This window comes from Triticum urartu, chromosome 3 (genome assembly GCF_003073215.2).
Source record: "Triticum urartu cultivar G1812 chromosome 3, Tu2.1, whole genome shotgun sequence".
NCBI lineage: Eukaryota > Viridiplantae > Streptophyta > Magnoliopsida > Poales > Poaceae > Triticum > Triticum urartu.
In genome coordinates, this window is record NC_053024.1 from 620,851,147 (window position 1) to 620,923,235 (window position 72,089).

General features: G+C 44.9%; 1 protein-coding gene across 1 annotated transcript; it reads right to left on the reverse strand.

The window, feature by feature from the left end:
• Nucleotides 1-22,421: 22,421 nt before the first annotated feature.
• On the reverse strand, nt 22,422-24,447 carry LOC125545417 (amidophosphoribosyltransferase, chloroplastic-like). The gene has a single exon (XM_048709343.1). The coding sequence runs from the start codon at nt 24,331-24,333 to the stop codon at nt 22,684-22,686; it is 1,650 nt and encodes a 549-aa protein (XP_048565300.1). The 5' UTR covers nt 24,334-24,447; the 3' UTR covers nt 22,422-22,683.
• Between the last annotated feature and the right edge of the window lie 47,642 nt (nt 24,448-72,089).

Genomic DNA, 72,089 nt, shown 5'->3' on the forward strand with positions numbered 1-72,089 from the left:
GTTACCTGGTTGCGGCCGGATCCGGGGTGGATGGCAGCGTAGTCCAATGCGGGCATGCGCGTGGTTGGGGTTACAAACATCCACAATGTGTCTGCGGCGGCCAAAAAGGTACAACAACGGTGTCAGATGAAGAGGGTGCGGATGCAAAGTAAGGGAAAGGAGAGGCGCAGTGAAAGAAAAATGGCCGTGAGAAGGATTTTGAGTGGACGAAGTCCTATGTGACCAGGGTCAGGACGCCCGCAAACCTTCCTTAATTTATGTCTGATTTTTAAAAATTTAGACGAGACGAATACAATCCGCGCTGGATAACAAAATACGTGAAAACAACCTACCCGGCCGTTTCGAGGGACGACGGATACGCAGCACGGCATCCATATCTCTCTGGCCATGTCGGTCCTCGTTGTGCGCCCCACGCTGCAGAAAAGAAGCAGTGATGACTCCCAGGCTTTCAGTTGTTGCGTGCCCAAGAAATTCTCTAGGTCAAAAAGACACAAAATGCCGCTGGCCATCATCAGTGAGAAAAAGCCAGAGTAAGACCAGAAAGAAGGCTGAGACGAACGCAACGCGACACGCTACTTCTATGATGGCTGCCCTACTATTTCTGGCGCTGAAAGTAACACAAGAGAGTGCACCCATCCAAGGCGTGTTTGGAACATGAACTCTGAAAACAACTTTATTTTTTGCTTCACTTCTTTTTCGATACAACCCCTAGACACATCAACGATTCAGATCGTCTTATACCCCTTCATGTAAAAACTTAAAAAAGAGTAGGATGGTCATTCCCCATCACCCTCCCCCCAGCCCCGCTCCCGCGACGTACCCGCGCGCGAGGCGACGGCTTTTTTTTACACTCGCGCAAAGACGGTGTATTTTTATACAGTGGGGCGACGGCCTTTTTTTTACACTCGCGCAAGGACGGCGTATTTTTGTACAGTAGGGCGACGTACGTACGCTCCCGTCGGTGGTCAATCCGCGACGCGTCGCCCGCGGAAAACGCGTCGTGGCGCGTGGATAGCGGCCCCGACGTCCCGTCCCGTCCGTCCCCTCGACTGCCGCAACGCCGCCCTCGACTGCCGTCCCGCCGCCTGCCGCCCCGTCGTATCCCGTGCACATCAATGCCGTCGACCCACCCGCCTGTCGCCATTACTGCCCGTCCGCCCGCCGCCCCCGCCGTCTGCCCTATAAAAACCACCCCCGTCCGCCCGTCGCCGCGCACACCATTCCTTCCCCCGACCCGTCGTCACATCCACCTCTGAAAAGCTCGCCGGCGAGATGTCGTTCCACCGCGGCAGCAGCTCCGGCACCGGCGGCGGCGACAGACCGAGCGCATGGCCGTCGAGCCTGAGCACGCCGGAGACAGAGGAGCTGTACCGGTTTGGGCTCCTCGTGCCGCCGGGTTGCCGTCTGCCGCACGACTGGAAGCTCGGCAAGGACGGCTACCCGAGGCGCGGGCCCGGCGCCACCGCAGAGGAGAAGCGGACCGGCGGCCGCAACAACATCGCCGGCCGTCACGCGTTCTGGGACGGCAAAGACTACGCCGCCGTCATTCGCGCGTGCCGGCTTGCGGAGTCCGGCGGCACGGCAGACCTCGTCCCGCGCCCCCGTCCAGAAGCACGCGGCCGTCGGGCCCCTCCACCACCTGCGCCGGCGACCGCCGATCCCCCCGCCCCGCCGGAGGTGGAACTGCCGCCGGAGCAGTTGGTTCTTTGGGAGGACGGCGATCCCGACGATACGCGGGTTACCTCGTCGCCCTGCGGGCGTCGGTGGCTGCAGCGGCGGCTGCAGAGGCGGCGGCGGCTGCGAGGGAGGCCGCCGAGCAGGCGGCAGCGATCTAGGTGACGGCGGCGATTCCGCCGGTGGTCCCGTAGGCGGAGGCGGAGGCGGCAGAGTCGTCGGACGAAGACGACATCGACTGGGAGCGGCTAGCCCAGGTCAGCGACGACAACGATGGCGGCGGTGACGGCGGTGACGGTGCGGTCATCGATCTGCTGGGTAGCGACGACGAGGAGGAGTAGTTGTTTTTTTTCAATGTTCTAAGTATGAACTATGAATCGTTTATGTTCGGATGAACTCGTTTCGTTTTCGTCGTGTTTAATGGACTATGTAAAATATATTTATATTCAATCAAGTTTATTCGAATGTTGTTTTAATTTGTCTTCAAAGTTTGTTCAAAAAATTAGCATTGAACGCTTATTTTGACAAAAATTTGAAAATTTTCCGACCCATGCATAAAAATGTTCACAATATATTTAAAAAATTTCCATCAAATATACATAGCACAAAATAAGGTATGCAATTATCTAAAAATTGTAGCAAAAAAATCGTGAAAACACATAAAATATAAAAGAAAACTGAATAAAAAGTCAAAAGTGTTTCTAAATGTTTATAAAGTGTTTTAGAAATGTTCAGATGTTGTTAAAATATGTGCATATAGTAAAGCCCGGTGGATGAAAAAATGAAAATTAAGAAATAAAAAATTTAACAAATTAAAAATAATCAAAAAGGTGAAATATTTTAATTCATTAATTAACATTTTCTGAAATATTTTTAAATTCATTAACATTTATGAATCCGAGAATTTTTAAATTCATTAACATTATCTGAAATAGTTTTAAATTCATTAACATTTATGAATTTTCTGGAAACGCGAGACGTGACAAAATTTTAGGGGTTTTCAGCCCGGAAAATCGTAGAAAATCCATACGGACTCGAAACGCGACAAATTTTTGCGTGCGTGCCCTGCATGGTCACTGTGGCCCGTGAAAAAAAATTGGGCACGTTTGGCGGATGCAAAGCGGAGACGTGCGACCGAGGGTCCCCTCCGGCCATACCGCAACAACCCCCTTCCACAGCAAGTACCTGAGCGGTTTCACGGAATGCACCCAAATTTTGGCAGCGCGTGTGGGGCCCCACCCGGACACACCACGGCCAAAATGAACGAAATCCGACAACGAACGCAAGTTGCATCACGTCCGGGAAGTATTTTAGGGGTTTTCGGCCCGGAAAATCGTAGAAAATCCATACGGACTCGAAACGCGACAATTTTTTGCGTGCGTGCCCTGCATGGTCACCGTGGCCCGTGAAAAAAAATTGGGCACGTTTGGCGGATGCGAAGCGGAGACGTGCGACCGAGGGTCCCCTCCGGCCATACCGCAACCACCCCCTTCCACAGCAAGTACCTGAGCGGTTTCACGGAATGCACCCAACTTTTGGCAGCGCGTGTAGGGCCCCACCCGGGCACCCTACGGCCAAAATGAACGAAATCCGACAACGAACGCAAGTTGCGTCACGTCCGGGCAGAATTTTAGGGGTTTTCGGCCCGGAAAATCATAGAAAATCCATACGGACTCGAAACGCGGCAAATTTTTGCGTGCGTGCCCTGCATGGTCAATGTGGCCCGTGAAAAAAATTGGGCACGTTTGGCGGATGCGAAGCGGAGACGTGCGACCGAGGGTCCCCTCCGGCCATACCGAAACCACCCCCTTCCACAGCAAGTACCTGAGTGGTTTCACGGAATGCACCCAACTTTTGGCAGCGCGTGTGGGGCCCCACCCGGGCACCCCACGGCCAAAATGAACGAAATCCGACAACGAACGCAAGTTGCGTCACGTCCGGGCAGTATTTTAGGGGTTTTCGGCCCGAAAAATCATAGAAAATCCATACGGACTCGAAACGCGGCAAATTTTTGCGTGCGTGCCCTGCATGGTCGTTGTGGCTCATGAAAAAAAATTGGGCACGTTTAGCGGATGCAAAGCGGAGACGTGCGACCGAGGGTCCCCTCCGGCCATACCGCAACCACCCCCTTCCACAGCAAGTACCTGAGCGGTTTCACGGAATGCACCCAACTTTTAGCAGCGCGTGTGGGGCCCCACCCGGGCACCCCACGGCCAAAATGAACGAAATCCGACAATGAACGCAAGTTGCGTCACGTCCGGGCAGTATTTTAGGGGTTTTCGGCCCGGAAAATCGTAGAAAATCCATACGGACTCGAAACGCGGCAAATTTTTGCGTGCGTGCCCTGCATGGTCACTGTGGCCCGTGAAAAAAAATTGGGCACGTTTGGCGGATGCGAAGCGGAGACGTGCGACCGAGGGTCCCCTCCGGCCATACCGCAACCACCCCCTTCCACAGCAAGTACGTGAGCGGTTTCACGAAATGCACCCAACTTTTGGCAGCGCGTGTGGGGCCCCACCCGGGCACCCCACGGCCAAAATGAACGAAATCCGACAATGAACGCAAGTTGCGTCACGTCCGGGCAGTATTTTTGGGGTTTTCGGCCCGGAAAATCGTAGAAAATCCATACGGACTCGAAACGCGGCAAATTTTTGCGTGCGTGCCCTGCATGGTCACTGTGGCCCGTGAAAAAAAATGGGGCACGTTTGGCGGATGCGAAGCGGAGACGTGCGACCGAGGGTCCCCTCCGGCCATACCGCAACCACCCCCTTCCACAGCAAGTACCTGAGCGGTTTCACGGAATGCACCCAACTTTTGGCAGCGCGTGTGGGGCCCCACCCGGGCACCCCACGGCCAAAATGAACGAAATCCGACAATGAACGCAAGTTGCGTCACGTCCGGGCAGTATTTTAGGGGTTTTCGGCCCGGAAAATCGTAGAAAATCCATACGGACTCGAAACGCGGCAAATTTTTGCGTGCGTGCCCTGCATGGTCACTGTGGCCCGTGAAAAAAAATTGGGCACGTTTGGCGGATGCGAAGCGGAGACGTGCGACCGAGGGTCCCCTCCGGCCATACCGCAACCACCCCCTTCCACAGCAAGTACGTGAGCGGTTTCACGGAATGCACCCAACTTTTGGCAGCGCGTGTGGGGCCCCACCCGGGCACCCCACGGCCAAAATGAACGAAATCCGACAACGAACGCAAGTTGCGTCACGTCCGGGCAGTATTTTAGGGGTTTTCGGCCCGGAAAATCGTAGAAAATGCATACGGACTCGAAACACGGACAAATTTTTGCGTGCGTGCCCTGCATGGTCACTGTGGCCCATGAAAAAAATTGGGCACGTTTGGCGGATGCGAAGCGGAGACGTGCGATTGAGGGTCCCCTCCGGCCATACCGCAACCACCCCCTTCCACAGCAAGTACCTGATCGGTTTCACGGAATGCACCCAACTTTTGGCAGCGCGTGTGGGGCCCCACCCGGGCACCCCACGGCCAAAATGAACGAAATCCGACAACGAACGCAAGTTGCGTCACGTCCGGGCAGAATTTTAGGGGTTTTCGGCCCGGAAAATCGTAGAAAATCCATACGGACTCGAAACGCGGCAAATTTTTGCGTGCGTGCCCTGCATGGTCACTGTGGCCCGTGAAAAACAATTGGGCACGTTTGGCGGATGCGAAGCGGAGACGTGCGACAGAGGGTCCCCTCCGGCCATACCGCAACCACCTCCTTCCAGAGCAAGTACCTGAGCGGTTTCACGGAATGCACCCAACTTTTGGCAGCGCGTGTGGGGCCCCACCCGGGCACCCCACGACCAAAATGAACGAAATCCGACAACGAACGCAAGTTGCGTCACGTCCGGGCAGTATTTTAGGGATTTTCGGCCCGGAAAATCGTAGAAAATGCATACGGACTCGAAACGCGACAATTTTTTGCGTGCATGCCCTGCATGGTCACTGTGGCCCGTGAAAAAAAATTGGGCACGTTTGCTGGATGCGAAGCGGAGACGTGCGATTGAGGGTCCCCTCCGGCCATACCACAACCACCCCCTTCCACAGCAAGTACCCGAGCGGTTTCACGGAATGCACCCAACTTTTGTCAGCGCGTGTGGGGCCCCACTCGGGCAACCCACGGCCAAAATGAACGAAATCCGACAACGAACGCAAGTTGCGTCATGTCCGGGTAGTATTTTAGGGGTTTTCGGCCCGGAAAATCGTAGAAAATCCATACGGACTCGAAACGCGGCAAATTTTTGCATGCGTGCCCTGCATGGTCACTGTGGCCCGTGAAAAAAAATTGGGCACGTTTGGCGGATGCGAAGCGGAGACGTGCGACCGAGGGTCCCCTCCAGCCATACCGCAACCACCCCCTTCCACAGCAAGTACGTGAGCGGTTTCACGAAATGCACCCAACTTTTGGCAGCGCGTGTGGGGCCCCACCCGGGCACCCCACGGCCAAAATGAACGAAATCCGACAACGAACGCAAGTTGCGTCACGTCCGGCAGTATTTTAGGGGTTTTCGGCCCGTAAAATCGTAGAAAATCCATACGGACTCGAAACGCGGCAAATTTTTGCGCGCGTGCCCTGCATGGTCACTGTGACCCGTGAAAAAAAATTGGGCACGTTTGGCGGATGCGAAGCGGAGACGTGCGACCGAGGGTCCCCTCCGGCCATACCGCAACCACCCCCTTCCACAGCAAGTACCTGAGCGGTTTCACAGAATGCACCCAACTTTTGGCAGCGCGTGTGGGGCCCCACCCGGGCACCCCACGGCCAAAATGAATGAAATCCGACAACGAACGCAAGTTGCGTCACGTCCGAGCAGTATTTTAGGGATTTTCGGCCCGGAAAATCGTAGAAAATCCATACGGACTCGAAACGCGGCAAATTTTTGCGTGCGTGCCCTGCATGGCCACTGTGGCCCGTGAAAAAAAATTGGGCACGTTTGGCGGATGCGAAGCGGAGACGTGCGACCGAGGGTCCCCTACGGCCATACCGCAACCACCCCCTTCCACAGCAAGTACCTGAGCGGTTTCACGGAATGCACCCAACTTTTGGCAGCGCGTGTGGGGCCCCACCCGGGCACCCCACGGCCAAAATGAACGAAATCCGACAACGAACGCAAGTTGCGTCACGTCCGGGCAGTATTTTAGGGGTTTTCAGTCCGGAAAATCATAGAAAATCCATACGGACTCGAAACGCGGCAAATTTTTGCTTATGTGCCCTGCATGGTCACTATGGCCCGTGAAAAAAAATTGGGCACGTTTGGTGGATGCGAAGCGGAGACGTGCGACCGAGGGTCCCCTCCAGCCATACCGCAACCACCCCCTTCCACAACTAGTACCTGAGCGGTTTGATGGAATGCACCCAACTTTTGGCAGCGCGTGTGGGGCCCCACCCGAGCACCCCACGGCCAAAAATGAACGAAATCCAACAACGAACGCAAGTTGCGTCACGTCCGGGCAGTATTTTAGGGGTTTTCGGCCCGGAAAATCGTAGAAAATCCATACGGACTCGAAACGTGGCAAATTTTTGCGTGCGTGCCCCGCATGGTCACTGTGGCTCGTGAAAAAAAATTGGGCACGTTTGGCGGATGCGAAGCGGAGACGTGCGACCGAGGGTCCCCTCCGGCCATACCTCAACCACCCCCTTCCACAGCAAGTACCTGAGCGGTTTCACGGAATGCACCCAACTTTTGGCAGCGCGTGTGGGGCCCCACCCGGGCACCCCACGGCCAAAATGAATTAAATCAGACAATGAACGCAAGTTGCGTCACGTCCGGGCAGTATTTTAGGGTTTTCGACCCGGAAAATCGTAGAAAATCCATACGGACTCGAAACGTGGCAAATTTTTGCGTGCGTGCCCTGCATGGTCACTGTGGCCCGTGAAAAAAAATTGGGCACGTTTGGCGGATGCGAAGCGGAGACGTGCGACCGAGGGTCCCCTCCGGCCATACCGCAACCACCCCCTTCCACAGCAAGTACCTGAGCGGTTTCACGGAATGCACCCAACTTTTGGCAGCGCGTGTGGGGCCCCACCCGGACACGCCACGGCCAAAATGAACGAAATCCGACAACGAACGCAAGTTGCGTCACGTCCGGGCAGTATTTTTGGGGTTTTCGGCCCGGAAAATCGTAGAAAATCCATACGGACTCGAAACGCGGCAAATTTTTGCGTGCGTGCGCTGCATGGTCACTGTGGCCCGTGAAAAAAAATTGGGCACGTTTGGCGGATGCGAAGCGGAGACGTGCGACCGAGGGTCCCCTCCGGCCATACCGCAACCACCCCCTTCCACAGCAAGTACCTGAGCGGTTTCACGGAATGCACCCAACTTTTGGCAGCGCGTGTGGGGCCCCACCCGGGCACCCCACGGCCAAAATGAACGAAATCCGACAACGAACGCAAGTTGCGTCACGTCCGGGCAGTATTTTAGGGGTTTTCGGCCCGGAAAATCGTAGAAAATCCATACGGACTCGAAACGCGGCCAATTTTTGCGTGCGTGCCCTGCATGGTCACTGTGGCCCGTGAAAAAAAATTGGGCACGTTTGGCGGATGCGAAGCGGAGACGTGCGACCGAGGGTCCCCTCCGGCCATACCGCAACCACCCCCTTCCACAGCATGTACCTGAGCAGTTTCACGTCCGGGCAGTATTTTAGGGGTTTTTGGCCCGAAAAATCGTAGAAAATCCATACGGACTCGAAACGCGACAAATTTTGGCATGCGTGCCCTGCATGGTCACTGTGGCCTGTGAAAAAAAAATGGGCACGTTTGGCGGATGCGAAGCGGAGATGTGCGACCGAGGGTCCCCTCCGGCCATACCGCAACCACCCCCTTCCACAGCAAGTACCTGAGCGGTTTCACGGAATGCACCCAACTTTTGGCAGCGCGTGTGGGGCCCCATCCGGACACCCCACGGCCAAAATGAACGAAATCCGACAACGAATGGAAGTTGCGTCACGTCCGGGCAGTATTTTAGGGGTTTTCGGCCCGGAAAATCATAGAAAATCCATACGGACTCGAAACGCGGCAAATTTTTGTGTGCGTGCCCTGCATGGTCACTGTGGCCCGTGAAAAAAAATTGTGCACGTTTGGCGGATGCGAAGCGGAGACATGCGACCGAGGGTCCCCTCCGGCCATACCGCAACCACCCCCTTCCACAGCAAGTACCTGAGCGGTTTCACGGAATGCACCCAACTTTTGGCAGCGCGTGTGGGGCCCCACCCGGGCACCCCACGGCCAAAATGAATGAAATCCGACAACGAACGCAAGTTGCTCACGTCCGGGCAGTATTTTAGGGGTTTTCGGCCCGGAAAATCGTAGAAAATTCATACGGACTCGAAACGCGGCAAATTTTTGCGTGCGTGTCCTGCATGGTCACTATGGCCCGTGAAAAAAAATTGGGCACAAAACATGTTTGTTTTTCATGCAAAGTTTATAAAAAATACACTAAATGACAAAATTACACAAATAAATAAATAAATACATATTCAATATTGTAGACTGGCCGTCGCCCACTTAATAATCGCCGCGGGCCCGATGCAGCAAAATATCTATCCAATATCTGCACGAGCCGTCGCTATCCGAGGGAATATTCCCGACAAACGCGCACGTCGCCCAATCACGTTGTCCAATCACGTCGCGCATGCCCTTTTTGCATCGTACGTGCCGACGACGCGTCCGATCTGATCCCCGTCACCTGCCGCCCACACTGTCGTTCCCCGCCCGACAGCGTCGCGCCGCCGTCAGCCCGCACTAGTCGACGTCAGCACCCGCTGTCAGTGCCGGTCGTCAACGCCGGTCGTCAACGCCCGTCGTCACCCAGCAATAGTCGACGTCATCACCCTCCGTCAGCGCCGGTCGTCAGCGGCCGACGTCACCACTCGCCGTCAGCGCCGGTTGTGAAGACGTCGCCAGACGCCGCCATCAGCCGCTGTGATCGCCGTCGCCCGCTGTAGTCGCCGTCGGGCAGGTATATATTTTAAAATTTTCAACATTATATAACACATTAGCTGCGTGCAATGTCACATAGATATTTTTATATGCAGTATGGACATCGATGGTGTGATTGCATGTTCTGTAGAAAAATGGGTTACTCTTGTTAATAAATTAACATCAAGTCAGCGATTTATGTTTTACGAAACGGAGATGGAGGGCATGTTACGAATACCTTCGGTCAAGATGCGTGATAATTTGCTTGCGCTTATGATTCAAGGTTACAATCCTAGTAGTAAAAAATTCATGGTGCAAGAGGCAGCCGGAAAAAAAGGGTTGATTTCATTGAGGCCTGATGATGTGTTTGCTATATTTGGTTTGAAGAATGAAGGAGTTGATGTTTCTAGTTTTTTTAGTATGGACCAAGGCAAAGCAATAAAAAAATTCCAGCTAGTTTTGTTAACAAGAAGAATGGTAAAATATTGATTGATGATCTTATTGAGAAGATTGTCAGAAATAAAAACGCGGACGATGAATTTGTTCGGATGGCGTTTCTCGTCCTGTAAGGGACTATAATTGCACCAGTGTCTGATGAGTACATTCCGAAGAATTATTATGCACTAGTGCAAGATGTCAGGCAGATAAAAAAGTTCAACTGGAACGCATTCACTTTGCGGTTTTGTTTGTCGGAGATTGGTACGGTCTTGAAGCCCGGTCGTGTTAGGGAATAGCCACGTGGCAACCTAGCACTTCTGCAGGTATGTTTTATTTTTTAAATTGAATAGTTGTATTATGTAATAATAGTGTAACACATGCTAAATGGTTGTGTGTTTGTTTTGCAGTATCTATATTGGGAGAAGGTGCAGCCAAGCACCGGTCCAAAGTATGATCTTTTAGCGTTGTTGAGCCCCTTGATGAGGAATTGGACAAAAGCGGCAGCGGAGAAAAGAGTCAAGTACGACTTTCAAAATGGTCGTGGTGTTGGAATGGTAATACGTTAAATATTTATTTTTCCATTTAAAGTCTGCAATTAATTATTAATTAAATATGATTGTATGATTCTTTATGTTGTAGATCGATGACACCATTACTGAAGAGTACCGCTTAAACAAAATAAGAATGGAACAGGCTGAAAAGAACAAGAAATCTAGTACAAGAAAGTCTAACATTACTGGAAGGAGAACAGGCGTGAGTACATCTGAGGCTTCAGCTACCCAAACCCTATTATGGATTGGATTTTGACTGAGCTGAAGCACATTTGTAAGGATATGCTTCGTATGCCGGAGCTATGCGCACCGGTACAAGTTTTCTGATTTTGCCGTTCACAATGGTTTTCAATGTGTCACATAACTAATTACAACTAATTTTTAATCACAGAGGGTCATAGATAAATTGAACAAAAGCGCTGTATTTTACAAAGCCGGTGATAGTGAAAAAGAAGAAGAGAATGAGTATGGTGAAAATAGTGAAAGTAGAAACTATGGTGGAAAACCTCGTAAGGAATTTGTATATAATCCTGACGTGGACAATTTCAAAACACCAGGAAAAAAGAATGTGCAAGAGGATGATGAAGATGATATTAATGATTCTGAAGAGAAGACACCTTATTATTGCACACCTGAATATTTCGATAGTTTCAAGGGTGATGAAGAAGATCCTATCGAAGTTCCTGAGGTATCTGATGAGAAATCCATTACATCTTTAGGAACAGATGAAATCGCATCACGTGGATCGGTAGATTGTATTGGAGAAGATGAGGTAGAGGAGAAGGGTGTAGGGAAACGGAAGCGGAGACGATCAAACCTTATAAAGTCTCCTTATATTCCCGTTATACCTACAAAGCGTGCAAAGCGTTCAGCAAAAGCAAGTGAGTTTTATCATATTATTTTCGAGCTGAAATTACTACTTATCATTGAATTATTAACATATTACCGTCATGTATTGCAGAACTATTCGAGAAAGAAGTCTTTGAAGAAGAATACGATGTGATTAAAGCTAGTGTTAAGTTTGTTCGTGCTTATCAGCGATCAGCAAAACATAGAAAGAAGGAAATATTCAATGATGGCATGCGCGAAGGTCTGAGTGCAGAGAGGGCTTGTAAGATTCTTGACCATCAATGGCTAACCGGTGATGTAAGTTATTGTTCTGTTTTCTATTAGCATTCAATGCAAATTGGAATTGTTATACATCATTTAAATTATTTTCAAGCTATCAATGCTTATTCGTCGTATCTGTTGGGAGTTGTTGGTGAAGATCGTCATATAATGCCGACCTGGCTGGTCAATTGGTTACTTGAATTTAGACCGGACACCCAGGGAGGAAAAAATGACAACGAAGTTGTAGCGAAGAAGAATGGACCCTTAAATAGATGCACCGATGAGTACTTTAAAAAAGATAAGGTAAGTTCAACTGCCTTAAAGTATGCATATATGGGATATAAATAATAAGATAGTATATGTTGATTGCATCATATTTTCGTTGTGATGCAACTTTATATTCCTCTTAATAAGGGAAATACCCACTGGGTTTCGGTTGTCATGCATCGCCCGAAGGAAGAGTTCCAGGTTCTTGATTCTTTGATGGGACCCGAACTTGATAGTGAAATTACAAAAAAAGTTGAGGAGCTGGTACGGCATAAATTTACATGAGCATATTGAAATTATCATTTAGTAACTGAACTATGTTAGATTCTTTTCGTGCTATCATGTATATGAACAGAAAAATCAATTTGGATATGACATACGTGATGCGAATGCGAGCGGTGCTGTGAATTTTCCGGATGTGTCTACCTGGCCTATCAAAACGTATAACATCCCACAACAAGAAGACGGGTGAGTAAATACTTTCATATTGTTTTAATATCTTACCTCAAATGCGAACTTATGAACTGTTGTTTGTATGGACCAGCAATTCATGTGGAATATTTGTTCTTCGATGCTTTCAATATTGGAACGGTGAAAAATGGACAAGCCATTTTTCTCAGGTTTTTTTTTTCAAATGCTTATATTCAATTAAATTCATTATGTAATACTATTTGAATTGTACTAATATGAAGTTCTAACAGGGGTCAATTGATAAATCGAGGGACTTAATGATTGTGCAACTTATTTTTTCGGAGAGAAATACGCTCAACGATGTGAAGGACAAAGTTACCCGGCTTGCAAAGAAGAAATAAATGTGCCAAAATTTTTGTAAAAGAAAATTTTGTAGGCTCAAATAATGTTTACATTTATTTCGACTATCATGTCTTGTGATGAAGAAGACACTACTATTTTGAATATTTAAGTCGACAATGACATTTGGATTATTATGTTGTCTTCATGCCGTTGTCTTTACATTTGAAATCTTCATATTTATAGTTGTGCAGTCGTCAAGTTGTTTTCCTGTACTGCTGAATGTTAAAAAAAATGTACATGTATTTATTATGCACTTTAAAGCACTGTCGCCGTCGCTTATTATAACACCGACGTTCTTAATTTCCTTTTCTACAAAAAAAAATTGCCGACAAGTGCGCCGGCCAGTCTAACGTCAGACAGGACCGACGGCACTGTCCAACAGGGCAGCGTCGAACGACGGGTAGCATAACTAATCAAAGACGCTCGACTGCAAGTGCGCCGCCGGGTATATAAACTGGTCGTCGCGTGCTCCGTCGGGCGAGGTGGGACTAAAACTTAGCTATCGCAGCCGTCGTGCCTGCAGCGACGCGCGTGACCGCGTGGGCCGGCCCAATATCATTGTTTCCGCCCACGGCGCGACGACGGCCCAAGTAGCACGCGGCGCGACGACGGCCCAAGTTCCACGCGGGGCGACTTGGGATGTTTAGTCCCACCTCGGCCGACGGAGCGCGCGGCGACCGGCTTATATACCCGGCGGCACATAGGCTATCGAACTCCTTTCGTTGCCTTGTACTGTTGCCGCCGTCCGACTCTGCCCTGTGGGACAGTGCCGCCGGCCGACACTGCCACTGTGGGACAGTGCCGCCGGCGCACTTGTCGGGTGTTTTTTTTTAAATGACGGCGTTCTAAGCGATGACGACCGTGCAATGCAGAAAATATACAGTAAACAGCGACGGCAGTACTATGCAAAAATGAGCACGTCAAAATAAACAACAGCAACTTGCACAAAATTAACAGTAAAAATTAACACATCAAAATAAACAAAGTAAAACTCCTTCTTGCATTACATAGTCTGTCATCAAAACAAAATAGTCTGACATCAACGAAGTAAAATAAGTTCATATAATATATTATAGCAATTATTAAAGATCAAATGTATAGAACATTAAAAAACTGTCTTCAATGAAAGGGTGGAACGATCTTCCATAGCCATCCATAATAAAACTGTCTTCAATCAAAGGGTGAACCAATCTTCCATACTCCACAAGTTAAGCAAAGTTCCAGATAACAATAAGATATGTGTTAATTCACAATGAACAAATAAATTTGGTTTGAACAATAACATATACAATAGCATAAGAAAATCATACTTAGGATTTTGAGGGCACGTGGACTTATAATGACCCGTAACACCGCACAGTCCACATTGACGTTTGCTTTTCTCATCAAAATCTTTTGGTCGCCCATTTTTAGTGACATCAGGACCATCCTTACAGCGGCCTTTAACATTCTGTTTTGGTGCGCCTTTGGTGTTAACTTTTGCAGGATCACAAACAAGACCATGATCTTGATTAGGCTCGAATGCATCGTCGTTCACAAACTATACCTTCGCACCAGGCTCATCCTCCTCGGTGTAATTATTATCTATTATGTCCCTCAGAGCCGCCTTCAACTTGTCGAATAAAAATGGTTTATGGCATGCTTTATGAGTTGCTTCAGCAGATAAGATAGTCAACTCGCTGTACCTAGCTCTGTCCCCTGCACCTGCCCATCCCCATGCAAACAGATCGCTAGTGCGCTTCACGGGAAGTCCACCCCTTGCAACTTGGCTCAACCTCCGCAGTACTAAACACTTAGGTATCTCACGTAAGCGTAGCTGAATCAGAACGTGAAGAATATGTTTGCAAGGAAGTCCTTTGCTACATGCTTCTGCAACTGCACTTCACAGTTTCTTCTAAGTTACCTGGGGTGTAGTCCACAGTGAATCTGATATCTCTATTTTCCTTCCATGTCAGTATGAATCTGTGAGTGTCTGCTCCTCTCAGTCTCTCAAGGACCTCTAGCTCCCGTGCCTTCTTCATATCTTCCTGCAAGATATAAAAGTTTGCCGCAGTGAACTCACGGGCAGCTGATTTCTCAATATCTTTACACTCATCCAATACTGGTACTGGAACTGTCTGTGAGTTTGTGTAATCGTCATGCGCCTCATTCTCACGGAGACGAACTATGCAGTTCTCATAGTGCACAATCATATCAACAATAGTCATACCGGAGTCTAGATGCAAGTGAAGGCATGAATTCAGACTCTCACTTCGCTGGTTACTTCGCATACCTAAGAAAAACCCACCTGACAGATATGATGCAGCCCAAAGCCTTTTCTTCTTGTACATCCTACGTAACTATGTCTTTGTTTTCTCCGACTGCCATTTGGCGGTAAACGCTGCCCATCTCTCCTCAAATACCTTTTTTGAAGTGGCATAATAAAGTAGAGACCTGAACTCCTTTAGAGACTTATGATGAAGGTGTTTCTGCATGTTCTTCTCAATATGCCACGAGCAAAGACGATGCCAAACCTCCAAAAGTACCTTTCTTATGGCCTTAATCATAGCTGCATCTCCATCAGTAATTACTGACCTGGGCTTCTTCTGACAGTGAGCCCTCAAAAACGTCTGAAGCAGCCAGACATATGTATCTTCCGTCTCGTCAGACACAAGAGCACAACCGAATACCGTGGTGCAACGGTGGTTGTTCAGACCAACAAAAGGTATAAATGGCATGCCATACCTATTCATCCTGTATGTGCTGTCGAAGACTGTCACATCACCGTAGTCAACATAGTCTCGACGTGATTGAGAATCACACCAGAATATGTTTTTCAGCCTTCCTTCATCATCGACGGTGTGCTCAAAGAAGAAATCTGGATCTCTCTCTTTTCTGGTCATCATGATCCCAATGGCAGTGTCTGCATCACCTTGTGCAAGCAACTTCATTTTTTCTCTATAACACATGTTATAAAGCTTCTTCCTCCCAAAACTAGCCTTTGCATATGACCCGGAGCGCGCAACGAGTTGATCATAAATCATATGTTTCCTGATTCCAGCACCTGCCATGGTTAAGATCTCAACCTTCTGATATTCTTTTATCTGATTGTGAGACCGAAGAAACGTGACTTCATCCGGTCTAGCTAGAACGTGACTGTGATCATCATTGAAACTGCTGACATACCAAACGTCACGCTCTTTATCAAGTTTCAAAGTTATATGCGCATTGCAGAAGCAACGAGTCTCCCCTCTCAGCCTGCGGGTCCTGCCTTCCATTGTACAACGTTTTGCCTGTCGTTTCCCAGCTCTCGCACACACATACTTTCTCAAGCGCTTAGTTGCCTCAGGACCTTTCGAATATTTCAGTGAGTCCTTTCTTACGCTGAAACCACGCTCGTACGCATACTGATTATAGAAATTGTAAGCATCTCCTAGTGACTTGAACGTCTTCCTCATGACCTTCCAATGCATGTCCAATGATTCTTACTGATATTCATCAAATCCGATGTCAAAATTAAACAGATCATCACCAACATGCTCATCATTCCCGCTTGTACCATCTACATCTCCCTATAAATTAATGCATTAAACCATTTATGTCAGTCAGTTATAATTTTAAAATGTACTGTAGTGATGTAAGTTTCAAAACTTACTTTGCTAGAGCTGTCATCATGAGATGCATCAACGTGCGATTTGTCACTTTCATCGTCCACAATATTCCTCACAAAGTTCCCGTCCTCGTCCATCTGCGCGCATTGCAAAAAAAAACATGTAAGCGCTCATATGGTTATTATGTCATTTCTTCTCTGATTTTATTAATAACATACCCGGAGTGCACTTTCAGCAAATGAATCATCTATATCCATATCATCATCATCATCGCCATGTCGCTGCATCATGCAAAAAAATAGTAAATTTTCCATGCGGTCTATCATATTTACCCCCTCATATTTATTGTTTTATTAACATTGATCACACTTACATTGCCACTATAAGATTCATCCAAACTCATGTAGTTCTCCTCACGAGGTTCATCCATATTCCGTGACGAGGTTTCGTTGTACTCGCCGTAATCATCGCCATCATAATCTCCCTCCTCCTCTAACTATATATAGTTAAAAAAATTGTACGATGAATCAAACGCCGTGTAACATCATCCCTAAAACAACTTCTTATCAAGCACAACAATGTCTCAAACCAACCTCTTGCACGGCGGTGAGGATTTCAGCCGGTTTCCTCCGATGACGAACGTGATGACGGCGTGACATTGCTGGCCGGCGGAGGCAGGTGTCGACGGCGTGAGGACGATGGCTGGTCGTAGTAGGCGTAGTGCGCGGAGGGAGGCGGCGTCGTAGATCGCGGGTGGGCGGCCATCTGGGCGACGGGAATGGAATGCGGCGGCGGGCACGCGCGCCGGCAGCGGTAAAGGCGCCGGGGCACGCGCGGCGGCCTGTTTGGGCCGCGACTCGGGCGACGGCGACTTCGTGCAGATGGGGGCCAACGTGGAGACGGCGTGGATGCGTTAGGGTTCAGGGTTTTGACGGCGGGCGTCGGCGGCTACCGTGTCTTTTTTTCCTCCAACAACTGTCGACGCCAACGTCGAGACGTGAGGGCGTACGGCGACTGGTGCGGGTACGCGGGCGGGCGGGCGTACAGCAACGGGTGCGGCATAGGCGGGCGGGTGTACGACGTCGCGCGCGACGTACGGCGTCGGGTGGGTATTCCTATACCTAATGTGAAATTACCATACTACCCACTATACGTTTTAGGGGGTTGTACCGAAGCACTCCCCTTTTTGCTTACTCAAGAGTGAAGAGAACAACTTGTTTCTCCTCCACGTAAAAAAGAAGAAGAAAAAAAGAGCAGAGTATACAAGATTCTCCTGCTCTGCCAAGAAGTTGTACTGGCGTCCCACATGGACGTGACGATGAGACTTGGTGGTACCCCTTGTGGCCCGGTGATTTGCTTTTTCATCCTCTTTGACTAGTAGCCCTACACAGAGTTTGCACTTGGCCTGCATATACGACCTTTTTCTTTGAGAGAGCGTAGGCTTTATTGATTAATCAACAATATTACAAGAGTTTCTCGGATACAACCCAAAACACAATGGAAAAACACTAACACCAACCCAGTCGTTCTGCATCAAACATCTTTGCTGTATGTGTAGGAAATCACACCCAGAAAAGACAGAGCAGATGAGACATACGAATGTTAGGAGCATCTCTAGCCGATTCCTAATAATTTAGAGGAGTAAACCGCCAAGTGGCATGTAGGACACTCTATATTTGCCCCTCTAGAAAAGATGTGGTTCTTAACAAATCCCCTAAACTTAATTCACTGTTTTTTTGCTAAATATTCCTAGTTTTAATTTACATACTACATTTCAACTACATATTTGCGCACATATTAAATTCAAAATAATAATTAAGATTCACACAATTCATGAATATTATAAATTGAGAGTTTACAAAAAAAATCAAATCCAAACACACGAAAGGGTTCAAATGAAGTGAAGAGTATGATAAAAGCACAACTATGAAGTGTATAAAGTTGCCAATGATGCTCAACAAGATCATCTTGGAGCTGGGTATGAACTTCTCGGTTCTCGATGCTTCTATGCAGCGTGAGGAATCTTTGTATCATGTATGCTTCGTGCTTCGGCTCAACAGGATCCCCAATGAAGATGTACTAAAAGTTATCCGGCATGACTCATTCATCTTCAATGGTCATGTTACAGAAAATGATGCAACATCTCATTATTTGCCATAGGACCTTGGGGGTTTCAATGCTCAATAGAGCCACAAATGATGCCAAATCGCTTCTGAACCACACTGATAGCTCTTCAACATCCTTTCTTTTGGACTCTTGACACATTGCAAAGTGAAACCTCTTGTTACCTTTAGGATGCAGGGTTGTCTTCATAAATGTGGCTCCATCTGCAAGGTAGTAACCTATCATGTACTCACGACCATTGAGAACATAGTTGCAAGAAAGAGCATCTCCGAAAACAAGCCTAGCAAACTGTGGTGATCTGAATAGCCAAATCATGTCGTTAGAAGAGCCAGACAATCCAAAGAATGAAGGCCAAATACATAGATCCTCCGATACAAATGTCTCAAGAATGATTGTTGGATCTTTGAAGTGGTCTTTGTACTCATCTTTTCATCCCGTAGGATAATACTTCCATGTCCAGTGCATGCAATCAATTGATCCAAGCATCCCAAACCATCCTCGTTCCTTACTCAATCCTAACAGCCTCTCGGTTTCTTCATTGGTGGGTGCCCTCAGGTACTCCAACCCAAAGATCTCAATCACGTCTTTTGTGTATCTTCAAATGGCCTCCAAGATTGTATCTTCTCCAACGCGGACATAATTGTCAACGACATCGGCCAAACACCCATAGGCAAGCACTCGAACATCAGCGATACACTTCATCAAAGAGCTCACACTTATCTCTTCGGCTGCACTCCTCCCGAGTTTGAACCAATCATCGTGCTTCTCCCGCAGCTTTTCAATGGCGAGAAAAGACTTGTGTGCATCCGAAATCGCTGACATAAATACTTCTACAGATAGGTTGCACTGGGGTTGAAGTAACCTCTCATAATCTTGGCATGACCCTCCGCTCTATCTAGATTGGTGTGTATACGATCGAATTGTGATCCTCTTTTCGGCTGCCAAAAAAATTCATTAAAGAACATGCCAATGGCCATTTTCAAGTCGTCATCGTCTTCCTCCTCCTCTGACAATGAAGAGTCCTCGAAGATCATCTCCCTCAACCCCTTCATCTACACTAGAAATGACTTGGTTCAGTTCAATTGCCAAGACAAAAGACGAGATGAAATAGCACAAAAAAACTCACCTAGGTAGATCACCGAACACCGAAGGATGGCAGAGGTGTCACAGCTGGCCGGTGACGTTGAGCCGTTGCCAAGCTACTAGTGGTCGACAGGGCTTCGTGATGGCCGACAGTGGATGAAGAGGCTCGGAGGAAGATGATCTGGTGCGTGCTTCCGACGACGAGATCGATGCGGTGGTGTTGGCCATAGAACTCAACTCCGGTGACGACAGTGACCGGCGACTTTCTCAAAGTGGGGCAAGCGGGCGGCAAAGAGGGTGTCGACGGAGGCATTGGGTGGTCGTTGGAAGCTACGCCAACGATGATGCAGCACAGGGTGGGGAGGTCGCATGCGCATGAGAAGAGGCCAAGATTACTCCATAAATGGGCGACCGAGTATATTTGAGAGTCAGTGCGTCTTCGTGGTAAAAATTACCCTCTAACAATGATAGGGGTTCGGTTAGATGCGGTTTAAAGAAGAATCTCGAATTTATCATGCTCTAACATCTTTTAAGGAGTCGGTTAGACATGTTCTAAGCTAGGCAAGGAGCACACTGACACGGCCTCAAATATGCCACGAATGCGATGCGCTTTCATGTCCCTCGAGTTAGGAGTAATATACCGAAACATGCAGAGCGTACCTCAACACATGACCATGGTTTACAAATTGGGATAAATAGAGTGTCAAGTTTGGCCCAGACAGAGAGCAGACCAAGCCCTGCTTACCCATGGATCACACAGTCACACAGAACATACAAAACGGTTCAATTGCCGGCCTGTCATGTCTCCTCATGGTTGTTCCCGAATTTAGCCAACCACGCCATCTCAGTCCCCGAGCTATGTATGGAACTAGCTTGCATATCCTAACAGATGAAAACATGCCAGATGCACCTGAAAATAGTGGGGTTCAGCTGTCCATGGCCCTAAGAGCATCTACAATGGGGCACCTCAAACCTCTCTCAAACATCCGGACGGATGATTCGGTCAATGACGGCCAAAAAAAGGCGACCCAGACAGGCGCCTCAAACGCCTGGGCTGACCGTTACTCCTTATATCCAGCTCAAATTTGAGACATATATGGGGCGGCCCAGACGTGATCGGGTGCACCCGCCACGTCACACTGACGTTGGAGTCCCATAGAAAAACACCCGGAAACCCGACGGTCCGACGGCCGTCTCCTCCGACGGGGTGTAAACGCCGTGTGGCGCCGCCCTGGCTCGCCGCTTGAGAGCCGAAGTCCGGCTATTTAAGCCGGACGGTGTCCCCTAGCCCTAGCCGCATCTACTTTTTCTCTCTCTGTGCCGCCAGCCCGAGCTCATCCACCTTTCTACCTCTCCGCCTCACTCTTCCCTCGACGTCCGGCTCCGCCATGGCCCGACAGAAGAAGACCACTTAGGCTATGCTAACGTTGGAGTGCCGCCTCTAGATGCTAGAGGAGATCCGAGCGAGGCGCGACGCCCGCATAGCAGTCCTTCGGACTCGGAGGAGAAGGAGGGGAGGAAGAGGACGGGGAGCAGCAACCGGTTCCCATGGAGGTGTCGGATCCAGAGAAGGATGACACGGAGGAGCCGGCGCCGGCGCTTCACCATGGAGGACGCCATGCCGGAGTTCGCGGTCGTCCAAGCGACGGGGATGGCGAAGCAGCAGGCCATTCTAGAGTCAATCCAAGACGAGGCCTATGTCGAGGTCAACAGACAGTTCGTCCAGCAAAAACGGGTGGTGAGCGACACGCTATTCGCCGAACTGGACACGAAGGAGGCGGAGGCGACGCGGAGGAGCCGGAGTTGCCCGTATACCTGGAGCCCGACACGGAGATCGTGGACATCTCCAACGACGACAAGTAGTATAGTTGATCTACTTAGTAGGTTTTTTTTTTGCATGCTTTGTATGGTTTTAAGGATTGAACGATGAGATATCCAGATATAGAGAGAGAAATTTAAAAGCTGCCCGGTCACTATCCACAGACACGCCCAAGGTCAGATTTGCTGTTTGTAGATGCTTTAACAGGGTATAGCAGCAGCATCGGATCATGGGTTTCATCACTTACTCTCAGGCAGGGAAGCCATAATAACACTAAAAACATTCAGAGAAACAGAATGTCCCCGTGAAAAATCGGCGTGGCACATGTCGGAATCATCCGCAAGGAGTACCGAGATTTCAGAGACAACATTTGATTATGTCAAAGCTAACAACTGACAGCAACATGAGTTTCAAGTGCACATTCATGGCATAGTCGTTGTAGCCAAGATTACACTTGACTCATGATACATGTCATTGTCATGCTCACTTACTTGGTTCCAGATGCAAGTTAGTTTAAGAGGGTGTTTGGATACATTTTAGTCCCATGACTAAAAGTAGTGGGACTAAAACTTATTAGACTCACCCATGCTTGGATCCAAATACTAAAGAGACTAAAATAGTTATTGAGCATTTATTATCCTCCAAACCCTTCAATTCAGAACTCGCATGTGTTAAAGGAGAGGAATTAAATGAGGAGAGAGAAAACTAATACATATTTTAGTAGGTTTCCTATGACTAAAAATTTTTAGCTTCAAGACTAGTCCTAGCCTTTCTTTAGTCTGGGGTGCTTGAACTTTAGCCTCTAAAAGGGACTATTTTTAGTCAGACTAAAAATAGTCCCTTGGATCCAAACACTCTCTAAGTGTCCAAGCTAGGAATGTTGCGGGTTGACTTCTACTCACATGAGGTTCCATGCCGTCAGTACACAACTAATACTACTCCACATGAGGTTTTTTGCTTCGCTTTGCAGATGTAAGTAACTAATAGAAATGCTCCCGATTCAGCAGGAGCTTGAAAAATGCAATTCATCAGCAATTCACGCCGGCGACGAAGCAATATTAGATGCCTGACTTGTCAACCTTTCTTACAGTATATAAATTGACCCAAGAAAAAGGTTTCGAAACCTCAATTTTGAGAGGCCAAGAATGCTAGCCGCTCAGCGATACAAACTTAAGACCTGCAAAAATTCAGATGAAGAATGCAATTGCCACGACACAGTTCGCCACGCCGAAAATCCTATAGAAGCATGCGGAGTACAGAGCCACTTCCCTAGTCGCACATTCTGGTCAGTCTTCATCATCGGCGGATGCCATCGCCGGCACCTTCTCCGGCATAGGCACTGGGTAGTTCCGCGAGAAGCAGGCGTCGCAGAGCTCGTCCGCCTCGTCGCCGTAGATGCTGTGGAGCTTGTCCAGCGAAAGGAAGCCGAGCGAGTCGCAGCCGATCATCTCGCGCACGCCCTCGACGTCCAGCCGGTTGGATATCAGCTCCTTCTCGTCCGGCGTGTCGATGCCGTAGTGGCATCGGCCCACCACCGGCGGGCTGGAGATGCGCATGTGCACCTCGCGGGCCCCGGCGTCGCGGAGCAGGCGCACGATCTTGCTCGACGTGGTGCCGCGCACGATCGAGTCGTCGACCACGACCACGCTCTTGCCCGTGATGACGCCGCGCACGGGCGCGAGCTTGAGCTTCACGGCGAGGTCGCGGATCGCCTGCGTCGGCTGGATGAAGCTGCGGCCGGTGTAATGCGACCGGATGAGCCCCTGCTGGAACTCGAGCCCCGAGGCCTGCGCGAAGCCGAGCGCCGCGTAGAAGCCAGAGTCCGGCACGGGGATGACCACGTCGGCGGTCGGGGCGGGGGACTCCTCGGCCAGCGCGCGGCCGTAGGCGGTGCGCCGCTCGTGGACGGCGTGCCCGAACACGATGGAGTTGGGCAGCGCGAAGTAAATGTGCTCGAACACGCACGACTTGCGCGGGCGGTGCGGGACGAGGCAGGCCGAGGACACGGACATGTCCCGGCGGTCCACGACGATCACCTCACCGGGCTCCACCTCCCGCTCGTACACGGCGTCGATGAGGTCGAGCGCGCAGGTCTCCGACGCGAACACGACGGCGCCGTTGGGGCGGCGGCCCATGACCAGCGGGCGGAAGCCGAAGGGGTCGCGCACGGCGAAGAGCTTGTCGGCCGTGAGGAAGAGCAGCGAGTAGGCGCCCTGGAGGCGCTCGCAGGCGTCGCAGATGCGGGCAAGCAGCGGGCGCGAGAGCGACGTGGCGATGAGGTGGAGGATGACCTCCGTGTCCGACGAGTTGTTGAAGATGGAGCCCTGCGCCTCCAGCTTGTGGCGCAGCGGCAGGTAGTTCACCAGGTTGCCGTTGTGCGCCACGGCGAGCTGCCCGAACCGGTACCCGGCGAGGAACGGCTGCACGTTGCACAGCTGGGCCTGGCCGCCGGAGGTGGAGTAGCGGACGTGGCCGATGGCGGCCTGCCCGGGGAGGCTCCCGAGGTGCGCCGGGTCCCTGAACACGTCGCTGACGAGCCCCAGCCCCGTCACGGACTTGAGCTTGCCGTCGTCCCCGGCGGCGCAGATGCCGGCGCCCTCCTCCCCGCGATGCTGCAGCTTCTGCAGGCCGAGATAGCAGAGCGACGACGCCTCCGGGTCGCCCACGACGCCGAACACGCCGCACTCCTCGCGGGGGTGGTCGTCGCCGCCGTCGTCCTCCTCCTCGCCGAAGTTGAAGGGCGTGACCTTGTCGAGCAGGGCCCGGGCCGGCGGGGCGCGGGCGGCGCGGTGGCGCAGCGCGAGGAGCGAGGGGCTGGGGCCGGTGTGGCACCTGAGCTGTCGATGGACGGTGGACGGCGCGGGGGGCGCGCGGAGGGGACGGGAGGAGGGTGTGGCGGCGGTGGCGGTGGTGGCGGCGGCGGCGGCGGCGGCCATCCCTGGAGCGCGGCGGGATTGGGAGGGTGAGGGCTCTCGAGGATGCCCTCCCGAAGGAGCGTGAACGGACAGGATTTAAAGGGGTCGCCGCCAGGCGTGTGGAGGCCGTATGCCCTACGCACGAGTGATTCCACGATATTTGACTCCTATCGTCATTTTCTACTCTGGATTTTGGGTAAAATGAAAGGACAGAATCTCTGTCTGTTTGATTTGCTGTTTTCTTTCAGTTTTTTTTTCTCTCGATCCAATATTTGGTTTTTCTTCAAATTCACGAGTAGAGATATATGTGGTCACGCAAATTCTGTTTCTCTTTTAAATTCATGGTATGGCAACTATATATGCCTCCCTCCGAGATTCCAATTCCAATATGAACTACGTACGAAGCAAAAATATGTCTATATAGCAAACCAACATGTGGCTGGATGATTAGAGGGACTGTTATATCCCAGCCCATCAGGTTCAAGTCCCGGTGCTCGCATTTATTCCTGAATTTATTTCAGGATTTCCGGCGATGCGCATTTAGTAGGAGAAGACGTTCCCGTCGACGACGAGGTGCCTACAATGATTTCATAAATTTCAGGATGATATGCCGGCTCAGTCTTGCGAAGGTGCTCATAGAATGTGCGGGTATGCGTTCATAAGTATGAGTGTATGCGTTGTATATAAACGGTTACGTATGTACTGTGGTAAAAAAATGTCTATATGTATGCATATGTAGTTCATATTATAATATAGGAAAAAGACTTATATTCAGAAACCGAGAGACATAACATTTCTACGTTTTCTTTGGATGCAACTAGAAGCAAACTACGGAATAGAATCATTTGCTCCCAATTCTTGGCTGGATAAGCGCCTAATCTTGTGTCTTCTTTGGAGGGATATAAATTTTGTCTTAAGTGCTATTTGTGGGCAAGAATTAATACTATTCCAATTAATCTTCTGGATTCGAGGAGCGGTCCTGCGACCACTTATGACGGTTCATGAAAGCGCGGAATTTCCTTCCTAGTGCGCCATGCCTTTCGATCAGCCGCCAAGCTAGAAGATGAGGCTGAAGCCGTCTTTTGACTACGTTGACGCCTCTTTCATCAAGCAGATCTCGAACCGTCAATTCAATTCTTCCCTGGCTAGCTGCTTTGCGCGGGCTCGAGAAGGCAGGCCCACTGGGCGCTGACACTGGGGCCCACCCCTGAGCCGGCCAGACCGCTAGCCGGTTAAGTGGTGTGGGTCGTCATGTGGTCCAGCCCTTTCACGTTTACAGGCATGCGGCCCCACAGGTTTACAGGCAGCGGATATGTATGTCAAACGGGATGCGGGCCACACGGCCCACGTAGACGTCGATCTTCCTCCTCCCTTTTGGAACGTTGGTGTTTGTAGGATAGAGTCGCCACGGGATGGCTTTCGTCGTGGAGCAGGTGAGCCCCTCCGTCCAAGTTTATCCTTGCCTTCAGAACTCGGGCCTCCTTCTCGATTGGCCGGGAAAAACTCGCGGCGCATATCGAACACGAGTCGCCGTCGAATCTGAAGGTTCGCCTGATCGCCTCATCCGGATAGAGAGCTCCACGCCGTACGAAACCGGCGCTAGAACGGACGACGGTCGCTCGACACACAGGTCGTCCTGGAATCGTCCCGGCGGGACGAGGGTGAGGCGCTGCGTTGCGTGATTCCGTCGCCGTCTCACGGCACGCGAACACGAGACGGGCGCGCGGCCGGAACCGGAACAGGTGGTGGGACGCGCTAGAGTCCAGCGGGCATCGGCGAGCGACGGAATCTCTCGGAACTCTCGCCGCCACCCGTTCCCTCGACTCGAGTGGTGCTCGCCCCAGCCGGCGCCTCGTCCGTTCACGGCTCATCCGCCGCTTCCTTCGCCACCGCGCCGGGCGGCATGCTACGGGAAACCGCAAGCTGCAACTGGCGGAAACAATCGTCCATCGGCGTGGCAACTGGCAAGGGCCCGCACCAGGATGCTTCGTCCTGTGTGGTCGCCCGTGCAGCGCTGCGTTGGTCGGAAGAGTCCGTGGTGCTGTCCCGTGTGCTCGTGTCTCGTCGGCGTACGTCTGACTGGATTTTTTTTTTGATGAGATCAGATGTGCGACGAGGAATCCCGTGTTGGCCTGCGAGAATTGGCTGGCCCGAGGGCCCGAGAGTCCTGTGCATTAAAAATTTGGGGCCGAGTCCAGGTCTCACCTTCAGCGAGAGAGCGGTAGTGGGATGGCCCAGTTACGATGCGGTTTCATCACAACGATGTCATGCACGTGCTTTTTTTCTATCCTAATTTTGTTAATGTCTTGAAAATACTAAATTTATATATACTGAGAAAATAATTTATTTATTTATTTGAAGTGTTGCTCTCACATTTAAAAAATGTTGATGCAGTGTAAAAAATTGTCGCCCCAATTTTTAGAAAATGTTTGTACCATTCAGAAATAAATGCTTGTGACATCTTTAAAATGGTCACGCGTTTCAAAAAAATGTATGCAACATTTTAAATAATGATATAAAATGTAAAAAAGAATCATGTAGATTTTAAAAATTGCACAACGTTTCAAACAGAAGTTTATGTTATTTTTTTAAATATATCACATAGTTTAAATAAAATGTTTGTACAATTCAGAAAAATGTTTCAACATGTATTTAAAAATTTTAACACGTATTTTAAAAAATGTTCAAAATATGTATTTGAATAAATATTAATCATGTATTTACAAAAATCTTAAACACATATAAAAATGTTTTAGATGTATACAAAATATGCACAACATGTATAAAATAGATAGACATCACTACATATATTTGAAAAAAATGGTTATAATGTATTTACCAAATTTTACACATGTATAAAAAAGCTCTATAAAAATGTTCCTAGTGTATACGAAAAATGTACAGTATATATAAAAAATTAGACGTGTGTTTGAAAAAAAAAGGAGAAAACAAGAAAACCCGAAGAAACCCCGATAAAAACCCAATGAAACCCCAAATTAAACCAATGCAAAACAGTGAAAATATAAGAAAAAACAATGAAAAAACTCGCCAACGGCCATGTCGCGTTGTAGGCGAGACCTAATACGATTCACAACGGGGTGTTGAGTTTTGTAATTGTTTAGAAAACATAGGATAGACTAGGATTTGTTCTATCTTGTTTTGTATTCCAAAATGATCATGCACTTTTAATATATACGTCCACGAGACTCAAGCAATATATCTTTGATTCCATCAATTCCTCTATTCGTCTTGCCTGTTTCAGGCTAACCGATCCAAACCCTAAACGTCGCCGTCGCTTTCGCTCCGCGCCGCTCTCGGGGCGGTCAGTTTCCATGATCGGCGCCAGGGTTGTGCCTCCCATAATTAGTGTTTGTCTGCCAGTCGTGTTGACCGGCTATCCTAGAGAGTTTTTTTTTCCAATCCATTAATGTGGGTTTTCTCTCTCACTGGTCGTCTTGATCGTGTTTTTTTTTCAATTTAAGATTTGTTTGCGTCGCCTCCCGCCGCTTCGACCTTCGCGCCTCCACTCCAACTTTGACGTCACAACCGGAACTTAAGTTCCGATTGTTGATGTTTTATTCGAATTCGAAAGGGCCAGACCTATATATATTATAAAGAAAGTAATCCAGCTGGAATCAATCAATCAGAAGCTCCCTTTTCGTCTGCGGCCAACGCGCATCGTGGTCCAAGTGCACTTTGCTACCGCCACTCTCTCCTCGAATCACTTCATCTTCATTGCATGCCCAGTCTAATCAACTGTATACGTGCCTTCATCCGCGTCGCACGATCAACCTGATTTGTGCGGGCCTTCGTCAGTTTTGTGAAGATCCTCCCCAAGTATGCGCGTCTCTCCATCGATCGAGCAGCGGGTTGCCACTGCGTCGCCCCGTCGGGCCGCAGCGCCGCCGCCCCGTGGTTCTCCCCGCTGCTGCATCGACTTGAACATTGCCGCAGCGTCGCCCCCCTCAGGCCATAGTGTCGTGACACACGATTCACAACTTTGCCCCGAGGCCGCCCCTGCGGTAGAACCGACCCTCATGACGTCATTGCGTCGCCTCTTCTTTTCATAGCGCCACGACACGCGGTCAACGCCACCGCTCTAAGGTCTTCCCTGTAGCCGCCTGGACTCGCGTGCTGCTGTTGCGTTACCCCTTCGGGCCGTAGTGCCGTGGCACGCAGTCCACTCCGCCATCTCCGCATGTCGACTTATACGTGGTATGTGATACGTCTCCAACGTATCTATAATTTTTGATTGTTTCATGCTGTTATATTTATCATTTTTGAATGTTTTACAATCATTTTTTGGTACTAACCTATTGACATAGTGCCCAGTGCCAGTTGTTGTTTTTGCTTGTTTTTTACATCGCAGAACAGCAATATCAAACAGAGTCTAAATGTAGCGAAACTTTTTTGTGGAATTTTTATGGACCAGAAGACACCCAATGGGCCGGAGAAGCACCTGGGGGGTGCCCCGAGGGGGGCACAACCCACCAGGGCGCGCCTGGCACCCAGGCGCGCCCAGGTGGGTTGTGCCCACCTCGGTGGCCTCCCGCACCGCATCTTTGCTCTATAACTAGTAAATGTGCACGTGCAACACACGTTATTATTTAGAAAATATATTAATTGCACGCGGATATTAGGTATGCTATTATTTGTGTGTTAATTCTATGAGTAATGCAATATTTGATATGATATTAATTACATGTTAAACACGTTGAACGCTCGCCATTGGAGCAGTTTAGGTCGTTGGATTGACTTAATTTGATGGCTGAGATCAGTTGGATCTGCCCCTTTGGGTCTTTTTATATTTGCTCTATAATTACCCCAATATTCCAGAAACCCTAGGGAAGTCGACGAAAATCAATTCCAGCCGCCGAAAATTCCAGAAACACCAGATCTAATCTAGACACCATCATGGAGGGGTTCATCATCCTCATTGATGCCTCTCCGATGATGCGTGAGTAGTCTTTTGTAAACCTTTGGGTCCGTAGTTAGTAGCTAGATGGCTTCATCTCTCTCTCTCTTGATTCTCAATACAATGGTCTCTTGGAGATCTATTTGATGTAACTCTTTTTGCGGTGTGTTTGTTGAGATCTGATGAACTTTGAGTTTATCATCAGATCTTTGTTTTTATCCATGAAAGTTATTTGAGTCTTTTGATCTCTTATAGCCTCGTATTTCTTCTTCGAATCTTTGGTTTAGTTAGGCCAACCAGATTGATTTTTCATGCCATGGGAAGAGGTGCTTTGTGATGGGTTCGATCTTAAGGTACTTGATCCCAGTGACTGAAGGGAAACTGACACGTATGTGTCGTTGCTATTAAGGATAACAAGATGGGGTCTATTTCTACATAAATAGATCTTGTCTACATCATGTCATCATTCTTATTGCATTACTCCATTTCTCCATGAACTTAATACACTAGATGCATGCTGGATAGCGGTCGATGTGTGGAGTAATAGTAGTAGATGTAGGCATGAGTCGGTCTACTAATTTTGGACGTGATGCCTATATAATGATCATTGCCTAGATATCGTCATGATTATTTGAAGTTCTACCAATTGCCCAAAAGTAATTTGTTTACCCACCGTTGCTATTTTTCTCGAGAGAAGCCACCAGTGAAACCTACGGCCCCCGGGTCTCTTCTTTATTATATTTGCCTTCGCGATCTATTTTTATTTGCTTTTATTTTTAGATCTATTAATCCAAAAACCCAAAAATACCTTGCTGTAGTTTTTATTTAATTATTTTATCTCGCATTCCTGCGAGATCTATTTATCCAATCTACTACAATTTTACCTATTGTTTTACCCGTGAGGGATTGACAACCCTTCTCTTACGCCGGGTTGCAAGTATTTGTTTTTTGTGTGCAGGAGTTGTTTACGTGGTGTTGCGTGGTTCTCCTACTGGTTTGATAACCTTGGTCTCATCACTGAGGGAAATACCAACTGTAGCTGTGATGCATCATCCCTCCCTCTTTGGGGAAATACCGACGTAGTTCAAGCCGCATCAAAAGGAATTTCTGGCGCCGTTGCCAGGGAGACATCATCAACATCTACCAGGTTCCTAATCACAAATCTCATCTCTGTGCAATTTACATTATTTGCCATTTGCCTCTCATTTTCATCTCCCCCACTTCACAAAAATTTGCCATTTTATGTGCCCTCTTTTTCATTCGCCTTTTTCTCGTTCGATCTTATGTTTGGTTGTGTTGCCATGTGCCTTCTATTTGTTTGCATCTTCGCTTGCTGAAAATCTATTGATATGGATCCTCATAAACTTGCTAATATTTTCAATCCAATTAGGATGAACCAATTGCTAGTGACTTGAGTGCACTAGATTATCTTCATGAAGTTTTTCTTGAGATTCGTGAGTCTGAAAATTGTGATGAATTGTTAAACTAAGGAATATATAAAGTGAATCATGATACCTCCTTGAATGAAAAGTATGATTGCAATGATGTTATTATAAATTCTATTAATGTCAATTGTGCTAACACTATGCAAAACCCCAAGCTTGGGGATGCTTCTTTATCTATGTCCACTACTTGTTGCAATGATCATGATTGGGGTGATGATGTTTATGATCTTGAAAATTTGTTTAAGCCTCATGATGAATATGTTTGCGATAATATTAAAAGTGGGATTGGAAGAGCACCAACTTTAGGTAAAAATAATCCCACAAATTTGGAGAATGTTCAATCTTATGAATTTTTTGATAAAGGTGGGTTCGGAGAGGTCATGACTTTATTTGATGATAATCCCACTATTTTGGAAGAGTGTCAACTTTGCATGCATATGGATCATGAAGAAAAAAAATATGATAGCTATATTATTGAATTTGATTATGATCTTACATGTAATTATTATGAGAGAGGAAAAAATTATTGTAGAAATTTTCATGTTACTAGCTTGCCTCTTGTTATGTTGAGATTGTCAATGTTTTATTTCTCTCCTATGCATATGCTAGATATTTCTTGTCTTGATAATTTGTTTGCCTATAAAATTTCTATGCATAGGAAGTATGTTAGACTTAAATGTGTTTGTCACATGTTTTATGATGCTCTCTTTATGTTTCAATTATTATCTTTCATGTGAGCGTCAATAAAATCGCCAGCCTATCTTGATGGCTATAAAGAAAGAGCTTGTTGGGAGGCAACCCAATGAATAAAATTTATTTTTGTCTTTTTCTTTATGTTCTTGAGTGTTTCCACAATTATGTTACCATTATGATTGTGTTTTTTGTGTTTTAATTAGTGTTTGTGCAAGTAAAGCCTTTAGGATCATGTTGGGTGATAGTTGATTTGATCTTGCTGAAAAACAGAAACTTTTGCGCTTAGAAAAATAATTTTCATTTTTAGCATAAGCACGATAAAATACTGGTTGTTTTTGCAAAAGATTAATATACAAGTTTATCACGTTGTCCTAATTTGTCAGAATTTTTGGAGTTACGGAAGTACTCGAAATCTCCAGATTGCTACAGACCGTTCTGTTTTTGACAGATTTTGTTTTCTTTGCGTTGTGTGCTTGTTTTGATGATTCTACGGTTTTCTTTGAAGAGTTTTTGCCATAGAAAAGTTGGAATACAATACATATAATGCGAAAGTAAAATATGAATGGGTTTGCAACAGTACTTATAGTAGTGATTTGCTTTCTTATACTAACGGATCTCACAAAGGTTTTGTTGAGTTTTGTGTGATTGAAGTTTTCAAGTTTTGGGTGACTTTACGATGGATGAAGGAATAAGGATTAGCAAAAGGATAAGCTTGGGGATGCCCATGGCACCCCAAGATATTGTTCAAGAAGTATCAAGCAACTAAGCTTGGGGATGCCCCAAGTGGCATTCCCTCTTTCTTCTAACAACCATCGGTATTTTACTTGAAACTATATTTTTATTCGTCACATATTATGAGTTTTGCTTGGAGCGTATTGTATGACATGAGTCTTTGCTTGTTTTGCTTTGTGTCTTTAGTAATGAATCCTTGCTGGACACACCTATTTGAGGGAGCCAAAATTATGCTATGACTTGTTATAATTGCTCTATATGCTTCACTTAAATCTTTATGAGTTATGGAATTGCTCTAGTGCTTCACTTATATCTTTTTGAGCACGATGTGCTTTAGCATTTTTGAAGAAATGCTCACATTCTTCACTTCGTTTTTTTAGAGTTAGTAATTTTTTAAGAAATTCTCTCTTGCTTCACTTAAATTATTTTGAGAGAAGAAAATTTTTATGCTCATGTTCTTCACTTAGATTTGTTTGAGCTATCAAAAGCAACATATGAGACTAGTCCCAAAGTGATAGATATCCAAGGAGGATATAATAAGAACTTTCATGAAGATCATTGGACAAAATAAACTTGATTCCTTGTAATACTTTTGAGATATGTTGATATAATATGTGATTTATGTTGATGAGTAATTATGGTTTAGTAAGAATATTGGTGTTAAGGTTTGTGATTCCCTATGCAAGCACGAAAGTCAATAGTTATGCAGTGAAATTACATCCTACTTGTGGTGCATCATTCGGTGTTAGTTATGCTTAATGCTCGCTTATGAGATTTTTCATTTCTTGGTTGGTCGCTTCTCAATCTTTTGCTAGCCTTCATTTTGCACTAAGTATGATCACTACTTGTGCATACAAAATCCTTTAAACCAGTTTTGCCATATGAGTCCACTATACCTACCTATATGCGGTATTATTTTGCCATTCTAAGCAAATTTGTATGTGCCATCTCTAATTTTCAAAATAAACTTCTCTTTTGTGTGCTCGTACCGCTCATGAAACGGTAGGGGTGGCTGATATATTTCCATGCTAGATGTGTTATTCTCAAGATGAGTGTTTATTCACTTGTCATTGCACGAGAGTACGACAAAGGTATTAGGGATGCCCAGTCCCGAAATGAAAAATGAATTTACTTTATGTTGTCAAACAATAAATTCCTTGGAAAGTGTTGGTATGGACGGCACCCGTGGATTCAGTTAGCCATGGAAAGTGAAAGTATGGTGGAAAAATGAATAAACTTTATTTTCTGTTTGGGAACCACCTATGATATATCTAGCATGGAAAGTATTGGGAACTACTCGATGTTTTCGTTGACAAGAAAAGCATGCCACCCAAAATGTTTTATCTCTATCTTTTTCGCTTTGAGCTTTGGCACCTCTAGAAATTCCCACTCCCCTCTGTGAAGGGCCTTTCTATTTACTTTATGCTATTTTTATTTTTACTTGAGTCTCCATCTTCTTTTATAAAGCACCAACTAAGGGGCATTATGATCGTACTTGAGCATTGGGTGTAGATAATATGCGAGTGTGTTTCATGAATGGATCAATGGTTGAGCATAATGGGCTAGGGATAACTTGCTTTAGCGTTGATATTTGGAAAGACATGGTTGCTTGTTGATATGCTTGAGTATTAAAGTCCTCATGTCAAAACTAGACTATTGTTTTGAACCATATAAAAGTCCAATTGTCCATGCTATAAAAGAAAGAATATGTGATGAACATGTTAGGCAGCATTCCACATCAAAAATTCTGTTTTTATCATTTACCTACTCGAGGACGAGCAAGAATTAAGCTTGCGGATGCTGATACGTCTCCAACGTATCTATAATTTTTTATTGTTCCATGATGTTATATTATCATTCTTGGATGTTTTACAATCATTTTATATCATTTTTTGGTACTAACCTATTGACATAGTGCACGTTGCCAGTTGCTATTTTTTACATCGCAGAAAATCAATATCAAACGGAGTCCAAATGCAGCGAAACTTTTTGTGGTATTTTTATGGACCAGAAGACGCCCAATGGGCCGGAGAAGCACCAGGGGGTGTCCTGAGGGGGGCACAACCCACCAGGGTGTGCCTGGGCCCCCGGGCACGCCCAGGTGGGTTGTGCCCGCCTCGGTGGCCTCCCGCACCGACTCTTTGCTCTATATATACCACAATATTCCATAAACCCTAGGGGAGTTGACGAAAATCAATTCCAGCCATCGCAAGTTCCAGAAAGACCAGATCCAATCTAGACACCATCACAAAGGGGTTCATCATCCTCATTGGTGCCTCTTCGATGATGCGTGAGTAGTATTTTGTAGACCTTTTGGTCCGTAGTTAGTAGCTAGGTGGCTTCATCTCTCTCTCTTGATTCTCAATACAATGGTCTCTTGGAGATCTATGTGATGTAACTCTTTTTGCGGTGTGTTTGTTGGGATCCGATGAACTTTGAGTTTATTATCAGATCTTTGTGTTTATCCATGAAAGTTATTTGAGTCTTTTGATCTCTTATATGCATGATTACTTATAGCCTCGTATTTCTTCTTCGAATCTTTGGTTTAGTTAGGCCAACTAGATCGATTTTTCTTGCCATGGGAAGAGGTGCTTTGTGATGGGTTCGATCTTACGGTGCTTGGTCCCAGTGACAGAAGGGAAATCGACACGTATGTATCGTTGCTATTAAGGATAACAAGATGGGGTCTATTTCTACATAAATAGATCTTGTCCACATCATGTCATCATTCTTATTGCATTACTCCGTTTCTCCATGAACTTAATACACTAGATGCATGCTAGATAGCGGTCGATGTGTGGAGTAATAGTAGTAGATGCAGGCAGGAGTCGGTCTACTAATCTTGGACGTGATGCCTATATAATGATCATTGCTTGGATATCGTCATGATTATTTGAAGTTCTACCAATTGCCCAACAGTAATTTGTTTACCCACCATTGCTATTTTTCTTGAGAGAAGCCACTAGTGAAACCTACGGCCCCCGGGTCTCTTCTTTACTATATGCCTTCGCGGTCTATTTTTATTTGCTTTTATTTCCAAATCTATTAATCAAAAACCCAAAAATACCTTGCTGCAATTTTTATGTAATTATTTTATCTCGCATTCCCGCGAGATCTATTTATCCAATCTACTACAATTTTACCTATCTTTTTACCCGTGAGGGATTGACAACCCCTCCCTTACGTCGGATTGCAAGTATTTGTTCTTTGTGTGTAGGAGTTGTTTACGTGGTGTTGTGTGGTTCTCCTACTGGTTCGATAACCTTGGTCTCATCACTGAGGAAAATACCTACGTAGCTGTGCTGCATCATCCCTTCCTCTTTGGGGAAATACCGACGTAGTTCAAGCCGCATCAGTATGCGCCACGCCACCTCTCTAGGCGCGAGAACGTCACCATCCGCACATGTATTCGTCACGCTATCGGATTTTTCGTCGCCTACTTCAAGCACCGCCGCCGCGCTCCTAACCTAGTCGCCGTCGCCGCCCTTCTTCCTCGACGCCGCTGCCGCTTGCTCACCCGAGCCCCACGGCATGTCCACCCCCTTCATCTTCATACAGCTCATACATGTCCTCGTCTACGCTTTCCCGATGCTGACAACATCGATGCGTGCCTTCGTCCACGACGTGTCCCCAAACTTGGCAAGCCTAGTGCGGCGCCTCGACAACATTGACTTCATTCGTCTACGCATGCCCGGTGCTGGCTACACCGATGCGTGCCTTCGTCCACGACGTGTCCTCGGGTTTGGCAAACCTGGCGCGACGCTGATACGTCTCCATCGTATCTACATTTCCCAACACTTTTATTCTTGTTTTGCACTCTAATTTGCATGATTTGAATGAAACTAACCCGGACTAACACTGTTTTCAGCAGAACTACCATGATGCTGTTTTTTATGCAGAAATAAAAATTTCTTGACATTGGATGAAACTTTTTGGAGAATTATTTTGGAATATATAAAAAATACTGGAACTAAGACCAACTGGACGGGGGCCCCAGCTGCCCACTAGGCACCAGGGTGCGCCACCCCCCTCTGGCACGCCCTGGTGGGTAGTGAGGCCCACGAGGCTCCGCTGACCCTAATTCCAACTCTACAAATTCCTATTTTTGGATAAAAAATAGGAGAGGACGTTTCATCGTGTTCTATGATATGGAGCCGCCGCGACCTCCCGTTCTTCATCGGGAGGCCAGATTTGGAGCCCGTTCAGGCTCCAGAGAGGGGGATCTTCAGTCTTCGTCATCATCAACCACCCTCCATCACCAATTTCATGATTCTCACTGCGGGGAGTGAGTAATTCCTTTGTAGGTTTGTTGGACAGTGGTGGGTTGATGAGATTCATCATGTAATCGAGTTAGTTTTGTTAGGGCTTGATCCCTAGTATCCACTATGTTTTGAGATTGATATTGCTATGACTTTGCTGTGCTTAATGCTTGTCACTAGGGCTTGAGTGGGATGATTTCAGATCCGAATTGTTTATGTTTTCTTCATTATATCTATGTTCTTGATCTGATCTTGCAAGTTATATGCACCTTATGATCCGTAAACCCCAAGGTGACAATAATTAGGATACTTTCTGGTGATGACCGTAGTTTGAGGAGTTCATGTATTCACTATGTGTGAATGCTTTGTTTCGGTTCTGTATTAAAAGGAGGCCTTAATATCCCTTAGTTTCCTTATGTACCCCGCTGCCACGGGAGGGTAGGACAAAAGGTGTCATGCAAGTTCTTTTCCATAAGCATGTATCACTATTTATGGAATACATGCCTAAGTTATATTTATGAACTGGAGCTAGTTCTGTGTCGCCCTAGGTTATGACTGTTACATGATGAATATCATCCAACGAAATCACCAATCCAATGCCTACGAGCTTTTCATATATTGTTCTTGCTAAATTAGTACTCTTGCTGCGGATGTTACAACTGCTACAAAATTACTACTTTTGTTACTGTTACTATTGCTGCGACTACTATTGCTATGAAGGAAATATGCCCTAGAGGCAATAATAAAGTTGTTATTTATATTTCCTTATATCATTATAAATGTTTATTATTCATGCTAAAATTGTATTAACCAGAAACTTAGTACATGTCTGAATACATAGACAAACAGAGTGTCACTAGTTTGCCTCTACTTGACTAGCTCATTGAATCAATGATGGTTATGTTTCCTAACCATAGACATGAGTTGTCATTTGATTAACGGGATCACATCATTAGAGAATGATGTGATTGACTTGACCCATCTGTTAGCTTAGCATGATGATCGTTTAGTTTGTTGTTATTGCTTTCTCCATAACTATACATGTTCCTATGACTATGAGATCATGCAACTCCCGAATACCGAAGGAACACTTTGTGTTCTACCAAACGTCACAACATAACTGGGTGACTATAAAGGTGCTCTACAGGTGTCTCCGATGGTGTTTGTTGAGTTGGCATGGATCAAGATTAGGATTTGTCACTCTGATTGTCGGAGAGGTATCTCTGGGCCCTCTCGGTAATGTACATCACTATAAGCCTTGCAAGCAATGTAGCTAATGAGTTAGTTACAGAATGTAGCATTATTGAAACGAGTAAAGAGACTTGCCGGTAATGAGATTGAACTAGGTATTGAAATACCGACGATCGAATCTCGGGCAAGTAACATACCAATGACAAAGGGAACAACGTACCATTATGCAGTTTGACCGATAAAGATCTTCGTAGAATATGTAGGAACCAATATGAGCATCCAGGTTCCGCTATTGGTTATTGACTGGAGACATGTCTCGATCATGTCTACATAGTTCTCTAACCCGTAGGGTCCGCACGCTTAACGTTCGGTGACGATCGGTATTACGAGTTTATGTGTTTTGATGTACCGAAGGTAGTTCGGAGTCCCGGATTGATCATGGACATGACGAGGAGTCTCGAAATGGTCAAGACGTAAAGATCGATATATTGGAAGCCTATGTTTGGACATCGGAATGGTTCCGGGTGAAATCGGGAGTATACTGGAGTACCAGGAGGTTACCGGAACCCCCCGGGAGGTATATGGGCCTTATTGGGCCTTAGTGGAAGAGAGGGGAAAGAAGCAAAGGAGGGGGCGCCCCCCAATCCCAATCCAAATTGGGAAGGGGGCCGGCCCCCTCTTTCCTTCCTTCTTCCCTCTCCTTCCTTCTCTCCTAGAACTAACAAAGGGAAGGGGGAATCCTACTCCCGGTGGGAGTAGAACTCCTTGGGGCGCGCCTAGAGAGGCCGGCCCCCTCCCCTCCTCCACTCCTTTATATACGGGGGAAGGGGGCACCCTACAGACACACAAGTTGATCATTGATCTTTAGCCGTGTGCGGTGCCCCCCTCCACCATAATCCACCTCGGTAATATCGTAGCGGTGCTTAGGTGACGCTCTGTTCCGGTAGCAACATCATCACCGTCATTACGCCGTCGTGCTGATGAAGCTCTCCCTTGAAGCTCTATTGGATCGTGAGTTCGTGGGACGTCACCGAGCCGAACGTGTGCAGATCGCGGAGGTGCCGTATCTTTGGTACTAGATCGGTCAATCGTGAAGACGTACGACTACATCAACCGCGTTGTCATAACGCTTCCACTTACGGTCTATGAGGGTACGTAGACGATACTCTCCCCTCTCGTTGCTATGCATCTCCATGATCTTGCGTGTGCGTAGGATTTTTTTTTGAAATTACTGCGTTCCACAACAGTGGCATCCGAGCCAGGTTTATGCGTAGATGTTATATGCACGAGTAGAACACGAAAGAGTTGTGGGCGTGGGTATATACATATTGCTTGCTGTCACTAGTTGATTCTTGATCCAGTGGTATTGTTGGATGAAGCGGCTCAGACCGACATTACGCGTACGCTTACGCGAGACTGGTTCTACCGACGTGCTTCGCACACAGGTGGCTAGTGGGAGTCTGTTTCGCCAACTCTAGTTGAATCGGATTCAATGAATATGGTTCTTTCTGAAGATCAAAAAGCAATCACTATACTGCGTTGTGGTTTTTGATGTGTAGGTAAGAACGGTTCTTGCTCAGCCCATAGGAGCCACGTAAAACTTGCAACAACAAAGTAGAGGATGTCTAACTTGTTTTTGCAGGGCTTGTTGTGATGTGATATGGTCAAGACGTGATGAGATATAAGTTGTTGTATGAGATGATCATGTTTTGTTGAAGTTATCGGCAACTAGCAGAAGCCTTATGGTTATCTCTTTATTGCATAAGATGCAAGCGCCAAATAATTGCTTTACTTTATCGCAATGCGATAGCAATAGTTGCAAGAGCAATAGTTGGCGACACAACCATGTGATGACATGTTGATAGAGATCAAGATGATGGAGATCATGGTGTCATGTCGGTGACTGATACGTCTCCAACGTATCTATAATTTTTGATTGCTCCATGCTATATTATCTACTGTTTTGGACATTACTGGGCTTTATTATCCACTTTTATATTATTTTAGGAACTAACCTATTAACCGGAGGCCCAGCCCAGAATTGCTGTTTTTTTGCCTGTTTTAGGGTTTCGAAGAAAAGGAATATCAAACGGAGTCCAAACGGAATGAAACCTTCAGGAACGTGATTTTCTCAACAAATAAGACCCGGGAGACTTGGACCCTACGTCAAGGCATAAGAGAGGAGGCCACGAGGTAGGGGGGGGGGCGCCTGCCTACCCCAGGCGCGCCCTCCACCCTCGTGGCCCCCCTGTTGCTCCACCGACGTACTCCTTCCTCCTATATATATCCACGTACCCCCAAACAATCAAATAGGGAGTCAAAACCCTAATTCCACCGCCATAACTTTCTGTATCCACGAGATCCCATCTTGGGGCCTGTTCCAGAGCTCCACCGGAGGGGGCATTGATCACGGAGGGCTTCTACATCAACACCATAGCCCCTCCGATGAAGTGTGAGTAGTTTACCTCAGACCTACGGGTCCATAGTTAGTAGCTAGATGGCTTCTTCTCTCTTTTTGGATCTCAATACAATGTTCTCCCCCTCTCTTGTGGAGATCTATTTGATGTAATCTTCTTTTTGCGGTGTGTTTGTTGAGACCGATGAATTGTGGGTTTATGATCAAGTCTATCTATGAATAATATTTGAATATTCTCTGAATTCTTTTATGTATGATTGGTTATCTTTGCAAGTCTCTTCGAATTATCGGTTTGGTTTGGCCTACTAGATTGATCTTTCTTGCAATGGGAGAAGTGCTTAACTTTGGGTTCAATCTTGCGGTGTCCTTTCCCGGTGACAGTAAGGGCAGCAAGGCACGTATTGTATTGTTGCCATCGAGGATAACAAGATGGGGTTTTCTTCATATTGCATGAGTCTATCCCTCTACATCATGTCATCTTGCTTAAGGCGTTACTATGTTTTTAACTTAATACTCTAGATGCATGCTGGATAGCGGTCGATGAGTGGAGTAATAGTAGTAGATGCAGGCAGGAGTCGGTCTACTTGTCTCGGACGTGATGCCTATATACATGATGATGCCTAGATATTCTCATAACTATGCTCAATTCTGTCAATTGCTCAACAGTAATTTGTTCACCCACCGTAGAATACTTATGCTCTCAAGAGAAGCCACTAGTGAAACCTATGGCCCCCGGGTCTATCTTTATCATATTGATCTCCTATTACTTAGTTATTTCCTTTGCTATTTCCTTTGCCTTTATTTTACTTTGCATATTTATCACAAAAATACCAAAAATATTATCTTTATCATATCTATCAGATCTCACTCTCGTAAGTGGCCCTATAGGGATTGACAACCCCTATTTGCGTTGGTTGCGAGGATTTATTTGTTTTGTGCAGGTACGAGGGACTCACGCGTAGCCTCCTACTGGATTGATACCTTGGTTCTCAAAAACTGAGGGAAATACAAATACTTACGATACTTTGTTGCATCATACCTTCCTCTTCGGGGAAAACCAACACAGTGCTCAAGAGGTAGCAAGAAGGATTTCTGGCGCCGTTGCCAGGGAGGTCTTCGCAAAAGTCAACATACCAAGTACCCATCACATACCCTTATCTCCCGCATTACATTATTTGCCATTTGCCTCCCCCCACTTCACCCTTGCCGTGTTATTCGCCCTCTCTCTCTATCCTCCCTCTCTTTCTCTATTTGCCTCTTTTTGCCCGTTTGTTTTTTTGTTTGCTTGTGTGTTAGTTTGCTTGCTTGTCGTTATGGCTAGTCCCTTATCTTCTCCGTTGACCCCTGAGTTCGAGATCTTTCACTTTAAACAAAGACTAGGAGAAAACTTAAAAGATGCTTGGTTGAGAATAATGGAGTCTTATCGTAATTGTACCTCTGAAATAAACCTGAGAATTTTTCTTCGCAATTTTTATGTTGGATTGAATATGTCTCATAGACAACTCTTGGATTGAGTTGCCAAAGGCAATTTTATTGAAATCGATCCCCATATTGCGCTTGAAATTATAGAAGGTATAGTGGGAACACTACCTCAAGAAAAGGGGCCTCATCCTACCCACGAAGAGACACAAGTTTTTGAAAAAAATTGTGAAGTTACTATAATCTTGCAGAAATCTCTTGAACCTCTTAAGGACATTAGTGGAAATATTCACCGCATGGATATGTTGATTACCCTTTGCAATAAGCTGTTGGATTCGTTAGATCTAAAAATTTCAGAATATGAAGGGAACCGTAAAGAACCTCCCGGATTCGTGCTTAATTCAACTAAAAAGTTGAAAACTAAAGATGGCAATACCTAGATCTATTCTTGCTTGTTATGCCTAGCTAGGGGCGTTAAACGATAGCGCTTGTTGGGAGGCAACCCAATTTTATTTTTATTCCTTACTTTTTGCTCCTGTTTAGTTATAAATAATTTATCTAGCCTCTGTTTTGGTTGTGTTTTTGTGTTTAATTAGTGTTTGTGCCAAGTAGAACCATTGGGAAGACTTGGGGAAAGTCTTGTTGAACTTGCTGTAAAAAACAGAAACTCTACCGCTCACGAGAAATGATGCCATTTTTATTTGGAAAGTGATATTTAGTTAATTATTTTTTAATATGATTAATATATAAATTCCTCACGTCCATAAATTTATTTTAGAATTTTTGGGGTTCCAGATCTTGCGCTAGCTACAGATTACTACAGACTGTTCTGTTTTTGGCAGATTCTGTTTTTCGTGTGTTGTTTGCTTATTTTGATGAATCTATGGCTAGTAAAATAGTTTATAAACCATAGAGAAGTTGGAATACAGTAGTTATAACACCAATATAAATAAATAATGAGTTCATTACAGTACCTTGAAGTGGTCTTTTATTTTCTTTCGCTAACGGAGCTCACGAGATTTTCTACTTTAAGTTTTGTGTTGTGAAGTTTTCAAGTTTTGGGTAAAGATTTGATGGATTATGGAACAAGGAGTGGCAAGAGCCTAAGCTTGGAGATGCCCATGGCACCCCCAAGATAATCTAACGACACCTAAAATCCAAAGCTTGGGGATGCCCCGGAAGGCATCCCCTCTTTCGTCTACTTCTATCGGTAACTTTACTTGGAGCTATATTTTTATTCGCCACATGATATGTGTTTTGCTTGGAGCGTCTTGTATGATTTGAGTCTTTGCTTGTTAGTTTACCACAATCATCCTTGCTATACACACCTTTTGAGAGATCCATATATGATTTGGAATTTGTTAGAATACTCTATGTGCTTCGCTTATATCTTTTGAGTTATATAATTTTGCTCTAGTGCTTCGCTTATATCTTTTAGAGCATGATGATGGATCTGTTTTATAGAAACTATTGATATCTCATGCTTCACTTAGATTATTTTGAGAGTCTTAATAGCATGGTAATTTGCTTAAAATCCTAATATGCTAGGTATTCAAAGTTAGTAAAATTTTCTTAAGAGTGTTTTGAATACTAAGAGAAGTTTGATGCTTGATGATTGTTTTGAGATATGGAGGTAATAATATCAAAGTCGTGCTAGTTGAGTAGTTGTGAAATTGAGAAATACTTGTGTTGAGGTTTGCAAGTCCCGTAGCATGCACGTATGGTAAACGTTATGCAACAAATTTGAAACAAGAGGTGTTATTTGATTGTCTTCCTTATGAGTGGCGGTCGGGGACGAGCGATGGTCTTTTCCTACCAATCTACCCCCCTAGGAGCATGCGCGTAGTACCGAGGTTTTTGATGACTTGTAGATTTTTGCAATAAGTATGTGAGTTCTTTATGACTAATGTTGAGTCCATGGATTATACGCACTCTCACCCTTCCATCCTTGCTAGCCTCTTCGGTACCGTGCATTGCCCTTTCTCACATTGAGAGTTGGCGCAAACTTTGCCGGTGCATCCAAACCCCGTGATATGATACGCTCTTTCACATATAAACCTCCTTATATCTTCCTCAAAACAGCCACCATACCTACCTATTATGGCATTTCCATAGCCATTCCGAGATATATTGCCATGCAACTTTCCATCATTCCGTTCATCATGACACATTCATTATTGTCATATTGCTTAGCATGATCATGTAGTTGACATAGTATTTGTGGCAAAGCCACCGTTCATAATTCTGTCATACATGTCACTCTTGATTCATTGCATATCACGGTACACCGCCGGAGGCATTCATATAGAGTTATCTTTTGTTCTAGTATCGAGTTGTAATCATTGAGTTGTAAATAAATAGAAGTGTGATGATCATCATTTTCTAGAGCATTGTCCCAAGTGAGGATTATATATAAAAAAGGAGAAGGCCATAAAAAAGAGAGAAGGCCCCCCAAAAAATGAGAGAAAAAGAGAGAAGGGACAATGTTACTATCCTTTGCCACACTTGTGCTTCAAAGTAGCACCATAATCTTCATGTTAGAGAGTCTCTTGTTATGTCACTTTCATATACTAGTGGGAATTTTTCATTATAGAACTTGGCTTGTATATTCCAAAAATGGGCCTCCACAAGTGCCCTAGGTCGACGTGAGCAAGCATGTTGGATGCACACCCACTAGTTTCTTTTGTTGAGCTTTCATACATTTATAGCTCTAGTGCATCCGTTGCATGGCAATCCCTACTCCTTGCATTAACATCAATCGGTGGGCATCTCCATAGCCCATTGATTAGCCTCGTTGATGTGAGACTTTCTCCTTTTTGTCTTCTCCACATAACCCCCTCATTATATTCTATTACTCCCATAGTGCTATGTCCATGGCTCGCGCTGATATATTGCGTGAAAGGTTATAGGTTTGAGATTACTAATGTATGAAACAATTGCTTGGCTTGTCATCGGGGTTGTGCATGATGAGAGCATTCTTCTGTGACGAAAACGAAACATGACTAAACCATATGATTTTGTAGGGATGAACTTTCTTTGGCCATGTTATTTTGAGAAGACATAATTGCTTAGTTAGTATGCTTGAAGTATTATTATTTTTATGTCAATATGAACTTTTGTCTTGAATCTTTCGGATTTGAATATTCATACCACAATTAAGAAGAATTACATTAAAATTATGCCAAGTAGCACTCCGCATCAAAAATTCTGTTTTTATCAATTTACCTACTCGAGGATGAGCAGGAATTAAGCTTGGGGATGCTTGATACGTCTCCAACGTATCTATAATTTTTGATTGCTCCATGCTATATTATCTAGTGTTTTGGACATTATTGGGCTTTATTATCCACTTTTATATTATTTTTGGAACTAACCTATTAACCGGAGGCCCAACCCAGAATTGCTGTTTTTTGCCTGTTTTAGGGTTTCGAAGAAAAGGAATATCAAACAGAGTCTAAACGGAATGAAACCTTCGGGAACGTGATTTTCTCAACAAATAAGACCCGGGATACTTGGACCCTACGTCAAGGCACAAGAGAGGAGGCCACGAGGTAGGGGGGCGCGCCTGCCTACCCCAGGCGCGCCTCCACCCTCGTGGGCCCCCTGTTGCTCCACCGACGTACTCCTTCCTCCTATATATATCCACGTACCCCCAAACGATCAAATAGGGAGCCAAAACCCTAATTCCACCGCCGTAACTTTCTGTATCCACGAGATCCCATCTTGGGACCTGTTCCGGAGCTCCGCCGGAGGGGGCATCGATCACGGAGGGCTTCTACATCAACACCATAGCCCCTCCGATGAAGTGTTAGTAGTTTACCTCAGACCTACGGGTCCATAGTTAGTAGCTAGATGGCTTCTTCTCTCTTTTTGGATCTCAATACAATGTTCTCCCCCTCTCTTGTGGAGATCTATTTGATGTAATCTTCTTTTTGTGGTGTGTTCGCTGAGACTGATGAATTGTGGGTTTATGATCAAGTCTATCTATGAATAATGTTTGAATCTTCTCTGAATTATTTTATGTATGATTGGTTATCTTTGCAAGTCTCTTCAAATTATCAGTTTGATTTGGCCTACTAGATTGATCTTTCTTGCAATGGGAGAAGTGCTTAGCTTTGGGCTCAATCTTGCGGTGTCCTTTCCCAGTGACAGTAGGGGCAACAAGGCACGTATTGTATTGTTGCCATCGAGGATAACAAGATGGGGTTTTCTTCATATTGCATGAGTCTATCCCTCTACATCATGTCATCTTGCTTAAGGCGTTACTCTATTTTTAACTTAATATTCTAGATGCATGCTGGATAGTGGTCGATGAGTGGAGTAATAGTAGTAGATGCAGGCAGGAATCGGTCTACTTGTCTCAGACGTGATGCCTATATACATGATCATGCCTAGATATTCTCATAACTATGCTCAATTCTGTCAATTGCTCAACAGTAATTTGTTCACCCACCGTAGAATACTTATGCTCTCGAGAGAAGCCACTAGTGAAACCTATGCCCCCCCGGGTCTATCTTTATCATATTGATCTCCTGTTACTTAATTATTTCCTTTGCTATTTACTTTGCCTTTATTTTACTTTGCATCTTTACCACAAAAATACCAAAAATATTATCTTTATCATATCTAACAGATCTCACTCCCGTAAGTGGCCCTATAGGGATTGACAACCCCTATTTGCGTTGGTTGCAAGGATTTATTTGTTTTGTGCAGGTACGAGGGACTCGCGCGTAGCCTTCTACTGGATTGATACCTTGGTTCTAAAAAACTGAGGGTAATACTTACGCTACTTTGCTGCATCATCCCTTCCTCTTCGGGGAAATCCAATGCAGTGCTCAAGAGGTAGCAGTGACGATAGAGATCATGACGGTACTTTGGAGATGGAAATCAAAGGCGCAAGATGATTATGGCCATATCATGTCACACATTTTGATTGCATGTGATGTTTATCCTTTATGCATCTTATTATTTTGCTTAGTTCGGCGGTAGCATTATAAGATGATCTCTCACTAAATTTCAAGGTATAAGTGTTCTCCCTGAGTATGCACCGTTGCGACAGTTCGTCGTGCCGAGACACCACGTGATGATCGGGTGTGATAAGCTCTATGTTCACATACAAGGGGTGCAAGCCAGTTTTGCACATGCGGAATACTCGGGTTAAACTTGACGAGCCTAGCATATGCAGATATGGCCTCGGAACACTGGACACCGAAAGGTCGAGCATGAATCATATAGTAGATATGATCAACATAGCGATGTTCACCATTGAAAACTACTCCATCTCACGTGATGATCGGACATGGTTTAGTTGATTTGGATCACGTGATCATTTAGATGACTAGAGGGATGTTTATCTAAGTGGGAGGTCTTAAGTAATATGATTAATTGAACTTTAATTTATCATGAACTTAGTCCTGATAGTATTTGCATAACTATGTTGTAGATCAATAGCTCGCGATGTAGCTCCCCGTTTATTTTTGATATGTTCCTAGAGAAAAACTATGTTGAAAGATGATAGTAGCTATGATGCGGACTAGGTCCGTGATCTGAGGATTATCCTCATTGTTGCAGAGAAGAATTATGTCCTTGATGCACCGCTAGGTGACAAACCTATTGCAGGAGCAGATGCACACGTTATGAACATTTGACAAAGCTCGGTATGATGACTACTTAATAGTTTAGTGCACCATGCTTTACGGCTTAGAACCGGGACTTCAAAAACGTTTTGAATGCCATAGAACATATAAGATGTTCTAAGAGTTGAAATTGGTATTTCATACTCATGCCTGTGTCGAGAGGTATGAGACCTCTGACAGTATGTTGCCTACAATATGGAGGAGAATAGCTCAACCAGTGAGTATGTGCTCAAGTTGTTTGGGTACTACAATTGCTTGAATCAAGTGGGAGTTAATATTCCACATAAGATAGTAATTGATAAAGTTCTCTAGTCACTATCACCAAGTTTCCAGAACTTAGTGATGAACTATAATATGCAAGGGATGACAAAAACGATTCGCGAGCTCTTCGTGATGCTGAAATCGACGAAGGTAGAAATCAAGAAAAGCATCAAATGTTGATGGTTGAAAAAACCACTAGTTTCAAGTAAAAGGGCAAGGGAAAGAAAGGGAACTTCAAGAAGAACGGCAATCAAGTTGCCACTCCCATTAAGAAGCCCAAATCTAGACCCAAGCCTGAAACTGAGTGCTTCTACTGCAAAGGAAATGGTCACTACCGTTTGAAAAGTTTCGCACTGCCGTTGTGGACACATATTCATAATATTGAAGCCAAAAGATGCAGAGTTGATAATGATAGTGCAACTTATTTGTGGCACTGCCGTTTAGGTCATATTGGTATAAAGAGCATGAAGAAACTACATACTAATGGACTTTTGGAATCACTTGATTATGAATCACTTGGTACTTGCGAACCATACCTTATGGGCAAGATGACTAAAACGCCGTTCTCCGGAACAATGGAGCGAGCAACAAACTTGTTGGAGATCATACATACTGATGTATGTGGCCCGATGAATATTGAGGCTTGCGGCGGGTAGTGTTATTTTCTCACCTTCACAGATGATTTAAGCAGATATGGGTATATCTACTTAATGAAACATAAGTCTGAAACATTTGAAAAGTTCAAAGAATTTCAGAGTGAAGTGGAAAATAATCGTAACAAGAAAATAAAGTTTCTACGATCTGATCGTGGAGGAGAGTATTTGAGTTACGAGTTTGGTCTACATTTGAAACAATGCGGAACAGTTTCACAACTCACGCCACCTGGAACACCACAACGTAATGGTGTGTCCGAACATCGTAATCGTACTTTACTAGATATGGTGTGATCTATGATGTCTCTTACCGATTTACCGCTATCGTTTTGGGGTTATGCTTTAGAGACGACTGCATTCATGTTAAATAGGGCACCATCAAAATCCGTTGAGACGACACCTTATGAACTATGGTTTGGCAAGAAACCAAAGTTGTCGTTTCTTAAAGTTTGGGGCTGCGATGCTTATGTGAAAAAGCTTCAACCTAATAAGCTCGAACCCAAATCAGAGAAATGTGTCTTCATAGGATACCCAAAGGAAACTATTGGGTACACCTTCTATCACAGATCCGAAAGGCAAGACATTCATTGCTAAGAATGGATCCTTTCTAGAGAAGGAGTTTCTCTCGAAAGAAGTGAGTGGGAGGAAAGTAGAACTTGATGAGGTAACAGTAACTGCTCCTTTGTTGGAAAGTAGTTCGTCACAGAAACCTGTTCCTGTGACACCTACACCAATTAGTGAGGAAGCTAATGATGATGATCATGAAACTTCAGATCAAGTTACTACCGAACCTCGTAGGTCAACCAGAGCAAGATCCACACCAGAGTGGTACAGTAATCCAGTTCTGGAGGTCATGTTACTTGACCATGACAAACCTATGAACTATGAGGAAGCGATGATGAGCCCAGATTCCGCAAAATGGCTTGAGGCCATGAAATCTGAGATGGGATCCATGTATGAGAACAAAGTGTGGACTTTGGTTGACTTGCCCGATGATCCGCAAGCCATCGAGAATAAATGGATCTTCAAGAAGAAGACAGACGCTGACGGTAATGTTACCGTCTACAAAGCTCGACTTGTTGCGAAAGGTTTTCGACAAGTTCAACGAGTTGACTACGATGAGACCTTCTCACCCGTAGCAATCATGTTAGCAATTGCCGTGTTTTATGATTATGAAATTTGGCAAATGGATGTAAAGACTGCATTCCTGAATGGATTTCTGGAAGAAGAGTTGTATATGATGCAACCTGAAGGTTTTATCGATCCAAAGGGAGCTAACAAAGTGTGCATGCTCCAGTGATCCATTTATGGACTGGTGCAAGCCTCTTAGAGTTGGAATAAACGTTTTGATAGTGTGATCAAAGCATATGGTTTTATACAGACTTTTGGAGAAGCCTGTATTTACAAGAAAGTGAGTGGGAGCTCTGCAGCATTTCTAATATTATATGTGGATGACATATTGTTGATTGGAAATGATATAGAATTTCTGGATAGCATAAAAGGATACTTGAATAAGATTTTTTCAATGAAAGGCCTCAGTGAAGCTGCTTATATATTGGGCACCAAGATCTATAGAGATAGATCAAGACACTTAATTGGACTTTCACAAAGCACATACCTTGATAAAGTTTTGAAGAAGTTCAAAATGGATCAAGCTAAGAAAGGGTTCTTGCCTGTATTACAAGGTGTGAAGTTGAGTAAGACTCAATGCCCGACCACTGCAGAAGATAGAGAAAATGAAAAGTGTTCCCTATGCTTCAGCCATAGGCTCTATCATGTATGCAATGCTGTGTACCAGACCTGATGTGTGCCTTGCCATTAGTCTAGCAGGCAGGTACCAAAGTAATCTAGGAGTGGATCACTGGACAGCGGTCAAGAACATCCTGAAATACCTGAAAAGGACCAAGGATATGTTTCTCATATATGAGGTGAAAAAGAGCTCATCGTAAATGGTTACATTGATGCAAGCTTTGATACTGATTCGGACGATTCTAAATCGCAAACCGGATACGTGTTTATATTAAACGGTGGGGCTGTCAGTTGGAGCAGTTCTAAACAGAGCGTCGTGGCAGGATCTACATGTGAAGCGGAGTACATTGCTGCTTCGGAAGCAGCGAATGAAGGAGTTCATATCCGATCTAGGTGTCATACCTAGTGCATCGGGTCCAATAAAAATCTTTTGTGACAATACTGGTGCAATTGCCTTGGCAAAGGAATCCAGATTCACAAAAGAACCAAGCACATCAAGAGACGCTTCAACTCCATCCGGGATCAAGTCCAGGTGGGAGACATAGAGATTTGCAAGATACATACGGATCTAAATGTTGCAGACCTGTTGACTAAGCCTCTTCCACGAGCAAAACATGATCAGCACCAAGGCTCCATGGGGGTTAGAATCATTACTGTGTAATCTAGATTATTGACTCTAGTGCAAGTGGGAGACTGAAGGAAATATGCCCTAGAGGCAATAATAAAGTTATTATTTATTTCCTTATTTCATGATAAATGTTTATTATTCATGCCAGAATTGTATTAACTAGAAACATAATACATGTGTGAATACATAGACAAACATAGTGTCACTAGTGTGCCTCTACTTGACTAACTCATTGATCAAAGATGGTTAAGTTTCCTAATCATAGACATGAGTTGTCATTTGATCAATGGGATCACATCATTAGGAGAATGATGTGATTGACTTGACCCATTCGTTAGCTTAGCACTTGATCGTTTTTGTTTACTGCTATTGGTTTCTTCATGACTTATACATGTTCTTATGACTATGAGATTATGCAACTCCCGAATACTAGAGGAACACTTTGTGTGCTACCAAACGTCACAACATAACTGGGTGATTGTAAAGGTGCTCTACAAGTGTCTCTGATGGTACTTGTTGAGTTGGCATAGATCAAGATTAGGATTTGTCACTCCGATTGTCGGAGAGGTATCTTTGGGCCCTCTTGGTAATACACATCACTATAAGCTTTGCAAGCAATACAACTAATGAGTTAGTTGTGGAATAGTGCATTACGGAACGATTAAAGAGACTTGCCGGTAACGAGATTGAACTAGGAATTGGGATACCGACGATCGAATCTCGGGCAAGTAACATATCGATGACAAAGAGAACAATGTAAAGTGTTATGCAGTTTGACCGATAAAGATCTTTGTAGAATATGTAGGAACCAATATGAGCATCCATGTTACGCTATTGGTTATTGACCGGAGACATGTCTCGGTCATGTCTACATAGTTCTCGAACCCGTAGGGTCCGCACGCTTAAAGTTCTGTGACGATCGGTTTTATGAGTTTATATGTTTTGATGTACCGAAGGTAGTTCGGAGTCCCAAATATGATTACGGACATGACGAGGAGTCTCGAAATGGTCGAGACATAAAGATTGATATATTGGAAGCCTACATTTGGACATCGGAAGAGTTCCGGGTAAAATCAGGATTTTACCATAGTACCGGAGGGGTTACCGGAACCCCCGGGGGGCTAATGGGCCTTGTTGGGCCATAAGGGAAAGAGAGAGGGGCCATCCTAGGGCAGGCAGCGCCCCCTCCCTCTGCCGAATTGGACTAGGAGGGGGGGGCGCCCCTGTTTCCTTCTCTTTCTTCCCCTTCCTTTCCCCCTCCTAGTAGGAGTAGGAAAGGGAGGAATCCTACTCCTACTAGGAGGAGTAGGAGTAGGATTCCTCCTCCTAGCGCACCAACAAGGGCCGGCCGGCCTCCCCCTTGCTCCTTTATATACAGGGGCAGGGGGCCCCTCTAGACACACAAGTTGATCACAAAGATCTCTCCCAGCCGTGTGCGGTGCCCGCTCCACCATAATCCACCTCGGTCATACTGTAGCGGTGTTTAGGCGAAGCCCTGCTGCGATAGCTTCATCAACATTGTCACTGCTACCTCTTGAGCACTACATTAGTTTTCCTCGAAGAGGAAGGGATGATGCAGCAAAGTAGCATAAGTATTTCCCTCAGTTTTTGAGAACCAAGGTATCAATCCAGTAGGAGGCTACGCGCGAGTCCCTCGTACCTGCACAAAACAAATAAATCCTCGCAACCAACACAAATAGGGGTTGTCAATCCCTATAAGGCCACTTACGAGAGTGAGATCTGATAGATATGATAAGATAATATTTTTGGTATTTTTATGATAAAGATGCAAAGTAAAATAAAGGCAAAGTAAATAACAAAGGAAATAACTAAGTAGTAGGAGATTAATATGATAAAGATAGACCCCGGGGCCATAGGTTTCACTAGTGGCTTCTCTCGAGAGCATAAGTATTCTACGGTGGGTGAACAAATTACTATTGAGCAATTGACAGAATTGAGCATAGTTATGAGAATATCTAGGCATGATCATGTATATAGGCATCACGTCCGAGACAAGTAGACCGACTCCTGCCTGCATCTACTACTATTACTCCACTCATCGACCGCTATCCAGCATGCATCTAGAGTATTAAGTTAAAAACAGAGTAACGCCTTAAGCAAGATGACATGATGTAGAGGGATAGACTCATGCAATATGATGAAAACCCCATCTTGTTATCCTCGATGGCAACAATACAATTACGTGCCTTGCTGCCCCTACTGTCACTGGGAAAGGACACTGCAAGATTGAACCCAAAGCTAAGCACTTCTCCCATTGCAAGAAAGATCAATCTAGTAGGCCAAACCAAACTGATAATTCAAAGAGACTTGCAAAGATAACCAATCATACATAAAAGAATTCAGAGAAGATTCAGATATTGTTCATAGATAAACTTGATCATAAACCCACAATTCATTCGGTCTCAACAAACACACCGCAAAAGAAGATTACATCGAATAGATCTCCACAAGAGAGGGGGAGAACTTTGTATTGAGATCCAAAAAGAGAGAAGAAGCCATCTAGCTACTAACTATGGACCCGTAGGTCTGAGGTAAACTACTCACACTTCATCGGAGGGGCTATGGTGTTGATGTAGAAGCCCTCCGTGATCGATGCCCCCTCCGGCGGAGCTCCGGAACAGGCCCCAATATGGGATCTTGTGGATACAGAAAGTTACGGCGGTGGAATTAGGGTTTTGGCGCCGTATCTGATAGTTTGGGGGTACGTGGATATATATAGGAGGAAGGAGTACGTCGGTGGAGCAACAGGGGCCCCGAGGGTGGAGGGCGCCGGGGGGGGGGGGGGGGTAGGCGCGCCCCTACCTCGTGGCCTCCTCTTCTCTTTCTTAACGTAGGGCCCAAGTCTCCCGGGTCTTTTTTGTTGAGAAAATCACGTTCCCGAAGGTTTCATTCCATTTGGACTCCGTTTGATATTCCTTTTCTTCAAAACCCTAAAATAGGCAAAAAACAACAATTCTGGGCTGGGCCTCCGGTTAATAGGTTAGTCCCAAAAATAATATAAAAGTGGATAATAAAGCCCAACAATGTCCAAAACAGTAGATAATATAACATGGAGCAATCAAAAATTATAGATATGTTGGAGACGTATCAAGCATCCCCAAGCTTAATTCCTGCTCGTTCTCGAGTAGGTAAATGATAAAAATAGAATTTTTGATGCGGAGTGCTACTTGGCATAATATTAATGTAATTCTTATTAATTTTGGTATGAATATTCAGATCTGAAAGATTCAAGACAAAAGTTCATATTGACATAAAAATAATAATACTTCAAGCATACTAACTAAGCAATTATGTCTTCTCAAAATAACATGGCCAAAGAAAGTTCATCCCTACAAAATCATATGGTTTAGTCATGTTTCATTTTCGTCACACAAGAATGCTCTCATCATGCACAACCCCGATGACAAGCCAAGCAATTGTTTCATACTTTAGTAATCTCAAACCTATAAACTTTCACTCAATATATGAGCGTGAGCCATGGACATAACACTATGGGTGGAATAGAATATAATGAGGGGGTTATGTGGAGAAGACAAAAAAGGATAAAGTCTCACATCAACGAGGCTAATCAATGGGCTATGGAGATGCCCACCGATTGATGTTAATGCAAGGAGTAGGGTTGCCATGCAACGGATGCACTAGAGCTATAAATGCATGAAAGCTCAACAAAAGAAACTAGTGGGTGTGAATCCAACTTACTTGCTCACGAAGACCTAGGGCACTTGAGGAGGCCCATTGTTGGAATATACAAGCTAAGTTCTATAATGAAAAATTCCCACTAGTATATGAAAGTGACAAGATAAGAGACTCTCTAACATGAAGATTAAGGTGCTACTTTGAAGCACAAGTGTGGCAAAGGATAGTAACATTGTCCCTTCTCTTTTTCTCTCATTTTTTTGGTCCTTCTCTTTTTATGGCCTTTTTTATATTCCTCACTTGGGACAATGCTCTATAAAATGATGATCATCACACTTCTATTTATTTATAACTCAATTATTACAACTCGATACTAGAACAAAATATGACTCTATATGAATGCCTCCGGCGGTGTACCGGGATACGCAATGGACCTAGAGTGACATGTATGAAAGAATTATGAACGGTAGCTTTGCCACAAATACTATGTCAACTACATGATCATGCTAAGCAATATGACAATAATGAATGTGTCATGATGAACGCAATGATGGAAAGTTGCATGGCAATATATCTCGGAATGGCTATGGAAATGCCATAATAGGTAGGTATTGTTGGGGAACGTTGCAGAAAACAAAAATTTTCCTACGGTTTCACCAAGATCCATCTAGGAGTTCATCTAGCAACGAGTGATCGGATTGCATCTACATACCTTTGTAGATCACGCGCGGAAGCGTTCAAAGAACGGGGATGAGGAAGGCGTACTCGACGTGATCCAAATCACCGGAGATCCTAGCGCCGAACGGACGGCACCTCCGCGTTCAACACACGTACAGTCAGTGTAACGTCTCCTCCTTCTTGATCCAGCAAGGGGGAGAATAGGTTGAGGAAGATGGCTCCAGCAGCAACACGACGGCGTGGTGGTGATGGAGCTGCAGTACTCCGGCAGGGCTTCGCCAAGCTCTATGGAGGAGGAGGATGTGTTGGAGAGGGAGAGGGAGGCACCAAAGGCGTGGTGTGAGAGGCCCTCCTTCCCCCACTATATATAGGGAGCCTAGGGGGGGGGGGCGCCGGCCCTAGGAGATGCAATCTCCTAGGGGGGCGGCGGCCAAGGGAGGAATCCCTCCTCCCCAAGGCACCTAGGAGGTGCCTTCCCCCTTTAGGACTCTTCCTTTCTTGATCTCCTGGCGCATGGGCCTCTTGGGGCTGGTGCCCTTGGCCCATATAGGCCAAGGCGCACACCCCTACAGCCCATGTGCCCCCCCGGGGCAGGTGGCCCCACCCGGTGGACCCCCGGTACCCTTTCGGTGGTCCCGGTACAATACCGGTGACCCCGAAACTTGTCCCGACGGCCGAAATAGCACTTCCTATATATAATTCTTTACCTCCGGACCATTCTGGAACTCCTCGTGACGCCCCGGGATCTCATCCGGGACTCCGAACAACATTCGGGTTACTGCATATACATATCCCTACAACCCTAGCGTCACCGAACCTTAAGTGTGTAGACCCTACGGGTTCGGGAGACATGTAGACATGATCGAGATCGCTCTCCGGTCAATAACCAACAGCGGGATCTGGATACCCATGTTGGCTCCCACATGCTCCTCGATGATCTCATCGGATGAACCACGATGTCGAGGATTCAAGCAACCCCGTATACAATTCCCTTTGTCAATCGGTATGCTACTTGCCCAAGATTTGATCGTCGGTATCCCAATACCTTGTTCAATCTCGTTACCGGCAAGTCACTTTACTCGTACTGTAATGCATGATCCCGTGACCAAACACTTGGTCACTTTGAGCTCATAATGATGATGTATTACCGAGTGGGCCCAGTGATACCTCTCCGTCATGCGGAGTGACAAATCCCAGTCTTGATCCGTGTCAACCCAACAAACACTTTCGGAGATACCCGTAGTATACCTTTATAGTCACCCAGTTATGTTGTGACGTTTGGTACACCCAAAGCACTCCTACGGTATCCGGGAGTTACACGATCTCATGGTCTAAGGAAAAGATACTTGACATTGGAAAAACTCTAGCAAACGAACTATACGATCTTATGCTATGTTTAGGATTGGGTCTTGTCCATCACATCATTCTCCTAATGATGTGATCTCGTTATCAATGACATCCAATGTCCATAGTCCGGAAACCATGACTATCTGTTGATCAACGAGCTAGTCAACTAGAGGCTTACTAGGGACATGTTGGTGTCTATTATTCACACATGTATTACGATTTCCGGATAACACAATTATAGCATGAATAAAGACAATTATCATGAACAAGGAAATATAATAATAATGCTTTTATTATTGCCTCTAGGGCATATTTCCAACAGTCTCCCACTTGCACTAGAGTCAATAATCTAGTTACATTGTGATGAATCGAACACCCATGGAATTCTGGTGTTGATCATGTTTTGCTCTAGGGAGAGGTTTAGTCAATGGATCTGCTACATTCAGGTCCGTATGTACTTTACAAATATCTATGTCTCCATCTTGAACATTTTCACGAATGGAGTTGAAGCGACGCTTGATGTGCCTGGTCTTCTTGTGAAACCTGGGCTCCTTGGCAAGTGCAATAGCTCCAGTGTTGTCACAGAAGAGTTTGATTGGCCCCGACGCATTGGGTATGACTCCTAGGTCAGTGATGAACTCCTTCACCCAAATTGCTTCATGTGCTGCCTCCGAGGCTGCCATGTACTCCGCTTCACATGTAGATCCCGCCACGACGCTCTGCTTGCAACTGCACCAGCTTACTGCCCCACCATTCAAAATATACACGTATCCGGTTTGTGACTTTGAGTCATCCAGATCTGTGTCGAAGCTAGTGTCGACATAACCCTTTACGACGAGCTCTTCGTCACCTCCATAGACGAGAAACATTTCCTTAGTCCTTTTCAGGTACTTCAGGATATTCTTGACCGCTGTCCAGTGTTCCTTGCCGGGATTACTTTGGTACCTACCTACCAAACTTACGGCAAGGTTTACATCAGGTCTGGTACACAGCATGGCATACATAATAGAACCTATGGCTGAGGCATAGGGGATGACACTCATCTCTTCTATATCTTCTGCCGTGGTCGGACATTGAGCTGAGCTCAATTTCACACCTTGCAACACAGGCAAGAACCCCTTCTTGGACTGATCCATATTGAACTTCTTCAATATCTTATCAAGGTATGTGCTTTGTGAAAGACCTACGAGGCGTCTTGATCTGTCTCTATAGATCTTGATGCCTAATATATAAGCAGCTTCTCCAAGGTCCTTCATTGAAAAACTCTTATTCAAGTAGGCCTTAATGCTGTCCAAAAGCTCTATATCATTTCCCATCAAAAGTATGTCATCTATATATAATATGAGAAATGCTACAGAGCTCCCACTCACTTTCTTGTAAACGCAGGCTTCTCCATAAGTCTGCGTAAACCCAAACGCTTTGATCATCTCATCAAAGCGAATGTTCCAACTCTGAGATGCTTGCACCAGCCCATAAATCGAGCGTTGGAGCTTGCACACCTTGTTAGCATTCTTAGGATCAACAAAACCTTCCGGCTGCATCATATACAATTCTTCCTTAAGGAAACCATTAAAGAATGACGTTTTGACGTCCATTTTCCATATCTCATAATCATAGAATGCGGCAATTGCTAACATGATTCGGACGGACTTTAGCTTCACTACCGGTGAGAAAGTCTCATCGTAGTCAACCCCTTGAACTTGTCGATAACCCTTAGCGACAAGCCGAGCTTTATAGATGGTCACATTACCATCCACGTCTGTCTTCTTCTTAAAGATCCATTTATTTTCTATGGCTCGCCACTCAACAGGCAAGTCAGTCAAAGTCCATACTTCATTTTCATACATGGATCCTATCTCGGATTTCATGGCTTCTAGCCATTTGTCGGAATCCGGGCCCGCCATCGCTTCTTCATAGTTCGAAGGTTCACCGTTGTCTAACAACATGATTTCCAAGACAGGGTTGCCGTACCACTCTGGTGCGGAACGTGTCCTTGTGGACCTACGAAGTTCAGTAGCAACTTGATCTGAAGTTTCATGATCATCATCATTAACTTCCTCTCTAGTCGGTGCAGGCACCTCAGGAACATTTTCTTGAGTTGCGCCATTTTCCGGTTCAAGAGGTAATACTTCATCAAGTTCTACTTTCCTCCCACTTACTTCTTTCGAGAGAAACTCCTTCTCTAGAAAGGATCCATTCTTGGCAACAAAGATCTTGCCTTCGGATCTGAGGTAGAAGGTATACCCAATAGTTTCTTTAGGGTATCCTATGAAGACGCATTTTTCCGACTTGGGTTCGAGCTTTTCAGGTTGAAGTTTCTTGACATAAGCATCGCATCCCCAAACTTTCAGAAACGACAGCTTAGGTTTCTTCCCAAACCATAATTCATACGGTGTCGTCTCAACGGATTTCGACGGAGCCCTATTTAAAGTGAATGCGGCAGTCTCTAAAGCATACCCCCAAAAAGATAAGCGGTAAATCGGTCAAGAGACATCATAGATCGCACCATATCTAATAGAGTGCGATTACGACGTTCGGACACACCATTACGCTGAGGTGTTCCAGGCGGCGTGAGCTGTGAAACTATTCCACATTTTCTTAAGTGTGTGCCAAACTCATGACTCAAGTATTCTCCTCCACGATCTGATCGCAGGAACTTGATTTTCCTGTCACGTTGATTCTCAACCTCACTCTGAAATTCCTTGAACTTTTCAAAGGTCTCAGACTTGTGTTTCATTAAGTAGACATACCCATATCTACTCAAGTCATCAGTGAGGGTGAGAACATAACGATAGCCACCGCGAGCCTCAACACTCATTGGACCGCACACATCAGTATGTATGATTTCCAATAAGTTGGTTGCTCGCTCCATTGTTCCTGAGAATGGAGTCTTGGTCATTTTACCCATGAGGCATGGTTCGCACGTGTCAAATGATTCGTAATCAAGAGACTCTAAAAGTCCATCAGCATGGAGCTTCTTCATGCGTTTGACACCTATGTGACCAAGGCGGCAGTGCCACAAGTATGTGGGACTATCATTATCAATCTTACATCTTTTGGTACTCACACTATGAACATGTGTAGCATTACGCTCGAGATTCATTAAGAATAAACCATTCACCATCGGAGCATGACCATAAAACATATCTCTCATATAAATAGAACAACCATTATTCTCGGATTTAAATGAGTAGCCATCTCGAATTAAACGAGATCCCGATACAATGTTCATGCTCAAACTTGGCACTAAATAACAATTATTGAGGTTCAAAACTAATCCCGTAGGTAAATGTAGAGGTAGTGTGCCAACGACGATCACATCGACCTTGGAACCATTCCCGACGCGCATCGTCACCTCGTCCTTCGCCAGTCTCCGCTTATTCCGCAGCTCCTGCTTTGAGTTACAAATGTGAGCAACTGCACCTGTATCAAATACCCAGGAGCTACTACGAGTATTGGTAAGGTACACATCAATTACATGTATATCACATATACCTTTTGTTTTGCCGGCCTTCTTGTCTACTAAGTATTTGGGGTAGTTCCGCTTCCAGTGACCACTTTCCTTGCAATAAAAGCACTCAGTCTCGGGCTTGGGTCCATTCTTTGGCTTCTTCCCGGCAGCTTGCTTGTCGGGCGCGACAACTCCCTTGCCGTCCTTCTTGAAGGTTTTCTTACCCTTGCCTTTCTTGAACTTAGTGGTTTTATTCACCATCAACACTTGATGTTCCTTTTTGACTTCTACCTCTGCTGATTTCAACATTGCAAATACTTCAGGAATGGTCTTTTCCATCCCCTGCATATTGAAGTTCATCACAAAGCTCTTGTAGCTCGGTGGAAGCGACTGAAGGATTCTGTCAATGACCGCGTGATCCGGGAGATTAACTCCCAGCTGAGTCAAGCGGCTATGTAACCCAGACATTGTGAGTATGTGCTCACTGACAGAACTATTTTCCTCCATCTTACAGCTGAAGAATTTGTCGGAGACTTCATATCTCTCGACCCGGGCATGAGCTTGGAAAACCATTTTCAGCTCTTCGAACATCTCATATGCTCCGTGTCTCTCAAAACGCTTTTGGAGCCCCGGCTCTAAGCTGTAAAGCATGCCGCACTGAACGAGGGAGTAGTCATCGGTACGTGCCTGCCAAGCGTTCATAACGTCTTGTTCTGCAGGGAGAACAGATGCGTCACCCAGCGCTGCTTGTAGGACATAATCTTTCTTGGCAGCTATGAGGATGATCCTCAGGTTCCGGACCCAGTCCGTGTAGTTGCTGCCATCGTCTTTCAGCTTGGTTTTCTCTAGGAACGTGTTGAAGTTGAGGACTACGTTGGCCATTTGATCTACAAGACATATTGTAAAGATTTTAGACTAAGTTCATGATAATTAAGTTCATCTAATAAAATTATTCAATGAACTCCCACTTAGATAGACATCCCTCCTGTAATCTAAGTATAACATGATCCGAGTTAACTAGGCCGTGTCCGATCATCACGTGAGACGGACTAGTCAACATCGGTGAACATCTTTATGTTGATCGTATCTTCTATACGACTCATGCTCGACCTTTCGGTCTTCTGTGTTCTGAGGCCATGTCTGTACATGCTAGGCTCGTCAAGTCAACCTAAGTGTTTGCACGTGTAAATCTGTCTTACACCCGTTGTATGTGAACGTTGGAATCTATCACACCCGATCATCACGTGGTGCTTCGAAACAACGAACTGTCGCAACGGTGCACAGTTAGGGGGAACACTTTCTTGAAATTATTATGAGGGATCATCTTATTTATTACCGTCATTCTAAGCAAACAAGATGCAAAAACATGATAAACATCACATGCAATCAAATAATAATAGTGACATGATATGGCCAATATCACATAGCTCCTTTGATCTCCATCTTGGGGCTCCATGATCATCTTGTCACCGACATGACACCATGATCTCCATCATCATGATCTCCATCATCGTGTCTCCATGAAGTTGCTCGCCAACTATTACTTCTACTACTATGGCTAACAGGTTTAGCAATAAAGTAAAGTAATTTACATGGCATTTCTCAATGACACGCAGGTCATACAAAAAATAAAGACAACTCCTATGGCTCCTGCCGGTTGTCATACTCATCGACATGCAAGTCGTGATTCCTATTACAATAGCATGAACATCTCATACATCACATATATATCATTCATCATTCATCACAACTTTGGCCATATCATATCACAAAGCACTTGCTGCAAAAACAAGTTAGACGTCCTCTAATTGTTGTTGCAAGTTTTACGTGGCTGAAATAGGGTTCTAGCAAGAACGTTTTCTTACCTACGTTAAAGCCACAACGTGATCTGTCAACTTCTATTTACCCTTCATAAGGACCCTTTTCATCGAATCCGCTCCAACTAAAGTGGGAGAGACAGACACCCGCCAGCCACCTTATGCAACTAGTGCATGTCAGTCGGTGGAACCGGTCTCACGTAAGCGTACGTGTAAGGTTGGTCCGGGCCGCTTCATCCCACAATACCGTTGAAGCAAGATAAGACTAGTAGCGGCAAGAAAGTTGACAACATCAACGCCCACAACAAATTGTGTTCTACTCGTGCAAGAGAACTACGCAAAGACCTAGCTCATGATGCCACTGTTGGGGAACGTTGCAGAAAACAAAAATTTTCCTACGGTTTCACCAAGATCCATCTAGGAGTTCATCTAGCAACGAGTGATCGGATTGCATCTACATACCTTTGTAGATCACGCGCGGAAGCGTTCAAAGAACGGGGATGAGGAAGGCGTACTCGACGTGATCCAAATCACCGGAGATCCTAGCGCCGAACGGACGGCACCTCCGCGTTCAACACACGTACGGTCAGCGTAACGTCTCCTCCTTCTTGATCCAGCAAGGGGGAGAAGAGGTTGAGGAAGATGGCTCCAGCAGCAGCACGACGGCGTGGTGGTGATGGAGCTGCAGTACTCCGGCAGGGCTTTGCCAAGCTCTATGGAGGAGGAGGATGTGTTGAAGAGGGAGAGGGAGGCACCAAAGGCGTGGTGTGAGAGGCCCTCCTTCCCCCACTATATATAGGGATCCTAGGGGGGGGGAGCGCCGGCCCTAGGAGATGCAATCTCCTAGGGAGGCGGCGGCCAAGGGAGGAATCCCTCCTCCCCAAGGCACCTAGGAGGTGCCTTCCCCCTTAAGGACTCTTCCTTTCTTGATCTCCTGGCGCATGGGCCTCTTGGGGCTGGTGCCCTTGGCCCATATAGGCCAAGGCGCACACCCCTACAGCCCATGTGGCCCCCCGGGGCAGGTGGCCCCACCCGGTGGACCCCCGGTACCCTTCCGGTGGTCCCGGTACAATACCGGTGACCCCGAAACTTGTCCCGACGGCCGAAATAGCACTTCCTATATATAATTCTTTACCTTCGGACCATTCCGGAACTCCTCGTGACGTCCGGGATCTCATCCGGGACTCCGAACAACATTCGGGTTACTGCATATACATATCCCTACAACCCTAGCGTCACCAAACCTTATGTGTGTAGACCCTACGGGTTCGGAGACATGTAGACATGACCGAGATCGCTCTCCGGTCAATAACCAACAGCGGGATCTGGATACCCATGTTGGCTCCCACATGCTCCTCGATGATCTCATCGGATGAACCACGATGTCGAGGATTCAAGCAACCCTGTATACAATTCCCTTTGTCAATCGGTATGCTACTTGCCCGAGATTCGATCGTCGGTATCCCAATACCTTGTTCAATCTCGTTACCGGCAAGTCACTTTACTCGTACCATAATGCATGATCCCGTGACCAGACACTTGGTCACTTTGAGCTCATAATGATGATGTATTACCGAGTGGGCCCAGTGATACCTCTCCGTCATACGGAGTGACAAATCCCAGTCTTGATCCGTGTCAACCCAACAGACACTTTCGGAGATACCCGTAGTATACCTTTATAGTCACCCAGTTACGTTGTGACGTTTGGTACACCCAAAGCACTCCTACGGTATCCGGGAGTTACACGATCTCATGGTCTGAAAAACTCTAGCAAACGAACTATACGATCTTATGCTATGTTTAGGATTGGGTCTTGTCCATCACATCATTCTCCTAATGATGTGATCTCGTTATCAATGACATCCAATGTCCATAGTCAGGAAACCATGACTATCTGTTGATCAACGAGCTAGTCAACTAGAGGCTTACTAGGGACATGTTGGTGTCTATTATTCACACATGTATTACGATTTCCGGATAACACAATTATAGCATGAATAAAAGACAATTATCAATGAACAAGGAAATATAATAATAATGCTTTTATTATTGCCTCTAGGGCATATTTCCAACAGGTATGGTGGCTGTTTTGAGGAAGATATAAGGAGGTTTATGTGTGAAAGAGCGTATCATATCACGGGGTTTGGATGGACCGGCGAAGTTTGCGCCAACTCTCAATGTGAGAAAGGGCAATGCACAGTAGCGAAGAGGCTAGCAAGGATGGAAGGGTGACAGTGCGTATAATCCATGGACTCAACATTAGTCATAAAGAACTAACATACTTATTGCAAAAATCTACAAGTCATCAAAAACCTCGGTACTATGCGCATGCTCCTAGGGGGATAGATTGGTAGGAAAAGACCATCGCTCGTCCCCGACCGCCACTCATAAGGAAGACAATCAAATAACACCTCATATTTCAAATTTGTTGCATAACATTTACCATACGTGCATGCTACGGGACTTGCAAACTTCAACACAAGTATTTCTCAATTTTACAACTACTCAACTAGCACGACTTTGATATTATTACCTCCATATCTTAAAACAATCATCAAGCATCAAACTTCTCTTAGTATTCAAAGCACTCTTAAGGAAATTTTACTAACTTTGAATACCTAGCATATTAGGATTTTAAGAAAATTACCATGCTATTAAGACTCTCAAAATAATCTAAGTGAAGCATGAGAGATCAATAGTTTCTATAAAACAAATCCATCACCGTGCTCTAAAAGATATAAGCGAAGCACTAGAGCAAAATTATATAACTCAAAAGATATAAGCGAAGCACATAGAGTATTCTAACAAATTCCAAATCATGTATGGCTCTCTCAAAAGGTGTGTACAGCAAGGATGATTGTGGTAAACTAACAATCAAAGACTCAAATCATACAAGATGCTCCAAGCAAAACACATATCATGTGGCAAATAAAAATATAGCTCCAAGTAAAGTTACCGATAGAAGTAGACGAAAGAGGGGATGCCTTCCGGGGCATCCCCAAGCTTTGGGTTTTAGGTGTCCTTAGATTATCTTGGGGGTGCCATGGGCATCCCCAAGCTTAGGCTCTTGCCACTCCTTGTTCCACAATCCATCAAATCTTTACCCAAAACTTGAAAACTTCACAACACAGAACTTAAAGTAGAAAATCTCGTGAGTTCCGTTAGCGAAACAGAATAAAAGACTACTTCAAGGTACTGTAATTAACTCATTCTTTATTTATATTGGTGTTATACCTACTATATTCCAACTTCTCTATGGTTTATAAACTATTTTACTAGCCATAGATTCATCAAAATAAGCAAACAACACACGAAAAACAGAATCTGTCAAAAACAGAACAATCTTTAGTAATCTGTAGCTAGCGCAAGATCTGGAACCCCAAAAATTCTAAAATAAATTGATGGAAGTGAGGAATTTATATATTAATCATATTAAAAAAGAATTAACTAAATAACACTTTCCGAATAAAAATGGCAGTAGTTCTCGTGAGTGCTAAAGTTTCTGTTTTTTACAGCAAGTTCAACAAGACTTTCCCCAAGTCTTCCCAATGGTTCTACTTGGCACAAACACTAATTAAACACAAAAAACACAATCAAAACAGAGGCTAGATAATTTATTTATTACTAAACAGGAGCAAAAATCAAGGAATAAAAATAAAATTGGGTTGCCTCCCAACAAGCGCTATCGTTTAACGCCCCTAGCTAGGCATAACAAGCAAGAATAGATCTAGGTATTGCCATAATAGTAAGATAGATTATTAAAATTCATCTCATATTCTCTACGTTCGGCGGAAAGATTTCTTTGAGGCCAGCAAAAGTAATCAAAAGGGATAAATTTAATGAGACAAAAGTCCCCAAGATCAACCTTGGGAGGTATAGGTTCCTCCTTTGGTCCTTCATATTGCACAACCAATTCATCATTATAAGCATTCTTTTGACAGAACTTTGTGAGCCTATATTCAAGAGAATATCCTAGTTCATTATTTTGAATAGCCAAATCATCATTAAGTTCAGAGATTCTGTCAACTAAAACATTGGTAGGAACCCTTTTTCTAAGATTTTCATTGAAAGCAACATAGTCTAGAGATTGAAAACGCATTATTTCTTCTTGATCAAAGAGGATAACCTCTATGGGAGGACGGCAAGCGTCCACCCTATAATGCGCAAAGATTTCTTTGGCCTCTTTTATTATGAATGTAAACTCATGAGCCAAAAAGATAGTAGTGGCACGCTTAACAGAAGAATGCTCAATATTAGAAAATTCCAGAAAAATCCTTTGTATGGAAGGATGCATGTGCATGAATTGTCTTTCAAGTTCAACTACAAGCATGGAAATAGCGTCCGCAATACTACTAGTTCTATGAAGGGTAGAACTACCCATAGAAGGTAAAGCACCTGCACAAGTAAAGAAATCTTGAATAACTCCTTTTCCAATAATATTACCACTACCAACACGGAATCTTTTTGTATGTGAGATAGTGGGTTCTTTAGTAGGAGCATCAGAATTATTACCAACCATAGTTTCCCCAATTTCAGACATAGAGACAGAAGGTAAAGGACTAGCCATAACGACAAGCAAACAAACTAACACACAAGCAAACAAAAAGCAAACGGGCAAAAAGAGACAAATAGAGAAAGAGAGGGAGGACAGAGAGAGAGAGGGCGAATAAAACGGCAAGGGTGAAGTGGGGGAGAGTAAAACGAGAGGCAAATGGAAAATAATGTAATGCGGGAGATAAGGGTATGTGATGGATACTTGGTATGTTGAATTTTGCGTAGACCTCCGCGTCAACGGCGCCAGAAATCCTTCTTGCTACCTCTTGAGCACTGCGTTGGTTTTCCCCGAAGAGGAAGGGATGATGCAGCAAAGTAGCATAAGTATTTCCCTCAGTTTTTGAGAACCAAGGTATCAATCCATTAGGAGGCTACGCGCGAGTCCCTCGTACCTGCACAAAACAAATAAATCCTCGCAACCAACGCAAATAGGGGTAGTTAATCCCTATAAGGCCATTTACGAGAGTGAGATCTGATAGATATGATAAGATAATATTTTTGGTATTTTTATGATAAAGATGCAAAGTAAAATAAAGGCAAAGTAAATAACAAAGGAAATAACTAAGTAGTAGGAGATTAATATGATAAAGATAGACCCGGGGGCCATAGGTTTCACTAGTGGCTTCTCTCGAGAGCATAAGTATTCTACGGTGGGTGAACAAATTACTGTTGAGCAATTGACAGAATTGAGCATAGTTATGAGGATATCTAGGCATGATCATGTATATAGGCATCACGTCCGAGACAAGTAGACCAACTCCTACCTGCATCTACTACTATTACGCCACTCATCGACCGCTATCCAACATGCATCTAGAGTATTAAGTTAAAAATAGAGTAACGCCTTAAGCAAGATGACATGATGTAGAGGGATAGACTCATGCAATATGAAGAAAACCCCATCTTGTTATCCTCGATGGCAACAATACAATACGTGCCTTGTTGCCCCTACTGTCACTGGGAAAGGACACCGCAAGATTGAACCCAAAGCTAAGCACTTCTCCCATTGCAAGAAAAATCAATCTAGTAGGCCAAACCAAAATGATAATTCGAAGAGACTTGAAAAGATAACCAATCATACATAAAAGAATTCAGAGAAGATTCAAATATTATTCATAGATAGACTTGATCATAAACCCACAATTCATCGGTCTCAACAAACACACCACAAAAAGAAGATTACATCGAATAGATCTCCACAAGAGAGGGGGAGAACATTGTATTGAGATCCAAAAAGAGAGAAGAAGCCATCTAGCTACTAACTATGGACCCGTAGGTCTGAGGTAAACTACTCACACTTCATCGGAGGGGCTATGGTGTTGATGTAGAAGCCCTCCGTGATCGATGCCCCCTCCGGCGGAGCTCCGGAACAGGCCCCAAGATGGGATCTCGTGGATACGGAAAGTTACGGCGATGGAATTAGGGTTTTGGCTCCGTATCTGATCGTTTGGGGGTACGTGGATATATATAGGAGGAAGGAGTACGTCGGTGGAGCAACAGGGGCCCCACGAGGGTGGAGGGCACTTGGGGGGGGGGTAGGCACGCCCCTACCTCGTGGCCTCCTCTTTTCTTTCTTGACGTAGGGTCCAAGTCTCCCAGGTCTTGTTCGTTGAGAAAATCACGTTCCCGACGGTTTCATTCCGTTTGGACTCCGTTTGATATTCCTTTTCTTCGAAACCCTAAAACAGGCAAAAAACAACAATTCTGGGCTGGGCCTCCGGTTAATAGGTTAGTCCCAAAAATAATATAAAAGTGGATAATAAAGCCCAATAATGTCCAAAACAGTAGATAATATAGCATGGAGCAATAAAAAATTATAGATACGTTGGAGACGTATCAGTCACCACGCCGTCGTGCTGACGAAACTCTTCCTCGAGCTCTATTGGATCGTGAGTTCACGGGACGTCGCCGAGCTGAACGTGTGCTGAACGCGGAGGTGCCGTACGTTCGATACCGAGGATCGGTCGATCGTGAAGACGTACGACTACATCAACCGCGTTGTCATAACGCTTCCGCTTAACAGTCTACGAGGGTACGTGGACGACACTCTCCTCTATCGTTGCTATACATCTCCATGATCCCACATGTGCGCAGGGAAAATTTTGAAATTACTACGTTCCCCAACAATCACTGGACAATGGTCAAAAATATCCTTAGTGGAATAAGGAAATGTTTCTTGGTTATGGAGGTGACAAAGAGTTCGTTGTGAAGACTTACGTCGATGCAAGCTTTCACACCGATCTGGAAGACTCTAAGTCTCGATCTAGATACATATTGAAAGTGGGAGAAATTATCTAGAGTAGCTCCGTGCAAAGCATTGTAGACATAGAGAATTTGCAAAATACTTACGGCTCTGAATGTGGCAGACCCGTTGACTAAATTTCTCTCACAAGAAAAACATGATCACTCTTTGGGTGTTAATCACATAGCAATGTGAACTAGATTATCGACTCTAGCAAACCCTTTGGGTGTTAGTCACATGGACATGTGAACTAACCACCTAAAGATGTGAACTATTGGTGTTAAATCACATGACGATGTGAACTAGATTATTGACTCTAGTGCAAGTGGGAGACTGAAGGAAATATGCCCTAGAGGCAATAATAAAGTTTTTATTTATATTTCCTTATATCATGATAAATGTTTATTATTCATGCTAGAATTGTATTAACCGGAAACTTAGTACATGTGTGAATACATAGACAAACAGAGTGTCACTAGTTTGCCTCTACGTGACTAGCTCGTTGAATCAATGATGGTTATGTTTCCTAACCATAGATATGAGTTGTCATTTGATTAATGGGATCACATCATTAGAGAATGATGTGATTGACTTGCCCATCCATTAGCTTAGCACGATGAACGTTTAGTTTGTTGCTATTGCTTTCTCCATAACTATACATGTTCCTATGACTATGAGATCATGCAACTCCCGAATACCGGAGGAACACTTTGTGTGCTACCAAACGTCACAACGTAACTGGGTGATTATAAAGGTGCTCTACAGGTGTCTCCGATGGTGTTTGTTGAGTTGGCATGGATCAAGATTAGGATTTGTCACTCCGATTGCCAGAGAGGTATCTCTGGGCCCTCTCGGTAATGTACATCACTATAAGCCTTGCAAGCAATGTAGCTAATGAGTTAGTTATGGGATGTAGCATTATGGAACGAGTAAAGAGACTTGTCGGTAACGAGATTGAACTAGGTATTGAAATACCGACGATCGAATCTCGGGCAATTAACATACCGATGACAAAGGGAACAACGTATACCGTTATGCGGTTTGACCGATAAAGATCTTCGTAGAATATGCAGGAACCAATATGAGCATCCAGGTTCCGCTATTGCTTATTGACCGGAGACATGTCTCGGTCATGTCTACATAGTTCTCAAACCCGTAGGGTCCGCCCGCTTAACGTTCGATGACGATCGGTATTATGAGTTTATGTGTTTTATGTACCAAAGGTAGTTCGGAGTCCAGGATTTGATCATGGACATGATGAGGAGTCTCGAAATCGTCGAGACATAAAGATCGATATATTGGAAGCCTATGTTTGGACACTGGAATGGTTCCGGGTGAAATCGGGAGTATACCGGAGTACCGGGAGGTTACCGGAACCCCCCAGGAGGTATATGGGCCTTATTGGGCCTTAGTGGAAGAGAGGGGAAAGAAGCAAAGGAGGCCCCCCAAGCCCAATCCGAATTTGTAAGGGGGGCCGGCCCCCCTTTCCTTCCTTCTTCCCTCTCCTTCCTTCTCTCCTAGAACCAACAAAGGGAAGGGGGGAATCCTACTCCCGGTGGGAGTAGGACTCCTTGGGGCGCGCCTTGAGAGGCTGCCCCCTCCCCCTCCTCCACTCCTTTATATACGGGGGAAGGGGGCACCCCATAGACACACAAGTTGATCATTGATCTTTAGCCGTGTGCGGTGCCCCCCTCCACCATAATCCACCTCGGTAATATCGTAGCATTGCTCAGGCGAAGCCCTGTTCCGGTAGCAACATCATCACCGTCATCACGGCGTCGTGCCGACGAAGCTCTCCCTCGAAGCTCTACTGGATCGTGAGTTCGCGGGACGTCACCGAGCCGAACGTGTGCAGACCGCGGAGGTGCCGTATCTTTGGTACTAGATCGGTCGACCATGAAGACGTACGACTACATCAGCCGCGTTGTCATAACGCTTCCACTTACGGTCTATGAGGGTACATAGACGATACTCTCCCCTCTCGTTGCTATGCATCACCATGATCTTGTGTGTGCGTAGGATTTTTTTTGAAATTACTGCGTTCCCCAACATGCTATCACTATCAAACTATCATATTGTTGTGCTATTGATCACTTTGCTGTAGATATTTAATCTCCAGGTGTGGTTGAATTGACAACTCAACTGTTAATACTTGCTAATATTCTATGGCTCCCCTGATGTGGTTTGAAACTGCGTCAGTATTACCCCAAAGAGGAAGGGATGATGCAGTACAGTTACGGTAGGTATTTCCGTCGGTTATGAAACCAAGGTTATCAATATAGTAGGAGAACCAAGCAACACTATGTAAATGGTACCTGCACACAAAGAACAAATACTTGCAACCCGACGCGTAAGAGGGGTTGTCAATCCCTCCAATGTAAAAAGATAAACTGTTTTGTATAAGATTGGATAAATAGATCTAGGAAGAAAACAAAATAAAACAAGTAAATAAAAAGTGTAGCAAGGTATTTTGGGGATTTTATAAATATAGATCTGAAAACAATATGATAAGAGATAGACCCTGGGCCGTAGATTTCACTAGTGGCTTCTCTCAAGAAAATAGCATATGGTGGGTAAACAAATTACTGTTGGGCAATTGATAGAAGATCAAATAATTATGATGATATCCAAGGCAATGATCATGAATATAGGCATCACGTCCAAGATTAGTAGACCAAAACGATTCTGCATCTACTAATATTACTCCACACATCACCCGCTATCCAACATGCATCTAGTGTATTAAGTTCATGGAGAAACATATTTTTCTTCTAAAGATTTTCACCCTCCGAATTATGAGGACGCCCTCTATCTAAAGTTGACTCTTCTTCAGTCCTATTTTCACCAAGTTTAATATTATTAAACAAGGATTCAATATAAGAAACACCAATTATTTTTAAGATCTTCATCATTGTTATGAAAGCAATCACTAGAAAACACTCTTTCTAAAAATTCTCTTTTAGCGCTAAGCACATCGGTTCTTTTCTTACTTTGATCCATAGAAACATATAAAGCTTTATTTGATTGATTGACATCAACCTTAGGTGGAAAATTTTTAATCTTGAGATTTTCTACATCATGGGAAATCTATCAGTGCTTCTAGGCATATCATCAATCTTATTCAACCTTTCTTCTATCGTAGGATTGAAAACTTTTTGGCCATTGATAAATTCTTTAATATTACTCTCAAGATCAGAGGGGTTCCTATTATTATTGTAAGAAGAATTACCATATGAATTTCCATAATTATTAGAGTAATTTCTAGGAAAAGGCCTAGGATTAAAATTACCCCTATAAGCATTGTTATTAAAATTGTTTCGCAAGACAAAATTCACATCTACGACATTGCTATTTTGTTCAATCAAAGTAGACAAAGGCACATCATTAGGATCAATTGGAGCATTTTTACCAGCAACCAATTTCATAAGAGCATCAACTTTTTCACTCAAAGTACTAATTTCTTCTACCGAGTTAACCTTTTTACTAGTAGGTGCTCTTTCGGTATGCCATTGTGAATAATTTGCCATAATGTTATCTAGCAATTTAGTAGCTTCACCCAAAGTAATCTCCATAAAACTACCACCAGTAGTGGAATCCAAAAGATTTCTAGAAACAAAATTTAATCCCGCATAAATTTTTTGTATGATCATCCAAAGATTTAAACCATGAGTAGGACAATTTCTTAGCATCAATTTCATTCTTTCCCAGGATTGTGCAACATGTTCATGCTCAGGTTACTTAAAATTCATGATATGAGTTCTAAGGTAAATAATTTTCGCGAGCGGAAAAATACTTAGTAATAAAAGCATCTTTGCACTTATCCCAAGAATCGATACTATTGTGAGGCAAAGAAGAAAACCATTTTTTTGCACGATCCCTCAAAGAGAAAGGAAACAATTTTAATTTCATGATATCATTGTCCACATAATTTATCTTTTGCATATCACACAATTCTACAAATGTGTTTAGATGGGACGCGGCGACCTCATTAGGGGTACTGAAAAATTGGTCTTTTATAACAAGATTCAACAAAG

What these genes read in the sequence shown, in the direction of transcription:
- LOC125545417 (XM_048709343.1), bottom strand. Translation starts at nt 24,333, where the DNA reads ATGGCCGCCGCCGCCGCCGCCGCCACCACCGCCACCGCCGCCACACCC.